Source organism: Bos javanicus, chromosome 23, assembly GCF_032452875.1.
Source record: "Bos javanicus breed banteng chromosome 23, ARS-OSU_banteng_1.0, whole genome shotgun sequence".
NCBI lineage: Eukaryota > Metazoa > Chordata > Mammalia > Artiodactyla > Bovidae > Bos > Bos javanicus.
Genome location: NC_083890.1, coordinates 25,875,772 through 25,947,860, shown reverse-complemented (window position 1 = coordinate 25,947,860; position 72,089 = coordinate 25,875,772). Strand labels below are relative to the sequence as shown.

Below are 72,089 nucleotides of genomic sequence, written 5' to 3'. Positions count from 1 at the left end.
GTTCACTTTATAAGATATGATAAGGTATTTGGAAGCTAATATATATGTGAGGAATCAAGGTAGCTTTGTTCAATAAACTAGATACAAATATTGAATTATAGGATTAAAAGCATTCTAGAGATTATTCTTCATTATGAACTATGTGCCTCTAAGCACATTTATGTCAACCAATGAATACATCACCTTGATTTGGGACGTTTCTATTTTGATCCACACCTAAATGAAGCACATGTGATTTATATCCAGTGCCTGTAAGAAAAATAAAACATTCAATGCCAGTGGAGCAAGAATTATCACTTTTGCAGGAAATTATTCCAAGGAGATCCAACCAGTCCATTCTAAAGGAAATCAGTCCTGGGTGTTCATTGGAAGGACTGATGCTGAAGCTGAAACTCCAATACTTTGGCCAACTCATACGAAGAGTTAACTCATTGGAAAAGACCCTGATACTGGGAGGGATTGAGGGCAGGAGGAGAAGGGGATGACAGAGGATGAGATGGCATCACCGACTCGATGGACATGCGTTTGAGTGAACCCCAGAGTTGGTGATGGACAGGGAGGCCTGGCGTGCTGTGATGGGGTCGCAAAGAGTCGGACATGACTGAGCAACTGAACTGAACTGATTCCAAGAATCACTTCTGAAATATTTCTTTATCTGGGAAGCCTAGGGTAATATATTTGGGCACAGTGGAAGAATGAGTGTCAAACTCATGGATCAAGAAATAAAGCAGAATGCTTGCATGCTTTGAAGGACAATGAGAGGCAACCTTCACTGAGCACATTAGGCATCTTCTCCTCTATCTCTGCAGGTTTAGGGAAGTCTTGTCCCAATAACCATGAGCCCTAGATACAGGCATTTTACAGAGGTCCTAACAATGGATGTGTCCTTGGAGATAAGCAGAATGGAATTCAGTGCCTTTTAACATAATATCCTTCATCACATACTCTTTATAATGAGCCTATAACATGTCTGGACAACAGGAACAAGCTAATGTTTACAGGAAAGAAGGATACAGACTGGAAAATAGAATGAAGGACTGAATAGAGAGACTGTCTGGGGAAGCCTATAATTCAACTGGGAGACACAAAGTCAGGCATCCAGGACAAGCACAACACAATGGAAAGCATCTGGATTAAGAGATGGGGCCTCAAGAAATCAGTCATGTTAGAGAGGTTTTTGAGAAGTTTCAGAATACTTACCATCTTGATCACGAACTTCTATAGAAAAATAAAGTGAAATTTTAAGGTCAGTATCATGGGAATGGAACACTATGAAAGAAACTGTATTACAAAATTCATATTTAAATTCATTTTGATCTGAATGCAAAAAAAAAATAAAAACTCAAAACCAAATACACAGTGTGGATGAAAAGCCATTTTGGCAAGGGACTATTCTTCCAGAAGATTACAGTGTTAAGCAGGAAAATTGTGTCTTAATGGGGTAAAAGCATTGAAATGATACTTATGAAGTTTACCTTTGAAACATGTGCTTTTCTTTTTTTTTTTTTTGCTTTTCTTAACATAAAATCAGACATTACTATACATATGGTTATTGTAATATGAACCACTTCTGGCCTCCTACAACTGTAAAGAGATAGTTTGGAAAGTTCTATTTCCCCTGAAACAAAATGTAAATGAAAATATCAAGTGGATACCTGAGGCAAAACTTTAGGCTTTGACTTAATGTTTTACGAAAAACTCTTTTAAATTTCTAAAGAAAGTTGCTTCTCAATTCATTAACATAACATTTCATTATTGAGTGATACGGTATTAGGTGACCTTTTGTTAACAGGTGACATTATCATAAACACAATGAGAAAATGTTCAGTTTGCAGACCTAATAATTTAGAAATTATTAAAAAAAACATACAATATTTGGTAGAACACATCTATACCCAGAACAATTAGGTCGTGTGATCAATGTGAATGTGAGGTTAGGCTTAGAGCTCACATTGGCCAAGGAATGACATCTGAAAATCTAGTCTTTTAAAGATTTGCTCAGCAAAATTTGCTCAGCAAATATGGAGTTATCTGCTCACTTAAGTTTTGGCTCAGAGTTAGTCACATAGCTATTATCCCTTGAGTTTGAAATGTCACAGAGATTCTACATCTGTGGTCACTTGCAGGAAAATTTATTTAGAATTGAAAGAATGTAGTGATCAACCTGATATCACTTATCTCTACAAATATACCAAACCTAGTCAATTCTCTGGAGACAGAAAAGGAAGAAAAGAAAAAAGACCTAATGTTTAGAGAGAAGAAAAGATACATTTAAAAAAGCAAGTAATGAGAAGGGATAGGAATAGGTAAAAGATAAAAGGAATTAATATGGGGGTAGTCCATATCCAAAAGGTTGGAGATGAGAGAGGGGAAAGATGAGCATGGTAAGAAAGGCAGGGAATTATGAGCAATTATTTAAAGGGTGTTGGGGCAAAGGATGTTAGAAACACTTACCAAATGTTTTTCCACGATCATCTAAAAAATAAAATGAAGAGTCCAGGCAAATATGAAAAGAAACAAAGATAAATTAATCTTATGGACTCTTTTGAAGTTATAAATATATTTTCCATTATTCACACTCACACAAAACAGGAAAACACATATGGAATATGCATATACACTCAGGAGCACAAGCATATACTCACACACATGCACACACAAACACACACATATACAAAGAAGCTCACACATTTTCAGTGATCAAATCCTCTCTTTTGCTCAACATATTCCAGAACTAGAGAGTGGCATAATCTGAGTCATTTAAGAACACTGAGAGATAATTTCAGGAATGTTGTTTTTGGAATTTACCTTTTAAAAAAGCTTATAATCACTTTTGACTTTAGTTAGATGTTCATTTTCAGTTTGTGAGATATAAGTTATTTGGATGCTAGCATACATGTCTAGAGGTCACAGTAGCTTTCGTCAATAAACTAAATACAAATATTTAATTGCAGGATTGGAAAAAAATTCTTCCAGAATTTACTGGGTGTCTCTATTCACATTTATGTCACCAGTGAACATACCTACTTGTCTTATGTGGTTTCTGTTCTGACCTTCTCCTAAATGATACACATTTGATTTAAATTCAGTGATAGAAGAAACATAAAATAATCAATATCAGTGAAGCAACTTATAAATTACAGGATATGAGAGTGACTTAGATTAATGCATTACACAACAGCCATACTGAAAATGACAATAATTCCCAGAGAAGTGATCACTGCCATTAACTGGACAGGAAGTACATGCTCGCAGATATTGAAACAACAAGAGAAATCACAGAATTATAAATAGGGAAAACTGAAAAAAATAGTCCATATAGCAAACATACATTATAAAGACAGAAAGGTGAGACAAAATCATACAAGAATGTGTGCATATTGACTTTGAAGAAGATGGAGATTGAGCACTGATGACAAAGGTACAATAACAGATGAAACCATGTCTAGATCCACAGGGAAATACATTAATGAACTTTGCCTTTTTTCACCTAACATTTACTAACAAAGTCAAAGGAACTAATAGGCAATTCACAAAATGAAGTAACCATGACAGGAAGGAAGGAGGACAAAATTTTCAGACACAGCCTTGGTTTACTTTGTGTTCTTAACTGATAACACACTTCTGAGCATTTTTTGAAACCATGAGTTTCAAAGGACATCTCACCAATTAGGGGATGATGTCCTTGTACTTTTATAAATGCCTGGTTTCCAAATGAATAAGAATGAAGATGACACCATAAAGTGTGGGGTGGTCAACCCTCTGTCTGAAATAAAGGTTACATTCATCAATATTGCATTGGGTCAACCTCCTTTTCTAAATTTCAATGAAAACAGACAGAAACTGAACTATAAGAGAGGTACTTGAAAAGGATATTAAAGACCAGGAAAAGGATATTGAAGAGCAGAGTAAAGATATTCATCTGTCCACAATCCACTTGTAGAAGTTAAGTGAAGCTTCATTGTTATTTAATCACTAAGTTGTGTCCAACACATTTGTGACCCCATGGACTGTTGGACCAGATTCCTCTGTCCATGGGATTTCCCACGCAAAAATACTGGAGTGGGTTGCCGTTTCCTTCTCCAGGGTGTCTTCCTGACCCAGGGACTGGACCTGCGTCTCCTGCATTGGCAGGCAAACTCTTTACCACTGAGCCGGCAAGTAAGCCTGCATGTCAAGACTACAACATACATAATTTTGATACAGATCTGAATTAAATTATGTTTGAAATAAGAAAGTCACTGAAAACTGTCATTAAAAGATGTTAATATTTTAAGGATTATATTATGCTGCAGGAAAAAAAAAATATTTGGCAACTTACTAGGGCAATAGTTTCTTGGGCTCTCATGTTGAGAACCAAGAGAAGAATGTGTTTAAACAACTGGATATTTCCTGGGATGTATATTTCTTCTCAAAACACTAAACAGAATTCAGGTTACTAAGACCATTAAAGTGTCATTCAAAATGTAAAGCCAAAAACAAATAGAAAGAAAGAGAGTACTATTGTTTGTAGAAAAAATTGCAAGAATAACATTGGAAATATTATTATACCTGGAAATGTATTCAGGCACAGTGGAAGAATGAGTATTGTTTATGGATCAAAAAATGAAAGCAGAATTTATATAGGCATTGAAGGGACAATGAAGAGGCAAACTTCATCAGCCTGTTAGCAATCTTCTCTGATCTCTGCGGGCTTCGGGAAATCTCATTGACCTACGTGTGGGTCCGAGATATGGGAACTGAGATGCGTCCTGGAAGATAAACAGGATGGAGTCCAGTTCCTTTCAACTTGATATCCTTTATATCATTAACTTTTAAGTAAGCCTATAGCAAGTTGCTAAAAGTAGATAAAAATTAACTAGAAATGAAATGATATAGAATGGAAAAGGAATTGAAATAGAATTTAGAAGGGGAAATTAATGAAGTGATGGGGAAATCTCTAAGTAACGATCAGAGAGGTAAAGGTAGACATTCAGAAACAGGACAATACAAAGAAAGCATGTGGATTATGAGAGTGGGAATGTCAAGCCTCAAGAAATCACTCATGTAAATGAAGTTTGTGAGAAACAAATTTTAGGATACTTACCATTTTTCCTCTGGGGTCCTTTAGAAAGATAAAATGGGAAATTTAAGGGCAATATCATGGAAATGGTACACCAAGAAACAAAATTTATTGTAAAAGTCATATTTAAATTTTAAGTATCCAAATGCAGATACACACACACACACACACACTGGCTTAGAGCTCACTTGGTTAAGATTCTCCAAAGGGAAATAAGTATAAAACATAAAAGTATTGTATTAATTGTGAAAAATTTAAAATAATAATTCTAAAGCTTTCAGTTAAAGAAATGTTCTTTACCTATATTGAATGCACTACTCTTGTTATTATTTGGCTTATTAGCTCTAATAAACACCTGTGCTTTTACTACATAGATGCAGTCAACTTCGTTACTGCTATACCTAAGAGAGATTGCACCAGGACAAATCACAGAATGTGGGAAATTGAGTGACAAAAAGATGAGACAGATTATAGAAGAATATTAGTATCCTGACTTTGAGGAAGATAATGATTGAGCATTGAAGACAAACGTTCAATGACAGAGGAAACTACGACTCAACACCCAGGTGTAGTACATTAGAAAGTAATGTACCCAATACATTAACAAGATCTTCCCTTTTATTGCCTAACAGTTACTGACAGTCAAAAGACAAATACAAAATTCACCCCAAAAGAAGTAACATGTCAGGAATGGAGGAGGACTAATTTTTCAAACACTGCCATCGTTTTCTGTGGGGCCTAACCAATACTCATTTCTGAAAATCGAAATCATGAGATTCAAAGCCCATTTCACGACTTAGAGGGATATACACTCTTTCTTGGTGGTTCAGATGGTAAAGAATCTGCCTGCAATGCAAGTGACCTATGTTCCATCCCTGGTTGGTAAGATCCCCTGGAGAAGGGAACGGTTATCCACTTCAGTATTCTTGCCTGGAGAATTCCATGGACAGAGGAGTCTGCTGGGCTACAGTCCATGGGGTCACAAAGAGCAGGACATGATGAGCGACTAACATTTGCACTTTTCACTTTTTTCATGTTGCACTTCCATATATGCCCGGGTTCCAAAAAGAATAAGATTGAAAATGACACCATGGAAAGAGATAGCATAGCTTGCCCTCAGTGATAAAAGTCATATCAATAATTGGTCTTGCCTTACTCCATTGTCCTTTTTAAGAACATGCAGACAACAAAGAAAACTCATTTGTAAGAGAGGTACTTGAAAAGACATGAGGAGGGACCGAGTCCCTCTGTCCACAAATTTACCTGTAAGAGTAGTCATTTAACTCCTGTCAAATACATTTATTTGATATTACTGAGTTGAATTTTCTTTGAAATAAAAATTGTCACTGAAAACTGTCTTTAAAGGATACCAAAATTATTAAAATTTTATCCACTTTTGGAAAAAAAAAATTCTCAGTGACTTCCCAGGACAATGGTTTCATTATCTTTTACATCAAAAATTGAGACTTGAAAGAGAATACAAACAAGTGAACATTTCCTGAGATACAAATATAATATTGGAAATCTTAAATTCAGGAGAGTTTGGATAAGATACTCAAGCTCAGTGGAAGAACGTGCCTCAAGTTTATGGATGAAGGAAGAATATCAGAATACACACAGGCTTTGAAGGGACACAGCAACTGCACTCTGTGGGCAGTTTCTCTCAACTCTGCAGGTTTGGGAAAGTCTCATTTGCTTAAATGTGGACTGGTGAAATTGGAATGTGATAGAGATGCTAACTAGGGAGGTGTCCTGGGAGACACACAAAGTGGAGTCCTAATCTAATGCTCTTCATCTCATAAACTTTTCAGTGAGCCTTATAACAAACCACCAAAAAAATAGAAAAAATAAAGACAAGGTTAATAGGAAATAAATGATACAGAATAACAGTAAAGAAATTGAAATATATTCTAGGTTGAGAAAATAAATGGAGAGAACTTTCTACGGGGAAGTCTATAAATAAAATCTGTAAATGTACACATCCAGGAGAAGGGCAAGACAAGGAAAAGCATTAAGTCTGGAAAGATAAGGGTGCAAGCAATTCAGTCATGTAATAGGGATTTGTGAATAACGAGTTTTTGAAATACTTACTCTTTGTTTCCTGAGGTTCTTCAAAAAAAAAAAAATGAAAAGTTTAAGGTCAATATCATGAAAATGGAAAACCAAGAAACAAAATTTATGCAGATACACAGACAGACATCACACACATAGGGGATGACATCTCACATTGTCAATAAAGGAATAGGAATCAAAAAAAAAAATCATCTTAAGAAAAAACTATTAAAAGAATAGTTTTGAAGTTTATATTTGAATAATATTCTTGGGCATCCCTAGTGCCTAGTGCCTTCATGGTAAAGAATCTACCTGCCAATGCAGGAGACATGGGTTCAATCCCTGGCCCAGGAAGATCCCAGATACCACAGAGCAACTAAGCCCATGTGTCACAACTATTGAGCCTGTGCTCTGGAATTCGGGAACCACAACTACTGATTCCACGTGCCACAACTACTGAAGCTTGCACACTCTAGAGCTTGTATTCTGCTTGCAACAGAGAGAAGTCACTGCAATGAAAAGCCCACACACCACCACTAGAGAGTAGCCTCTGCTCTCTACAACTAGAGAAAAGCCCGCACGACGATGAAGATCCAGCACAGCCAAAAGCTAACTAAATAAAATTATACATATATATATATGTATATATATTCTTTAGCTTTTTTGCTGTTTTGTCATAACAAGTGATTTGGTATTAGGAATATTCGATTTATTTATTAAGTATATTATTTATTATTATTAATTATTTATCCATTAGGGTTATTAGTACTAACAAATTCTTTGGGTTGTTACATAGTAGATGGTGTCCACTTCATTATTATAATACCTAAGATGCCTTTGAAAACACAAATATTGACTTAACATCTTTGGCCAGTGTTGCAAAGGAAATGCAGGAGTTGTTTCCTGGATAATTCTATTCACATTTTTATCAACTGATGAATACATAAACTTTCATAATAGGAATTTCTATTTTAAATAATACCTAAGTGAAGTACTTCTTAATGGAATCAAATGAAAGAAGGGATTTAAGTACTAAATGACAGTTAAACTGTTGTAAAGCAAATGACTGAGCATATATTGGAAAAAATTCATACTTCAGAATCTTGAAAATGCAGACTTTTGAAATGTATAACCGCTAAAATTTAGTTAGCCCAAAGGAAATGTCTGCCTAGATTGTATCAAGAAAAGAAATTACAGAAGTAGTAATGAGGGAAATTGAATAACAAAGGCAGAAGGCAGGCTTCTTTGGAAAGACAATCACAAGAGAAACCATATGCACATGCATGATGTGAGTCACATGCACGATGGTGTTGAGGAAGATGATAATTGAGTGCTGAAGACAAAGTTATGAGAAACAATGAGAGTTTGCTTAGGTTCGCAGTGAAATATGCTGTGAGACATGCCTTTTTCCATCTTCAATTTATTAATGGAATATAATAAAGGAAACAACTATACATTTAAAGTAAGAAGAAAATGGCAGAAAGAGAAGGAGGAGGTCAAATATTTTTTTAATGCTTCCTTGGTTTTCTCTTAGATTCAAACTGAAAGACATTTATAAGAATCCAAACCATATGGTTCATGTCCATCTCACTAATGAGAAGTCATGCAATTTAAACTTCATACACTCTTTTCCCAAATGGATATACAATAGGAAACAGCCCAATAAGAGACAGATTACGAGTTCCTGCAGGTTAAGCAATATCAGCCTTTAGTATTGTGTTAGTCCTTCTAACTACATAAAAATAAATATATATATTTTAATACCATTAACAGACATACTGGAGATATATTTTAAAAGTGATGAGGAAACGAACAATAAAGGGACCCTTCTCTACATATGAGTTAATGGAGACTTAGGCATGTTTAGCCTCCTACAAAATATAAAGAGGTATCTCGTTAAGTTCAATTTCACTGAAATAAAAATGTAAACGAAAAATATCAAGAGAATACAGGTGGTAAAAGCTTAGTATACAAATTTACGTTTTCTGAAAAACTCTTTTAAAAGTTTCCAAGGAAAAATCACTATTCTTTTCACTAACACAACATTTCATTAATGAGAAATATGTTATGAAATGAACTTTCTTTAAGGCTCTTTAATTTCCTTCTGGGAAATTCTTAAACACGTTAAGAAAAAATGCAGTTTTCAAAAACTAGCAATTTTGAAAGAAAACAAAATATTAGGTAAAACATTGATTAACCTCAGAACAAATGGTTAATAAGATCCAGGTTTATTGGAGAGTTAGCTTAGAGCTCACACTTGACCAATGAATGACATCAGAATTTATAGTCTTTGGAGGAGCAGAAGGTGGAGAAGCTTTACTTGGCAAATTCGGAGTTTTCTTTTCACTTAAGTTTTGGGTCAGTATCAATTGTATGGATATTGTCCCTTGAACTTGACAGGTCATAGAAATTCTACATCAGTAGTTATTTGCATGAGAACATACACAGGATGGAAGAGATGTGGTGATCAGCCTAACATACCTCAATTTTACAAAAATCAAAATAAAATCAACAAGTTCCTGTGGACATATGAATATTTTTAAAGCTAATGTTTACAGAAATATAAGGTATCCAACGAAACCAAGGAATGGGAAGAGATGGAATTATGTAAAACAAACAGAAAAAATTACAAGGGTTGTAGTCTATATAAAATATTGGTAAGTGAAGGGAGAAAAATGAGTCAATGAATGAAATATAAAAAGAAAGGCAGACAACGTTACAATTATTTATAGGTTAATGGGGTAGAGAGTGTCAGAAAAATTTACCATATATTTTTCGAAGATCCGCTGAAAAATAAAATGAGAAGGTCTATGTAATTATTTTTTTAAAAAAAGAGAGAATTCACTTTATTTAAAATATTGTTTGTAAAAATCAAAGTTATTCTTAGTCTAATACATACAAATACAGAACAGTAAGACACATATGGAACATAAATATAAAAGGAGCACACACACACACATTTAACACATTCAGAATGACCAAACCCTCACTTTGCTCAAGGATATGTTCTAGAAATTGAGAGGGGCATAAAGAAAGTCATGTTACTATATTGAGAAAGAATTTTAGGAATTTATTTCTAGAAGTAATCTTTTTAAATAGTTCATAGTCTCCTTTGACATGAATTACGCATTCATTATTCAGTTTGTGCTTCTGTTAGGTCCATACCATTTCTGCCCTTTATGGTGCCCATCTTAATGTGGAAAATTCTTAAAGAGATGGGCATACCAGACCACCTGACCTGCCTCCTGAGAAATCTGTATGCAGGTCAAGAAGCAACAGTAAGAACTGGACATGAAACAACAGACTGGTTCCAAATCAGAAAAGGAGTATGTCCAGGCTGCATATTGTCACCCTGCTTATTTAATTTATATGCAGAGTACATCATGAGAAACGCTGGGCTGGAGGAAGCACAAGCTGGAATCAAGGTTGCTAGGAGAAATATCAATAACATCAGATATGCAGATGACACCACCCTTATGACAGAAAGTGAAGAACTAAAGAGCTTCTTGATGAAAGTGAAAGAGGAGAGTGAAAAAGTTGGCTTAAAATTCAACACTGGAAAACTAAGACCATGGCATCCAGTCCCATCTCTTCATGACAAATAGATGGGGAAGCAATGGAAAAAGTGAGAGACTTTATTTTCTTGTGATCCAAAATCACTGCAGATGATGACTGCAGTCATGAAACTAAAAGATGCTTGTTCCTTGGAAGAAAAGCCCTGACCAACAGAGACAGCATATCAAAAAGCAGAGACATTACTTTGCCAACAAAGGTCCGTCTAGTCAAAGCTATGGTTTTTCTAGTAGTCATGTATGGATGTGAGAGTTGAACTATAAAGAAAGCTTAGCACCAAAGAATTGATGCTTTTGAACTGTAGTGTTGGAGAAGACTCTTAAGAGTCTCTTGGACAGCAAGTAGATCCAACCAGTCAAACCTAAAGGAAATCAGTCCTGAATATTCATTGGAATGACTGATGTTGAAGCTGAAACTCCAATCCTTTGGCCACCTGATATGAAGAACTGACTCACTGGAGGAGACCTTGATGCTGGGAAAGATTGCAGGCGGGAGGAGAAGGGGGTGACAGAGGATGAGATGGTTGGATGGCATCAGGACTCAATGGATGTGAGTTTGAGTAAGCTCTGGGATTTGGTGATGGACAGGGATGCCTGGTGTGCTGCAGTCCATAGGGTCACAGAGTCAGACAACACTGAGTGACTGAACTGAACTAAACTGATTCCATTTGTAAGATAAAATAAGAGTTTATTATCATTTTTTAAAATAGTTTATTTTAAAAAACAGTTTATTACTATTAAAAAAAAATAGTTTCCTTGTCTTTCACCAGGGAAGCTAAAAGGATACAATTGTCTATTTCAAAGTTTATATCTTTAAACTCTATCTGTAACAGTAGTCATGTGCTCATTAAATAGATGAATTTTTGAAACGAATTCCATTGAAATCTAAAATACAGTTGTAATACATCATTACCCAAAACACATTAAACAGTAAAAATATATTTCTGATTGAAAATGATTCAAAGAAATGGAAAGGTATCCCATGTTCTTGGATTATAAGTAATAATACTGCTAAAATGTGCATACTGCTGCTGCTGCTGCCAAGTCGCTTCAGTTGTGTCCGACTCTGTGCGACCCCATAGACAGCAGCCCACCAGGCTCTGCCGTCCCTGGGATTCTTCAGGCAAGAACACTTGAGTGGGTTGCCATTTCCTTCTCTGAAAACGTCCATACTACACAAAGCAATAAAAAGTTTAATGTGATCCCTAAAAATTACTTCTGACATTTTTCACAGAACTATAGCAAGTAATACTGAAATTTCTATGAAACAACAGAAGACCCAGAATTACCAAAGCAATCCTGAGGAAAGAGAACCAAACTGAATCATAACACTTCCAAACTTCAGACAATACTACTATTTCCCAGAAGAATCATGTAAAATTATTTGTATACTTGAAAATGCTTGGACAATACGGTAAAGAGAACTGGATAAATGAGCTTCAAATTCTTTTTTTTTTTTTCTCTCTCTTTTTCATTTTTTTAAATATAAATTTATTTATTTTAATTGGAGGTTAATTTCTTTACAGTATTGTATTGGGTTTGCCATACATCAACATGAATCTGCTGCAGGTATATACATGTTCCCCATCCTGAACCCCCCTCCCTCTTGCCTCCCCGTACCATCCCGCTGGGTCATCCCAGTGCACCAGCCCCAAGAACCCAGTATCAAATTCAATTTAACTAATGATTGATGTTTACTCATGTCTGAGTGGACAATACATGGAAAAACATTACTCACATGATAGACATCTTCTCTCATCTCTAAATATTTGATAAGTATCATTGCCATAGAAATGTTCCTTGAACTTGATATATGTGATGGACATCCTATCTTTGGATGTGTTTCAGAAGGGAAAAGAAAACGTACCCATCAGACTAATGCCCTTTATCTCACCAACTACTCAGTGAAATGACTGCAAGTGTCTGGAAAAGCCAATATCCAGAGGTAAAGAATGGTTTGGAATTTAAAAAGCAGGAATGGAAAATAAAGGAAGCTTGGGAAACTAAAATGACACTAACTCTAGGTCACTTAAGAAAGAAGTGCCATCCCAGTGTACCAGCCCCGAGCATCCTGTATCATGCATCAAACCTGGACTGGTGATTCGTTTCACATATGATATTTTTTTTTTTATAGAACAGTTAATATTTATTAAACACTCACCAATGGAAAGGAACTGTTCTGAGTATTTGACATGTATTAACTCACTGAATCTTCACAATAATATTTTGAGATAGGTGCTATCATTATGTCAGTTTTATAGAAGAGGTAACATGTTCAGAGCAGTGAAGTAATCTTCCCAATGTTCCTTGGCAAGTAAAAGGTCTACTCCAGATTCAAATCCAGGCTGTTAAATCTCAGAGTCAATTTGCTGAAAGAGAGCTCGTTATAACCTCTAGAGTCAAGTTCCCAATTTCTTTTATCCTTATGTGTTATCACATGTGAACCTGATGTAAGCAGACAAAGGCACCTTATGGACAGCAGACATGGAATAGTCTAAACACTAACACCTTTAAATATCATGGGTAAAATTTAAGGCAATCCAAACATATGATATGTTATACATGTTTCAGTGCCATCCTCCCAAATCATCCCACCCTCGCCCTCTCCCACAGAGTCCAAAAGACCAGTCTATACATCTGTGTCTCTTTGGTGTCTCGCATACAGGGTTATCGTTACCATCTTTATAAATTCCATATAATGTGTTAGTATACTGTATTGGGGTTTTTCTTTCTGGCTTACTTCACTCTGTATAAGAGGGATGGTATGGGGAGGGAGGTGGGAGGTGGGTTCAGGATGGGGAACACATGTACAGCCATGGCGGATTCATGTTGACGTATGGCAAAACCAATACAGTATTGTAAAGTAATTAGCCTCCAATTAAAATAAATTTATATTAAAAAAAAAGAAATCTAGAAGAAGAAAAAAAAAGAAGAAGTGCATAATGGTTTAATTGGGAGGGAAATGTAGACATTCAGGAAAGAGCAGGCCAATAGTAGATACAGATTAAAAGGCAGAAAATGTTAATGCAATGAGGAACCATCATTTTAATGGAGTTGGGAGCAACAGGTTTTTTGAAAATTTACCTACTGTCATTGCAGGTCTTTCTGAAAGAGAAAATAAAGAGATCAAAGTAAATACAATATAAAAATGGGAAGGTAATTTAAATGCAATGAAAAACATATGTTTCAAAGTGAACCCACATGGATGTGCACACAAATACACACATGTACATACCACTGCATGAACACACACACACTCCCACAATAAACACATGTCCAGTGGCTGAGAGCTCAAGTTTTTCCAAAGAGTATTTTTCTCAAAATGAAAATTGGCATCAAATGAATGAGTATTCTGATTTGATACAACATTTAAGAAACTTCAGTTCTCGTGGTGCCCTTTAAAAAGTTCCTCATCCTATTTGATATAGCTAGGCTTTTATCATTCAGTTTGTATGATCTGATAAGTACTTTGCCTTTTAGTTAATATGTACATTCATTTTGGTTACTACATCTAAGTGATATAAAGTAGCCATAAACACTGAATTGGAGGATCTACCACTACTTCTAGTGGTACTACAGAATGTATCGCCTGGGCTCCACCATTAAAAATATTTTCATCAACTAGGAATACATAACACTGTGTATGTGAAGTTCTCTTTTCCTAAATAAAATTTCTCTTAAGTTCCCTGAGAAGAAAAATAAAATAATGATTGTGAAGTGGGTCTGAATCAAGTGACTTAGCTATGTCTTGAACAAAACTTTCACTTCAGACACTTTGAAAACCATAATGGCTACAGAGGACTAGGATTAGTAAAATTTACTTGACTGAAAAGGAATGCCTGCATTCATTATAATAACAGGACAAATCAAATAGCAATATTGGGAAAATAATTTAATAGCAAATGAAGATGAAACCCTTAGTTGCAAAGATAAGATTCAGAAAAAATATCATGTAAAATATTCACAACTTGGAGTCAAGAAAAATGATCTTTAGAAGTTGAAGTGAAAGGCACAGGTAACAGATGAAACCATGTTTACATACAGGAAAACACACTTATAGGACTTACCTTGCTCCCCTTCACATTTATCAATTTAAAAAAAAGAAAGAAACAATTTATTCAAAATTAGTCATGATGTCAGAAAGAAGGAGGACAAAACTTTCAAATACTTCCAAAGTTGTTTCTGAGAGTTGTATTCTGAGAATACAGACTGCAATGTTCAAAGACCATCTCATCAAAGAAAGATTTTTGCATTTCTGTACATGATGCACCTCCTGATGACAAAGGGATAAAGAGATAATTATAGACTGCAAGGCAGTATGATAGCCCTCCCTCCAGGTTAAAAGATATGGCATATGCCAATCATTGTTTTGTATTGGGCTTTCCAACTTTTTCAGAGTAAAAGGAAAACATACATTCGTAACCAAAAAGAGATACTTGCAAAGAGAAAGAATAGATCAAAGCCACCATTGCCCAATAATCTGTGCATTACATACAGCTTCATTGAAATAGTAAATCAACATATAGCTGAATTTCCTTTGAAATAGAAATTGTTTAAAAACACAAATACATGGAACCTGTTAAAGTTCTAATTGCATTATATTTGTATTGTAAGACAATATCTTAGGCAATATCCCACAGTAATGATTTCTGTCTTTCACAGGAAAAATTAAGAAATCAGAAAAGTAAAAATGTTAGTCACTCAGTTATGTCTGACTTTGTGAACCATGGACTGTAGCCTGCCAGGCTCCTCTGTCCATGGGATTCTCCAGGCAAGAATACTGGAGTGGGCTGCCAGTTCCCCATCCTGGGGATCTTCCAGACCAAGGGATTAGACCCAAATCTCCTGCATTGCAGGCAGATTCTTCATGGTCTGAGAGGTACATAGTAATGGAACATACCCTGAGAATTAAATTCTTTCTACAAATACAAAAAAGGAACTGAAGTTTAATAACAAATTAAAGGTAAATTGCAAAGGTAAAAGAGAAAGAACAGCACTATAACATACATGAAAATTTCCATGAGAATCATAAAAGAATATTCATATACTTTGTAAGTGTTCTTTATATATTCTAGATGTTATTGTTGTTGTTTAGTGGCTGAGTCATGTTGGACTACTTTTCGACCCCATGGACTGTAGTCCACCAGCCTCCACTATCTGCAGGATTTCCTAGACAAGAATGCTGGAGTGGGTTGCCATTTCCTTCTCCATGGGATCTTCTCCCAGGGACTGAACCAGAATGTCCTGCATTAACAGGTGTATTTTTAACACTGAGCCATCTGGAGGGTTCAAATATTCATATATTTTAGAATGCTCCGGTAATATGCTCTATACCAGTGGAATAATGAGGCTCAAATTCATCTTTGACCAATGCACAATATCAAAATTTACACATGCATTTTTAGATAGACAAACTGAAATCAGTAAATGAGAGTCTCCTTTCATCTCTTAGATTATAAAAGCATCAGTGGTATGAAAACTGGCTCACGCACGTGGCCTCTGTGACCGGAGGCCTAATATTGGATGTGTTCCAGGAAAAGGTACAAAATGGAAACCATGTCCCTATCAGACTAGAGCCCTTTATCTCATCGCCCTCTGAGTGAAATCACAGCACATGCTTGGAAAACAGAAAAAGCTAATGTCATAGGGAAGGAGCACTTTGGAATGAAAAGAAAGGAATATGGAAAATGCAGAAAGAGGGAAGTTATAAGAAGAGAAACTTAATCTGGGAAAAGTCTGTAAGATGTTAATTGAGAAAGTAAAGGTAGACCCCCAGGAGAAGCGTGAACCTGTGACTGACATCAGATTAAAAAGCAGAGAATATTAAGGCAACAGGAGAGTAGTCATTCTACTCAGGTGGGGAGGAGGTTTACAGGATTTCAGAAAATTTACCGTCTGATGTCTGATGTTGTTCTGAAATAAAAATGGAGAGATCAATGTAAATATCATGGAGAAGAATGTGAGAAAATTCAAATTTAATGCAAAATTTATATAATAATAAACCAATGAGGACAATGATGCACACACATACACACACAAATGCTGTGACATAGGGCCAGTTTTACCCTGAGGGTATACTCCCTGAAACAAAAGTGTTATTAAATTAGTGAATTTAATGGTCTGTGAGAAAATTTTAGGGAATAGTAGTTCTCATGGTTGCCTTTTAAAATATCCCTTATCCTTTTAGACATTACTTAGGGTTTTATTATTTAATTTGTATGACTTCATAAGTACACTGGTTTTCAATTTATATGCACTGTTTGATTCTATTTATTATACAATCTGTTTCCACAATAAATACTAGATGAGAGGATCCTGAAGCACTGCTTCCAGAGATACTACAGAGAAATTTACCTGAGCACCTCAATTCACATTTTAACCAACTGATACATAAATAACCTGTGTTTTGTAAGTTTCTATTTTTAATAAATGCCTAACTAATGTTCTTATTAATAAAATTCCATGAAAAGAAGGAAATGAAGTGTTACATGGCAGTGAAATGCAACTGTAATGGTTTAAATCAAATCACCTGACATATCTTGGACAAAACTTTCCCATCTGCATTATGGGAAGTGCCAATACTTTAGATGTATTTGTTTAATAAATTGCCTGGCTCCAAAGGAATATCTGCATAGGTTGCAACAAAAGGACATATTAAGGAAGAAACAGAGTGGGTATTTGAATAGCAAATGATGATGGCTACCGTCTGGGCAAAGATAAGTTTGAAGAAAATAAACATATGGAAGTCCAATGAGAATGATGATTTAAGGGGTTTAGAGAAAATACAAAAAGCAGATAATACTTTGATTATGCACAGGGAAATACATTAATGTGATTTGCCACTTTCTTCTTCATATTTATTGAGAAAATAAAAACAAGAAGAGACTATTAATCCAAGATGAGGACCCAATGGCAGGAAGAAAGGAAGACAGAACTTTCAAAGTCTGTTATAGTTCTCACCGCGATCCTAACTGGCACACATTTCTGAGAAATGGTGCTACAAGATTGAAAGCCATCTCGCCAATCAGAAAAAACTGTGTGTGTGTTTTATTTCCTTATACCCCTTATTGAAAAAGGAACAAGGTTGCCAGTACACCACACAAGGAAGTAGACTGAAATGTTATTCTATTTCTCTGGGATACAAGATATAGCAATCATCCCTCTTGTATTTTGCCTCCTACATGTTTCAGAATAAAATGAAAATACACACTTATTCATAAGAGAGATACTTGGAAATAGATGAAAAGAACAGTATAAAGCTGCCCATCTTTCCACTACTCTATCTGTGGCAATAGTCACATAAAGATTATATATATGATAAATTAGTATATTCTTGAGTTGAATTATCTTTGAATTAAAAATTTCCATTGAAAAACTATCATTAAAAGAGGTTATTCAACCTTCTAAGAAGTGTATTTGTGTATAAGAAATATATTTTTCAAAAACTTACAGTAATAGTTGCCCATGCATTACACGTGAAAAATCAAGAATTAACAGATACACAGTGTTTGAACACTCCCTGTGCTATAGAACTCCTCTTTACATATTTAATAGAAATTGCAGTTTGTGTTAATGATAAATGTGGCACTGAAAATACCCAAATCACAAAACAGTGCTTTGGTTAAAAAAATTCTGAGAATACTAATGGGAAATATTTTTACACCTGGGATTCTTTGGACAATAAATTCTGTCACAGAGAATAAGCCTTAATTTCTCATTGTCTAATGGATTGTAACATAAATTTCATAGGCTTTGGAAGAACAAAGGATTGACAAATTTCACTCAGTATGTGAGATCACTTCTCATGTCTTTTAGTTTGGGCAAGTTTCATTGGCATCGAAATGAGCTGTTAAACTTGAGATATGTGCAGAGTTCCCATCTTGCAATGTGTTCTGCAAAAATATGCAGAATGGAAACAGTGAGCCTTTCAACTGAATGCTCTTCATTTCAACAACTTCTTAATGAAACTATAACAGGTCATAGAAAGACAGAAAATACTGATGATTACGGGAAAAAATTATATGGAGCAGAAAAAGTGAGAACTGAAAAAGACTATTAGAGAAACTAAGGAAAGAGAACATAATCTGAAGATCTGCAGCTTAAAAATTAGGGAGGGAAAGGCAGAGACATAAGAAAAGAACAAGACAAGGAGAGGTGTATAGATTAAGAGCATGGGAATCTCAAGGACTCAAGAAATCAATCATGTGAGAGCAGTCTGTGAGTAACAAGTTTTCAGAGATTTTACCCTTTTGTTCCTGAGGATCTTCTGAAAAATAAAAAGGGAGATCAATAAAAACATAATGTAAATACAAATCAAATGCACAATTAATTCAAAATTTATGTTTAAAATTAATCCTATCACAAGTCAGATAAACACATTCTTACACACACACACAAGCACGCATACACTGCATATAGGTACACACAAACTCATGCATACAGATGCACCATGTCTAAGGTCTCAATTTTGTCCATAGCATGCATGCGTGCTAAGTTGCTTCAGTCGTGTTCAACACTATGCAACCCACTAGTATCTATTTATGTATCCACAAGTATAGATTTATAGGAATTACCTTTGACTTCTTCACATTCATGAATAAAATAATTGAGAAAGAAGCAAATCAATATGAGGACACAATATCAAGAAGGGAGGAGGATAAAGATTTTATACACTTCTATAGTTTTGTCTGGAGCTCTAATTGATACACATTTTGTAACCAGGAAGTTCAAAGACCATCTTACCAAAGAGAGTAAACACTGTTTTACTAGAATATACCATTTGCTGTTAAAACAACTAAACTTGAAAATGATTCCATATTAGGAGAAAGAGTAGCACTTCCTCTGGGATAAAGATGTATATATAATAAGCATTGATTTTTCATTGAGGCTTATACATTTTTCAGAACAAAATAAAAACCTACACTTACATAAGAAAGATTCTCATAAAGAGATAGAAAAACAGCAGAGTAAAGGCACTGCTCTGCTCAAAACTATTTTAGAGGTAGTCAGATAAAGCCCAGTATATGTATTAATTTGATATATTCCTTAATTGAATCCTCTTGAAATTAAAAAATAAGTTGAAGAAATGGCATTAGAAACAGGATGCTATAGTCCTAATAATTATATTATTGTAAGGAAAAAAATGGCAACATTCTAGAATAATTGCTTCACATATCATGTAAGTGAAAATTAGGTCACAGGCCACACAGTGCACTTGGCTCCTGATTCTTTGGCACGCAGCTGGTAAGAGGAGAGATCCATTAGAATCAACATCCCAGACAAAGTATATTATCTATCTCCATTGCTACTTTATTTGATTATATCATGAGTTCTTACCAATGAAATAGCAAAATTTATAGGATTGTTTCTTGCCTGGAACTGGTTTCCACTGTGACTTTCTCATGACCTCTTTCTGCATGAAAAGGAAAAATATTAAAATCATTTACTTCATAATTTTTGTTAAATTCATTCAATTTCCCAGTTTTCTTACTCTGATGAAATACACATAACAAAATTTATTATCTTAACCATTTTCCAGTGTAGAATTTGGTTGTGTTAAGTATATTCATATTGTGCAACCATCATGAACAACCATCTTGCAACACTGAAACTCTGTACCTATTAAAAAATAATACCTACGGTTCCCTCTTTTCAATCCCTGGGAACAATCGTTCTACTTTCATTTTCTTTCCTTTTTAAAAAAAATTTCTTCCTTTTCTTCATGCTCCAGTTCCTGGTAGAGCAACCTTCTATTCCGTTTCTGTGTTTGGATTTTTTTTTTTTTTTTTTGAGTTCACATATAAATTAGATCATGCAATATTTATCTTTATATGTCTGGTTTATTTCACTTAGCAAAATGTCTTTCATGCTCATTCATCTTGTCAAAAAAAGGTAATATTTTATTCTTTCTTAAGGCTGAATAATATATCATTGTATCCTATACATATTCTCCTTATATACTTGTCTGTTGGTGTAAAATTAGGTTTTTCAATGTCTTTATTGTTGTATAATGCAGCAATAAACTAAGAGCGAAGATATTGCTTTGAGATCCTGTTTCCTGCTAGTGGTTTTATGATTTCAGGTCTTAGGTTTAAGTAATTCACAAGGGAAATAATTCCAGAAGAAAAATCGGAGCATCAGAAAATAAACAACATCAAAAGTGGTAAATATCTATGTGTATATGTGTAGTTGAATCTTAATCACTCAGTCATGTCCAACTCTGTGACTCCATGACTATAGCTTGCCAGGCTCCTCTGCTTACGTGGAATTTTCTAGGCAAGAATACTGAAGTAGGTAGCCATTCCCTTCTCCAGAGGATCTTCCTGATCCAGGGATTGAACCTGGGTCTCATGTATTGTGGGCAGATTCTTCATTGTCTGAGCCACCGGAATAAAAATCTAGGTATATAAAATAGTTAATTTTCCTCTTATTTTCTTCTAAAGACATAAATATCTGTTTTATAAAAAGTCAAATATTGATGTGTATTTTTCATAAACTATGGAAGGTAGGGGAGATAAAAGGACCTATGTTGTTGCTGTTTCTATATTTTGAATAAATATAAAATGCAAGAATGATGTAAAGTGTTAGAGCTAAAAAGTCAAAAGATAAAACAATATCCTATCCTGAAATTATTTGAATGATCCAAAGAAAACTGAAAAGGGCAGACAAAGTACAAAAATCAGAGGAGATAAGTAAAAATATATTATACAAAATGGTAGACATGCATCCAACCATATTCAGAATTATACCAATGCACTGCAGAACATATTCTAGAAGCAAATTGAATGCAGAATATAACTAGAAGAAAGGCAATACTTACACTACTTTGAATGCTTTTTTAGCAACTTGTCAACTTCCACAAAACAACAAAAATCTAAAAAATAAAAGAAACAAATAATTGGGAAAAAATTTTAAAAGTCAAAATTTGGGTCTTTGCAGAGAGCAACAAAATTGATAAAATATTCATCTATCAAATCAAGAATAATACAGATCAAGAGATATTACAAATCACCAACATTAGGAATAAAGGTAGAGCTGTCACCATAAATTCTGTATATATTAAAAGGATAATGAGAGAAGATTTTATCAACTTATAGGGTAAATTGGCGGAGAAGGCGATGGCACCCCACTCCAGTACTCTTGCCTGGAAAATCCCATGGACGGAGAGCCTGGTAGGCTGCAGTCCATGGGGTCGCTAGGAGTCGGACACGGCTGAGCAACTTCACTTTCACTTTTCACTTTCATGCATTGGAGAAGGAAATGGCAACCCACTCCAGTGTTCTTGCCTGGAGAATCCCAGGGACGGGGGAGCCTGGTGGGCTGCTGTCTATGGGGTCACACAGAGTCGAACACGACTGAAGTGACTTAGCAGTAGCAGCAGGGTAAATTGGACAACCTTTATTAAATTTTTTAAAATTCCTTGAAAATACAACATACTAGAGGTGATGCAAGAGAAACATAGAATATCATTATCCCTAAAGTCTATTAAAGAAATAGAATTTATCAAAACCTTTCCTCAAAAAAAGTTCAGAACAGTGATTTCACTGGTGAATTCTTCTATTTAAAGAAGAAATAACAAGTCTTTTACAAACTCTTGCAGAAAATAGTAAATGAGGAAACATTTATCAATTTGTTTCATGAGATCAGTATATATCTGAAAACAAAACCAGGCAAAGATATTACAGAAAAAGTAAGTTTCACACCAACAGCATTAATAAGCAAAAATAAAAGAAATCCTTTACAAAAAAACTGCAACTCCAAATCCAAAATATATGAGAAGACAGGTCAGCAGAATTTGTCCCCACTGCAAGACTGTTCAATACTCTTAAAGCAATCAGTGCAACTCTTCATATTAACAAAATAAAGGGAAAAAAACAGATAATCATTTCAAGGACTTTTAAAAAAGCCTTTGACCAAATATGCCATCTATTCGTGGTTTTAAAAAAACTAAAATGCCATTGTAATAGTAATAGGGGGAATCTCCTCAACTTGATCAATGACATTCATGGAAAAATCCTAAAGCTTATATTGAATATTAATGTTGAAATACTGAATGTTTTCCTTCAAGACTGAAAGACAGGGAAAGGAACCCATTCTCACCACTTTTCATCAATAATTTACTTGAGGTACTAGCCATTTCAGTAAGAAGGAAAAGAACATTTTAAAATCAGAAAGTTAAAAACTAACACTATCTCTATTTGCAGATAATGTGTAGAATATACATGTAAACTTTCTAAGGAATATACAACATCTGCAACTAATAAGAGTATTTAGCAAGGTTACAGAATACTGTTAATACATAAATATCAATTTAAATTTATGGATTAGCAATAGACAGATGACAAATTAAATATAGAAAATGTATTTGTATTAACAAAAGTGTGAAATACTTACGACTATACATAAGAAAAGACATGCAGGATATCCTCTGTGAAAACTGAAGATTATTGTTAGGAAAAATTAAAGAAAGCATGAAAGGAGAGAAATTCCTTTTTTATTTATTTATTTTTTTACAATTTATAAGTCTCATAATTGTTAATTGTCTGCTGCTGCTGCTAAGTCATGTCAGTCGTATCCAATTCTGTGTGACCCCATAGACAGCAGCCCACCAGGCTCCTCCGTCCCTGGGATTCTCCAGGCAAGAACACTGGAATGGGTTGCCATTTCTTTCTCCATTGCATGAAAGTGAAAAGTGAAAGTGAAGTCGCTCAGTCGTGTCCAACTCCTCGACCCCATGGACTGCAGCCTACCAGGCTCCTCTGTCCATGGGATTTCCCAGGCAAGAGTACTGGAGTGGGTCACCAGTGCCTTCTCCAGTTAATTGTCTGTTCTCCCTAAAATCATGGATAGCACCAACCTCATCCCCATGAACAATTTAGCTGCCTTTTCCTTTGTGGAAATTCACAAACTGATACTGAAGGGCGTAGATTAGTCAAAACAATATTAAAATGAAGAAAAAAGTGAGAGTTTATATATATAGTTTTAATTTCGATAAAGGTACATTAACTCAGAAGTATGTCATTAGCATTAGGAGAGATATATAGACTAATGAACCTGAGAAATACAGAAATCCACCCTTATTTATATGCTTAAATAGCAATAAAAGTGCCAAACTCATTAAATGGGAGAAAGAATAATTTTTCAATGAATGGCATTGAACCAACTGAGTATCCACTTGGAAAAAAATTAGCAGCAACTCTAACTTCATAATATTTAAAAAATCAAATATTAATAGAGTTGCATATAAAACAAGTTATAGATGTTCTAGACAAGCACACAGGGGAAATTTTTAAGACTTTAGGCAAGTATTTCTTGGAACATATAAAACATGAATCAAAAATAATTTATAAATTTGATCTTCAAATTTTTAAATTTTTTTCTTCAAAAGATATAATCAAGGAAAGAAAGGAAAATATTTACAAAATAGCTGGCAATTTTTTGTGATACAGCAATGCCAGTTCTACAGGTAATCTATTCCCTTATAGGATGACAGAGCATAGTACTCTCAAATTGGCAGCAAAAGTCTAATTGGTACAATTCTTTTGTTTTCTTAAAAACTAAAGCTTTGATTTGAGCATCTGTATGAAGGAAAGTGGAGAGAATTATGTTTTTAAATCTTACAGGTCTCTTTTCACATGCATTGTATTGTCATGGTTTTCATATCCTGTTTTGTTGTTGTTGTTTAGTGGCTAAGTCATATCAGACTCTCACAACCCCATAGACTGTAGCCTGCCGGGTTGTCTGTCCTTGCGATTTCCCAGGCAAGGATTCTGGAGTGGGTTACCATTTCCCTCTCCAGGGGATCTGCCTGACCCAGAGATCGAACCCATTTCTCTTGCAAGTCTCTTGCATTGCAGGTGGATTCTTTACTGCTGAGCCACCAGGGAAGCACATCCTGTTTTAGACATTAATATTAAATAAGTAAAAGCGTATAAAGAAGTCTTATGAGGGATTTCAGTTTATAAAGGATTGACTTTAAGTAGTTCATGCATTGGAGAAGGAAATGGCAACCCACTCCAGTGTTCTTGCCTGGAGAATCCCAGGGACGGGGGAGCCTGATGGGCTGCCGTCGACAGGGTCACACGAGTCGGACACGACTGAAGCGACTTAGCAGCAGCAGCAGCAGCAGAGAAGTACAAGGCAGAAACAGGACTCAGAACGTTCTCACCTACAGAAAAAAATGTCTGTTGGATAGATGGTGGTGGAAGGAGAATTCAGAAATGAAGGAAGCACACAGAGACCATGGAAGGGATCCATGACCAATAGGAAAAGAGCCAGACTAGTTGTGAGAGCCAGAGAGAGCAGGGTGAAAGCCCAGTATCCAATGCTGGAGAGCGTTCGGCTCTTCTAGAGGAGCTCTTAAGGTTTTCTAACTAGGAAAAGAAAGAAATAAAAGATGGACAAATCATGAGGATCAGAGCCACTAAATCTAGAACCTTTTATCTAAATTCACCATGTCTCTATCAATAGTGCTTTCTCAGGCCCTTCATGCACACACACACACACACACACACACACACACACACACACACAAACCACTTCTAAATTCTCAGGAAATAAAATACCTTTAACTCACCTGGCTTAATTATCAACAAAGCAGTGTCAGTTTCCTCTCTTCTCTTGAGCCCCCTTTGAAATACTGAAGTCTCAGTCAGACCACCCAGCTGTCTCCCTCCCTGTTCCGTAACCAACAGCGATATGAGGGTGGCACAAGGGCAGGAAGCAGCAAAGAAGGGAACTCTGGACTGTACTTTACTCCTCTTTATTCATGTGATGGTAATAAATATGGTCTCACATGAACCTAAAGCTGATATATATGCTCATGTGAAGACACACACACATTTAAAACTCTGTGAAGAATGGCTGTCCTTACTGTTTTTATTATATTATTTTCAAGAGAGTAGTGCAGAGGTAGATATTTAAGTAAAATATTATTGTACAAACTTTCTAGAATTATGCTATTCCCTTTACAGAGTAAGGAATTGTGTGTGTGTGTGTATATATATATATATTTTTGCAATCTAAACTTATTAATCTTACAGTTTGTGGAAAATCTACCTGGGACAATGAGGGTGGCTGATTCTTAATTTTATAGTCCCATAATTGTTTATAACCTGTCTGTGCAAAAAGTTCTGATAGATATTTACAATTGTCAAGAGTTTGCTTTCTCCAGGATACCCCCATGCCTTAAACAATATCAATCCATAAAACTAAATTAGAGATTCTAATAGTTGCTACAGGCAAGAATTCAGAAACAACCCAGCTTTCATTTGTTGGTCATTTGCACTAACTTTTTAGGATATAAACTGAACTCTAGGGGTTATTACCTGAGTATACTAGATACATCTTGATTCCTCCCATTTTGATCCCTGCTTGAGAACACCATTGACCCTCATGGCTGTCAGTCCCCACGCTAACATCAGCATCATGCATTTCTTTGACCTTGGAGTCAGTCATTCCCTGTCTGAGAAATATCCCTGCTCTCAGGTGGGCAATTTGGATGACTGAATAAAAGAAGTCCCCACACCTACCCCCTCCTCCTGTCAGACAGAGTAGTGAAAATATGTATCCCAAACATGTTGTAGATGAGAAATGCAGAACTCCACTATCTGGAGGATGTACTTTGAAAATAACAGAAAAGATTAAAAGCAGATTTTAATGGTCTTATATGCGCAAAGGACATCAGATAAGCAAGCTCCTCTAGATCCTTCTTTCTTCCATGCTTTGTAGAATTTCAAGAACTTGAAGAAAATTGTGGCCATAGTTTTGTGAATGTATAGATATCATGATGTCAAGATGACGGTTTTCATATCCCTCCTAATCTATGAGCCTATTACTTGCTATTCACTGCCTGACTACTGGTGAAATTGTTGTTTCACATTAGTGTAAAAAAATCAAATAGGAAAAAATTAAGCCTCAAATAACATTCAAGTCCTATGATAAAAATCCTATTGAAAGTATCAGGAATTTCTGCTAAGTAAGTGTACTTAACTTTCTAAGCTACTCAGTGACAGACCTTTGGCCTATTGCTGACTAGACTAGTGTGGGGGTGGTTTCTCTACAGTTAACTCACTATGGAGAACAGAAAAAAAGTTAATACTGATAAAGGCATTCTGGGGAATCTTTAGAAATCCTTCACTTTAAATCCTAATCTTATTGGTAAAAATGACTGGCTCAGCTTCCCTAGATTGAGACTAGCTTGTGTCTCACTCAGGTATGTCAATCCTCTGTGCAACTTCTCTTCCATTTCAGTTTTTGGCACTTCTAAGCTATATATATATACACATATACATATATACATTTTTTTTTCACTTTTGGATTGTGCTGTAATTTTGTGTGTCTGTGATTTTGTGCTATGTTACTTTAAATGTGAACTCCATGGCCCAACCTGTTGGTGTCAGAATGGGAATTTAGCCTGGCACAACTCTTACAAGGGCAGATGGAGAAATGCCATGATGTACATTCTGCCAAGTACATAGTTTTCTCTCAAAATATATTTTCAACAATAGAATTAAGTCAGATATCAAATAAAAGGATAATCATTTACTTGTCCCACCTAATGCTCAGATTCCTTGCTATCCAGCTTTTTACATTTTTATTAGTTCATACTTTCTTGTGAAGTATGAAAAAGAGTATAACTGAGTTAAGTGCTTTTAGAACAAATGAACAGTTGAATTAATGGATTTCATATGCCTTTATATTATTTTTATGACTCAGTTGTAACCTACATTTTTAAGTAGGTCATATGGCATAATTCATGCATCTTCTTTTTCAAGAGCTTGCTGATTTTCCCATCTCCATTTCTCCCCATGAATTCTCTACTGAGTGTAATCAGGAGTCTGTCTCCCTGTCATTCTCTTCCTCTTCGCTCACTTCTTGGTATGTTGTTGATCTTTGAACACAGGACTTTAGAAAATATGAGAAAGGCATACAAATGTTTTTATTGCCCAGATAAGAATGACTGAAGAAATAAATCAGCCGGAACTAATACTTAGCAAAGATATCTCTCAGGGCTATAAATTTGTTCACCTTTGTAATTTCGTCCATAAGGTTGGGGAAGGGTGGTATTGCTCATACTGCTGGAATAGGAACTTAATGTAAAAACTTTTTTTGTGTTTCATCATTGAAAACTTGAAGAATATTCTAGGTTTTATAAAAAGGAATTAAAATAGTGGTATTTTTCAGAGGCAAAAGTCATGATAAAATTAGTGCATGAGAGCTATTAGAGGAAAGATTTTAAAAGGACCAAGAAAGCAAATATACAGATGAGAGGGACTTTCAGAAAGAATAGAGAGAAAAATGCAAGGACCCCACAGAGTGTTGGAAGATCATTTCTGCACAGAGATAAATAACATCATCTATGGAGGTCAGTATTAACTGGTTGGTAGTAACAGGAGCATGAATCTGGGCTAAGTTTAACATTGTGATTATAAGATACAAAGCTAATGACACATGGTAGTGTGTGAGCTCCTCCCTCAAAAAAAAAAAAAAAAAAAGACCAAATGGTGACAAATCTAGACCCTAATTAACTGAGAAACAAAAATGCAACTAGGACAATTTCTATGATTTACCTGCACAAACACTCCCATGGTTTCTTGCACTTTCTCATCATCTCAAGCACTCAGAGATGTCCCTCTTCTCCAGAATCTACAGTTCCCTTTGCTGTCATAATATTTCTCCTGGTTCAGTATGGTCTTGGCCTCCATAGGTATTAACTTTCCACTAGATCCATTACTTGTGCAGATTATGTTAGTCACCTCTTAAACACAGCCTGAGAGTATTTTAACCACCATTTTGGTAGGTAATGTTTCTCTCTTAAAGATCTTTTCCACCATATGTACCCTTATTCAGACTTCAGTAGTAATCACTAAACCTATGACACTCAAATCTTGTTTGATTCCCATGAAATACTTGTTTTTTTGTACCTATGGGACTCTGTAGGCCTATTACAGGGTCTTTCTATTGATCCCAGCTCCTAACCTCTTCCCTTTACCCCAGTTATATTCCTCTTGAGCACCCAACAGATATTTAATGACTTCTAGAACATCTCATTTTGGTCATTTTATTTGTTCTTTAAATTCAGCGTATGCAAACATGACTTCACCATTTGCTCCTCAAATTTTGTCCTATGCCATGTAATTTTGTTCTCAAAGAATGTCAAATCATCCACTCATATTTAGGAAGTTCAGTGTTATCTGATCATTGTTCTTTAGGGAAAATACATTTTTGAAAGATACAGCATTTTCTATTTTTACTTATCAGTATTTCAATAGAAATTTTTCATTCTTATCATAATTTCAGGGGATTATTCCTAGGAGTACAGTTGTATGTGTTTGATATGTTAATGCTGTCTATCCAACCTTATATTTAGCCAGAATATAAGTGCAAATGATCAGGTTCCTACGGGTTTAAGTTCTGCTATCTTTGAAAACATGGTTCAAAACCTGGCAAACATGTATTTGTTGAGAGTTTTTCTTTCTAGGAAAATTTTTTCTTTCAAGTACTTCAAAATTGTGGGAAATTTTATACTACTCTCCTCTTTTCCCCTGCTACCCCTGCCAACCTCCTGCACTGCCCCAGCACTTAAGAAATGTCCCATGGGAAAAAATATCCTTCAGAGTGGGAGCCTCTAATTTCTACTTGATTGCTGCAGATTCACCTGTCAAAGGCTACACCAGTGTCCCTCTGCTCAAACTAAGCCCTTTCCTGAGTTAGCAAATGACCCCCAGGAAATAAACTGCCCAGTGAATCAACTCATTTGTTCAAGTCAGTATTTCTTCCTTAGTTTTTGGTCATTGAGACCAAGCTCACTCTGCTTTCAGCACAAAAGTCCAATAAGAGTATAAATAAGATGTTAAGGCAAATGCCATGCTTCATTTCTGAGTCTGTCTGACTCTTTGTGACCCCATGGACTGTAGCCCATCAGGCTCCTCTGTCCATGGAGTTTCCCAAGAAAGAATAATGGAGTTGATTGTCCTTTTCTTCTCTAGGGGATCTTCCCAACCCAGGGATCTAACTCAAGTCTCCTGTGTCTCCCACATTGGCAGACAGATTCTTTACCACTAAGCTACCTGGGAAGCCTCCCAGGTTGAGGCAAGGGATGTGACTTTATTAGGAAAGACAGCAGATTAAGAAGATGGCTTACTAGTCAGACAAAGGCCTCAAAATAGCCATCTTCTCAAGGTCTGGATACTAGATCCTTCTACAGAACAGAGTTGAAGAGAGGTGAGGAAATGAAGTTAAAAGGCCATTAATCTTGCAGATATATGTTAGAATGGCAAGCCTCAGGGAGAGGATGTTGCTCATTTCTCCCTTCCTGTAGCCACCCACAGGTGGACAGGCTCCCAAACAAAGGCATTTTGGTTTAACATTCAAGTAGAGGGGCAGGGTTCCCCAAGGCAGGCCATTATGTATAAACAATATCTTTTTAGTGAGCAAAAGCAATGGGAAGGTTAACATCAAAGAAGCAAATCCAACATGGAGACAAAATTGGCTCTTCTAGTAACATTTTGACTTGTTTAAATCTATAATTTAATTTACTCATTTCATTTGTTCTTGATAGGGCCCACATGGGGTCTCATTGATAAGATGGCTTGTTATGTCAACCTTCCAATGTCCCCTTATGCCACAGCTGGGACATGATCGTGGAGGGGCCCTTGGCTTTAGGCATGAGTGGGCCCAGTGGTCTTCTTTGCCACATTTGAAGCAGGGCCCAGGTGGCTTCTTTTCTTTGTTGGTTGATGGAGGCTTGGAGCCATGTAGGGCAGTGGCTAAAAGGTGATATTCAGCCTGATCTTGTTGGGCCTTCTCTAACTTTGCTTGTTTTTCTTGGTTATTGAAAATCTTAAAGGCTAAATTTAAAAGGTCTTGTTGAGGATTTTGAGGGCCTTCTGCCTTTCTTAGTTTCTTTCAGATATCTGGGGACGATTGGGAGATAAAATGGGTGTTAAGGACAATGGTGCCCTCTGCTGAAGTGGGGTCTAATTTTGTATATTTTTGTAGTGCTTCTATTAACCTAGGTAGAAATTATGCAGGGTTTTCATCTAGTCTTTGACTTATCTCCTGGAGCTTATCAAAGTTCACGGGTTTATGCCCTGCCTTGTGAAGGCACACAACGAGGCAAGCAACCATGTGATTACAGGCTACTCATCCAGATCTCCCTGCCTGATAATCCCACTTGGGATCATCTAAGGGGACAGCCATCACCTTTATGGGCTTTGTGTATCTCATCAGCATGTGCCTGAGAGGCTTGCGATACTCGTTCCTTCTCTTCTGGGAGAAGAGTGGAGGAAAGTATGATGTAAATACCATGCCAGGTTAAGTCGTAATGAAGGAGGAAACAGACAGAACAGGTTCTATCTTGAAAGCAGGACTCCATCTTGGGTAGGACTGTGGACTTTGAGCTATACGCCCAGTATCTATGGAAATGACATACCAACTAGAAAACCAGACTCTCTGGATGGAAGAGCTGAAGGGCTCATACCTAGACTCCCTGCACCTAAAAGAATACCTTTATTTTCTGTGTAACTGAATAAAATTATAAAGTCTATTATGCTTATTGGGGTATGACCACAGGCCTATTGATAACTGTCCACTGTTAACTACCTAGGCTTAAAGCATATGAATCACGGGTTAACTTTGATTGTATCTTTCTTTTCTTTTGTTCAGACTAGTTTCAGGGAATTTGGGGAGGTGGGTTTGGGCACATACACTTAGAGTATATAAGGTTTTCACAAAAACTGGTTGGAGTCCTTGGCCTTTGGCCCACCAGTGTAATAAACTGCAGTTCACTATCTGCATTGTACTTCTGAGTTTGTTTCCCAGAACACGGGGCTACAACAGTAAGACAGGTCAGGGTCTGAGGAGAAGGAGCCAAGATGCTTTTCAACCTGAGATAGATCAGTGAGGGAGAATGGGACTTGAACCGAACAATGCCTTCTGCTCCAGCTACTTCCCAAAAAGGGAGGAGTAGGGCAAGGGAAGGAACAGGGTCCTGGGGTGAAATTTCCTATTTTAAAGTTGTTTAGGACAGGGTATGGGGAGGGGATCTAGGGAGGTAAAGGCTTAGGACCCTCAGGGTACAGGGTGGGGCTGAGGTCTCAGAGCTTTTCTCAGGCACAGGCTGGGGAGGGGTTTGGGAGCTGCCATGGTGGCAGAGGTCTGCGCTAGAGAAGGAGGGACGGAGGAGGGGACCTAAGATGGAGGTTGTGGAATTGGATCTGAAGTGGCTGCAAAGGGTCTGGGAGCAATAGGGGGTGGGCTGTGGTCGGAATGGTCTAAGGGAGAAGAAGAAAAGTCTGAAAAGCGATCAGGAGACATTGTATTAGGAGGAAGTGGCCCAGAGTGGGCTATTTAGAAGTAGAACAGAATTCACAGAGAGAGGGTTGAGAGCAAAGAGCAAAGAAAGCCTGAACATAAGGGATTCTATTCTTATTGGGTTTCTGTATGTAAGAGAACTCCAAATAAGACGGTAGGTGTTGCAAGAGGGCATCAGAGACCAGACACACTGAAACCATGCTCACAGGAAACTAGTCAATCTAATCACACTAGGACCACAGCCTTGTCTAACTCAATGAAACTAAGCCATGCCCTGTGGGGCTACCCAAGACAGGCGGGCATGGTGAAGAGGTCTGACAGAATGTGGTCCACTGGAGAAGGGAATGGCAAACAACTTCAGTATCCTTGCCCTGAGAATCCCATGAACAGTATGAAAAGGCAAAATAATAGGATACTGAAAGAGGAACTCCCCAGGTCAAGGAGGTGCCCAATATGCTACCAGAGATCAGTGGAGAAATAACTCCAGAAAGAAGGGATGGAGCCAAAGCAAAAACAATACCCAGTTGTGGATGTGACTGGTGATAGAAGCAAGGCCAGATGCTGTAAAGAGTAATATTGCATAGGAACTTGGAATGTCAAGTCCGTGAATCAAGGCAAATTGAAAGTGGTCAAACAGGAGATGGCAAGAGTGAACGTCGACATTCTAGGAATCAGCCAACACAAATGGACTGGAATGGGGGAATTTAATTCAGATGACCATTATATCTACTACTGCGGGCAGGAGTCCCTGAGAAGAAATGGAGTAGCCATCATGGTCAACAAAAGAGTCCGAAATGCAGTACTTGGATGTAATCTCAAAATCGACAGAATGATCTCTGTTCGTTTCCAAGGCAAACCATTCAATATCACAGTAATCCAAGTCTATGCCCAAACCAGTAACACTGAAGAAGCTGGTGTTGAATGGTTCTATGAAGACCTACAAGACCTTTTAGAACTAACACCCAAAAAAGATGTCCTTTTCATTATAGGGGACTGGAATGCAAAAGTAGGAAGTCAAGAAACATCCAGAGTAACCGGCATATTTGGCCTTGAAATACGGAATGAAGCAGGGCAAAGACGAACAGAGTTTTGCCAAGAAAATGCACTGGTCATAACAAACACCCTCTTCCAACAACACAAGAGAAGACTCTACACATGGACATCACCAGATGGTCAACACCGAAATCAGACTGATTATATTCTTTGCAGCCAAAGATGGAGAAGCTCTATAGAGTCAGCAAAAACAAGACCAGGAGCTGACTGTGGCTCAGATCATGAACTCCTTATTGTCAAATTCAGACTTAAATTGAAGAAAGTAGGGAAAACCACTAGACCATTCAGGTATGACCTAAATCAAATCCTTTATGATTATACAGTGAAAGTGAGAAATAGATTTAAGGGACTAGATCTGATAGATACAGTGCTTGATGAACTATGGATGGAGGTTCGTGACATTGTACAGGAGACAGGGATCAATACCGTATCCATGGCAAAGAAATGCAAAAAAGCAAAATGGCTGTCTGAGGAGGGCTTACAAATAGCTGTGAAAAGAAGAGAAGTGAAAAGCAAAGGAGAAAAGGAAAGTTATAAACATCTGAATGTAGAGTTCCAAAGAATAGCAAGAAGAGATAAGAAAGCCCTCCTCAGTGATCAATGCAAATAAATAGAGGAAAACAACAGAATGGGAAAGACTAGAGATCTTTTCAAGAAAATTAGAGATACCAAGGGAACATTTCATGCAAAGATGAGCTCGATAAAGGACAGAAATGGTATGGACCTAACAAGCAGAAGATATTTAGAGGTGGCAAAAAAAACACCGAAGAACTGTACAAAAAAGATCTTCACAACCAAGATAATCACGATGGTGTGATCACTGACCTAGAGCCAGACATCCTGGAATGTGAAGTCAAGTGGGCCTTAGAAAGCATCACTATGAACAAAGCTAGTGGAGGTGATGGAATTCCAGTTAAGCTATTTCCAATCCTGAAAGATGATGCTGTGAAAGTGCTGCACTCAATATCCCAGCAAATTTGGAAAACGCAGCAGTGGCCACAGGACTGGAAAAGGTCAGTTTGCATTCCAATCCCAAAGAAAGGCAATGCCAAAGAATGCTCAAACTACCGTACAATAACACTCATCTCACATGCTAGTAAAGTAATGCTCAAAATTCTCCAAGCCAGGCTTCAGCAATACATGAACCGTGAACTTCCTGATGTTCAAGCTGGTTTTAGAAAAGGCAGAGGAACCAGAGATCAAATTGCTAACATCTGCTGGATCATCAAAAAAGCAAGAGAGCTCCAGAAAAACATCTATTTCTGCTTTATTGACTGTGCCAAAGCCTTTGGCTGTGTGGATCACAACAAACTGTGGAAAATTCTGTGGAGAAAATTCTGTGGAAAAAACTGTGGAGATGGGAATACCAGACCACCTGATCTGCCTCTTGAGAAACCTATATGCAGGTCAGGAAGCAACAATTAGAACTGGACATGGAACAACAGACTGGTTCCAAATAGGAAAAGGAGTATGTCAAGGCTGTATATTGTCACCCTGCTTATTTAACTCCTATGCAGAGTACATCATGAGAAATTTTGGGCTGGAAGAAGCACAAGCTGGAATCAAGATTGCTGGGAGAAATGTCAATAACCTCAGATATGCAGATGACACCACCCTCATGGCAGAAAGTGAAGGGGAACTAAAAAGCCTCTTGATGAAAGTGAAAGAGAAGAGTGAAAAAGTTGGCTTAAATCTCAACATTCAGAAAACGAAGATCATGGCATCTGGTCCCATCACTTCATGAGAAATAGATGGGGAAACAGTGGAAAGAGTGTCAAACTTTATTTTTGGGGGCTCCAAAATTACTGCAGATGGTGACTGCAGCCATAAAATTAAAAGACGCTTATTCCTTGGAAGAAAAGTTATGACCAACCTAGATAGCAATTGAAAAGAGAGACATTACTTTTCCAACAAAGGTCCATCTAGTCAAGGCTATGGTTTTTCCTGTGGTCATGTATGGATGTGAGAGTTAGACTGTGAAGAAAGCTGAGCACCGAAGAATTGATGCTTTTGAACTGTGGTGTTGGAGAAGACTCTTGAGAGTCCCTTGGACTGCAAGGAGATCCAACAAGTCCATTCTGAAGGAGATCAGCCCTGGGATTTCTTTGGAAGGAATGATGCTAAAGCTGAAACTCCAATACTTTGGCCACCTCATGCGAAGGGTTGACTCATTGGAAAAGACTCTGATGCTGGGAGGGATTGGGGGCAGGAGGAGAAGGGGACACCAGAGGATGAGATAGCTGGATGGCATCACTGACTCAATGGACATGAGTCTGAGTGAACTCTGGGAGTTGGTGATGGGCAGGGAGGCCTGGTGTGCTGCAGTTCATGGGGTCACAAAGAATCGGACACGACTGAGCGACTGAACTGAACTGAAGGAATTCTAACCACTTGCCCTTCCGGTGGCAGAAGTTATTGAGGTCCTGTAGAATATTATAATCAAGAGTTCCATTTTCTGGTCATTTGGATCTGTTATGAAGTCTTTATTGCAGCCAGACAGTGTTAGAATAGTAAATAAGTCTTTTTGGTCTTATCTCCCCTTAGAAGCCCAAAGCTTTTAGGTTTTGGAGAAGGCATTCTAGAGGAGTAGATTTTGAGATTGAGAATTTCACATTGCGGCCAAATAGGGAGGTTAAGGGACGAGGAAGCCTGGTGGGCTGCCGTCTATGGGGTCGCACAGAGTTGGACACGACTGAAGCGACTTACCAGCAGAGAAAGCGAGGAGAAAGGGCTGAGAGAAAAGGCGTGCCCGTTCTCAGAGAGTAACAATAGTCTGCTTTGAAATGGGCGTGCCCTGTTTCAAAGTCAGACGGAGTACAAGGCCGAGGGCCTGAGGGCTGTGGGATTCCTCCCGCCTAGTGCTAGGACTTGGAAACGAGGTGAGAGAGAGAGGATCCGAGGGAATGGGATTTCACGCACCCTTGTAACCAGTGGATTCAATGTGGGCAGGTGGGTGGATGTCAGTCCAGCAAGGCCAGTGGAGAGTCCTGCCCCGGAGCTCGTCTCAGTTTCTAGGCAAGGTCCAAGGGAGGGGACCACGGGAGGTGGGCTCCTCAGAGGAGCCCACTCAGTCCCTATGTAGACTATCTTCAAATCTTAATGCTCTTTCCACCATCCTTTACACTGATTTATATAAATTCCAGAGAGGTTAAACAAATATTCAGACAGGTGATCAGTTTTGCCATATAAAATTTTGAAATATTAGCACTGAAAATATATCAAAGAATATTAGTAGAAAATCTGAGAGGAAAACTAATATCAAAATATCTATCTGTATCTATCTATGTGTGTCTATATATAGACACACATAGAAAGATAAAGATAATAGTAATTGGATGACAGTGGAGAGTAATAAGAAGAGATTGAAAGCCCTAAACTGCCCGATTATTGTTTGCATTAGGAGGTTTTGAAAAGTCTACATCTCAGTTGCTCCCTGTAAAACACCAGCAGGGATATGGTAAAAGATGCATTCCCAGTTGAGAACAGTATTCCCACTACTATCCTCCCCACCAGACCTGCCCTCATGGGCTCATTGTGCCCCACTACATCTGGGACATGGAATCCATACATGTTCAAGCTAGAAAATCAAGCTGATATCTTCCCTCCTTAGAAAGTGAGGTACTGTTTTGGTCTTCTCCAGGTAACTGAAAGTTCCTACATGCTGGTTTCACATCCAGAAAGTAAAGCCATTGCCAAATAAATTGACTTTAGCTATTTCAGAAAATTTCTAATATGATTATTATGGCTTAAAATTCTTTGAAAGAAACCAATATATCCTTCACCAGGAGAATGGATAAACAAACTGAAACACACTGATGATGGAATGTGAAAGTGATAGTCACTCAGTCGTGTCTGACTCTTTGTGACCCATGGACTATAGCCTGCCAGGTTCCTCTGTCCAGGGAATTCTTCAGGCAAGAATACTGAAGTGGGTAGTCATTTCTTTCTCCAGGGTTCTTCCCAACTCAGGGATTGAACTCAGGTCTCCTGCAGGCAGATTCTTTACCATCTGAATCATGAGCGATGATATTCATCAATGAGAAGAAATGCACTATCAAGCCACAAAAAAGGCTTGGAGGTAACTCAAATGCATTTCTCTCAGTGAAAGAAATCAGTCTGAAAAAGCTACAATACTATATGATTTCTACTATATGACATGCAGAAAAAGGCAAGACTATAGAGACAGTAAAAAGATCAGTGGTTGCTAAGGATTTGGAAGGAGGGGAGTAAGAATGGACAGGTGGAGGGTGTAGCCCAGTTGATGTTGGTTTATCAGTTATAATGGGTGTACCACACCAATGCAAGCTGTTACTAGGTGTAACAGTGTTCATGGAATAAGGGATATAGGTAAATTTTCTGTATTTTCTGCAAAACTCTTCTGTAAACCTAAAGTTGCTTTTAAAATAAAGTCTATTATAATGTTTGTAAAATGGATTAAAGACGCCCAGAAGGCACACAAAGAGTAAATAAGCACAGGATTATTATTATTAGATGGATTCAAATGATAACACAATGAAATAACATCCCATACTTATTTTAATGGTTAGAATTAAATATCAATAATAAATAGTGAAACAAGAAATTAAAACTAACAATACCAGGTGCTGGTAAGGATATGAGGCAGTTGGAACTCCCAATCATTTCTAGTAGGAGTGCAGAATGGTACGGCCACTCTAGAAAGAGTTTGGCAGTTTCTTATAAAGTTGTAACTGCTCTAATCACATGACCCAGTCATTTCATTTTTAGATGTTTACCATAGAAAAGTGAAAACTAATATTCACACACAAATGTTTATATAAATGTTTACAGCATCTTAATTGTGGCAGTCTGAACCATGGGTTTGCAAAGAATTTCCAGACATAGAGTATTGTAAAAAGGAGGGAGTTTATTAAGAACAAACAGCAGAGATAATGCGGTCACTGCTAGTGTCTCAGGTGCACTCTCAGTGCAAATTCGACACTTTTCTGTGGGTTAGTAGCCAGTTTTTCGGAGAAGGCAATGGCACCCCACTCCAGTACTCTTGCCTGGAAAATCCCATGGATGGAGGAGCCTGGTGGGCTTAGTCCATGGGGTCGCTAAGAGTCAGGCACGACTGAAGCAACTTAGCAGCAGCAGCAGCCAATTTTTATAGCTTCAAGACAAAGAAAATTTCTGCTGCTAAGTTGGCATTAGGGTGATATAGGGTGGGTATATTTTTGCCTAATATGTGGTCAGGAAGCCTACTGGTGGTGTTCATGGGGGTTTTGACAATTATAATGGGGCTCAGTCAGCTTCTGAGATGACCTTGGTGCTGTGCTCAGCTTCTGTGGCCTTGGGGCAGGACTCCACATTAATTTATAGTCATCCCAATTGGAAACAACATTCTTTAGAGATTAAATGGTCAAATTACTGTACATTAATTCACTGGAATACTACTCAGCAAATAGGAATCAAGTATTAATACCTCTAATACCATGGTTAAATATCAAAAGCTTTATTCCAAGGGAAAGGAGCCAACCTCAAAACACAAAATATAATGGTTCTATTTATATGAACTTCTGGTAAAATACAAAACACACAGAATCACTAATCTGATCAATTGTTTCCAGGTTAGGTATTAATGAAATGTTTGACTACACAAATCTATCACAAAATAGTTTTTTGGTGTAATGGAACTATCTTTTATCCTGAATCTAGTAGTGGCTACATGAGTCTGTATAAGTGCTAAAACCCACAAGATTGTTCTAAAATATAATTCATACTCCATGTACATTAAGAAACTGTCTTCCCAAGTTATACATAGTAACAAGAAAAGGCAGGAACGAACCAATACCTCAGGGTGAATGGGAGGGTAAAAAGTGTAAGGATGGAATATAGATGCTCACACAGAGGAAGCTTAAGAATAAGCTTGAAAACATCTGGTTCCCTCTGAATGCCACCACATTAGACAACTGAGAACAACTCAATTATTTTTTATTTGAAGGTTTTATTTTTCAGCATTTCACTTTATACATGCAGTACAAAACCCAAAGGTGCCAAAGAATACAATACAAAAAGTTATTCTCCCCTCATTTTCACCTTTGACATTTTAAATTTGTAATCTTAAAGACATTGCAACACTATATGGACAATCACATACTCTAGTGCTTTGTATACATTTAGAATGATGATATGATTATATTTTATGATCTTTTTTTCATTACACATACCACAAGCAACACACAGTTTTCTACTTTGCACCATGCTGTGGGGAAGCTGTTTCTGAAGGAAAAAAAAAAAAAAAGGATAAGGTGCCAGAGTCCAGCTCCAGCAGCCAGGGGATCAGCCTGAAGGGATGAGCAGTGTCAGTGGAAAATGATGGAGCCTCTGACTCGAGGTATGGGACTACATGTTTATTTCAAGCATCAGATCTTCTTTTATACTTTTTCAAAAACATTAGGTCAGAAGTTTTACATTTTCAGCTCCCCCTCACCCAGATTTATTATCTCCTTGTTGTCCTTCAAACAAAGTTCCTGCTTCAGTGATTCTCTCAGAATCATGTTTACTTGTGATTACATTGTAACTCATGCATACCACATTTCTCAGTTTATTTTTTATCTTTCTAAATCCTGCTTGCCCCTAGTATCTTAAGCTCACTATCTCCTAAAAAGGCTTCTATGCTATGCTATGCTAAGTCACTTCAATTGTGTCCGAGTCTGTGTGACCACATAGACAGCAGCCCACCAGGCTCCCCTGTCCATGGGATTCTCCAGGCAAGAACACTGGAGTGGGCTGCCATTTCCTTCTCCAATGCATGAAAGTGAAAAGTGAAAGTGAAGTCGCTCAGTCATGTCCAACTCTTAGCGACCCCATGGATTGCAGCCTAACAGGCTCCTCCGTCCATGGGATTTTCCAAGCAAGAGTACCAGAGTGGGGTGCCATTGCCTTCTCCGAAAAAGGCTTCTAGCTATTCTTAATTATTCCTAAACCCTAAGCTCAGCAAACTTCTTTTGCCAGAAACATTTCCCTCACAAACAGGTCTCAGATAACAGTCTTTCCCATGGCTTCAAGCTGTGGCCTACGTGCTCATCCTGGGACATTCTTTGCAAAAATCCTTGAACAAATGTCAATGGTTATTTTATAGATTATTTTCTGGGCACAACTGCAGAAGGCTTTGTGCTTTCTTATGCTTCTCTCAAGAACAATAAGCACCTTAACATTCTTTCCAGCCAACTGAATTGAAGAAAGGAAGAAACAAGTCAGAATACAGAGCTAACTCCTGCATCCCGGGTCTGTGCCTGCGGAATGAGGAAAGGGGGCTGGGGCCATGCCTCCATTTTGTCAGTAATGCCTAACACGACTCCCAACAATAAGGAAAACCATTCAAATAGATAAGAAAAAATAATTTGCTTCTGGTCTAGGAGAATTCACGTCATGATCAAATGCTTCAAACCACACTGACCTGCAGCTTATATGATGCTCCTAGTACAGGGGATTCTGGGCTGCTTCAGGCCCTGGACAGATGGTCAAAGGCTCTGACTCACTTGGCCAAAGCCTGAAAAAAGGCTTTAAGGGCCCACCAAAGGCGCCTTGAGACAAGGTGTGAATGTGAGATTTATCTACCATATTATAAAATGAAATGCTTCCCTCCTCATATTCTAGGAAGATACACACTCTGGCCGGGTGCACCTTTACAGTGAGTTTTGTTTCTGGAGAGGTGAGTGCCCAGTACTCCTGCTTATAGAACCTGAGGGCCCAGAAACCATCCTCAGGTTTGATACAAACTCTGCCCTTTCTCATTACATGAGGCCTACAAATCCCCAGGTCCCGTGCGCCGTGGGTCCCGACCTCTACTTCCCAGTACCACGTCCCTGTGGTGATGACCTGATGACCCAGCACACAGGGAAGAGAATAAAATCTCTGTGGGTCCTCAGGCAGGTCTTGAGACTTCTCTCCCCAGGTTACACGTCTGTTCCCTTCCGACAAGAAGAGGGAAGGATGGGCGGTGGCTGGATCCAGAGTAATATCCACTGAAAAGACAATAACCATTTTAATATCTGAAAAAGAGGGTGCTATTATTACCCTGAGATATTTTTGAGCTTGTGGGGCACTCATATATTTCCACTTGGACTCTTTCATCTGCCCTCTTTCAATAAATCCTCAGACTGATCCTGAGAGAGTAAGAAGTAGTCTCTCTTCTGCCATCAGGGAATAATTTCACTTACCAGCCTGGAAAAATTCTTTCCTCCAGTCTAAAAAGAAAATAAATAGTCATTATCATACCTAGTACCTGAATTTCCTTGTACAAGAGGTAATTTCTTCTTTCTAATGCTTCTTTTGCTAAGGATCCAAAAGTATTCTATAACTTATCCTTGAACTAAAGCTTTCACTGTTTTTCTTATTAAATATTCTTATAAGAATGAATTCCTCTAAATTATTCTTTATATAGTGCAGACTATAGGCATTCCCAACAAACAGTTACCCTCTTCTTAAACAAATAGCTAAATTATATGCTTGCCTTTCACCACCTTCATTGAATTTATTTGAGACTACGTGACTGAATTATAGACAAAAAAATCTGCTTAGCACAGGACCATATCATTTCTAGATTTGACAATAAAACAGTTCATGTGATTTTTCTTCATTTTCATTCTCACTGTACACTTTCCCACCCAATCCAAGAACTGTGAGGCCCTAAAAATGGAGAAAACTGGAAAAAAAAAAAAAAAACCACCTAGTCCTCAGAGTTACTGTTTTAAGAGAGTTGCTGTGGAGAGCCACTGACCAAGATGATATAATTTATATGAGTGTGGTTAAACTGTGGAGATAATAGGAATTGCTTTAAAAAAAAAATCAAAGCTAATTACACTGCTTGTTGCAGAAATTGCTATTGTAAAGTGAAAGCAAAATACTGTAACCAACACTTTAAAAATGTGTGGTCTTGGTTTAATGCTTAGGTAATAGGAGTGACAAAAAAAGGTGAAACCGACTGCATGTAGAGACATCCATGATACGCGTGTGTGTTGAGTTGCTTCAGTCATGTCCAGCTCTCTGCAACTCTATGGACTGTAGCCCACCGGACTCCTCTGTTCATGGGATTCACCAAGCAAGAGCACTGGAATGGGTTTCCATGCCCTCCTCCAGGAGATCTTCCCAACCCAGGGATTGAACCTGTGTTTCTTATGTCTCCTGCATTGACAAGTGGGTCCTTTAACACTAGCACCACCTGGGAAGCCCAGGATATCCATGATAAGAGGAGACAAAACAGTTGCTAAGACAGTTTCCTATGAGTATTTAGGAAACATACCTTATGCACTACACAGGACTAAAGGAGCTAATTTGAAGAGGGTATTCACTGGGTCTGTTACTAACATCCTATTAAAAAAAAACTATTCATTTAATAATAATTATTCACCTTTTTTCACTCATAAATCAAAATAAATGTAAAGCTTCCAAAATGGGTAAATTTTCAAAGTTAAAAGGTGACTATCTAGCCAAGAGTGAACAAACTATGTATGGCCTGGGAGCCAAATCCGGCCCATCCCATGTTCGTTTAAATACAGTTTTATTGTAACACAGCTGTGTGTGTGCATGTGTGTGTTCAGTTGCTGAGTTGTGTCCGAGTGTTTGCGATCCCATGGACTACAGCCCACCAGGCTCCTTTATCCATGGGATTCTCCAGGCAAGAATACTGGACTGGGTTGCCATTTCCTTCTCAACACAGCCATACTAATTATGTATTGTCTGTGGCTGCTTTTGTGCTAAAAGGGCACAGTTGAGTAATTGTGACAGAGACCATGTAACCCATCAACCTTACAATATTTACAGTCTTGGCCTTTACAGAACAAGTATGGCCATCACTTTTGTAGGCCACCTAAAATAAGAGATGAAATTAAAAGTGCACTCAGCACAAGGGAATAGTGCAATTTATTTATGAAGTAGAGTCTTTTAGGAAAATTAAGAGTGAGCAGAAATCAAGATGATGGACTTTTTACAGCTTTACCAGGGACCTTCAAGTGAGCAAACATAACGGGGGACCTTAGAAAAAAAATGAGATTGGCAAATAAGTCTATAGTTGTATTTTTCCAACAATGATTGACACATGAAACTAACTGAAAGAAAATGTATGAGAAACCTATCAACATGAAGAATATTTCTGGAAGGGCTGAGTAAATAACTAAGCAAATGTTCTTCCCCAAGGCAACAACTGAGACTCGAGAAATTGTGAAAAATGATCACTTTATATTGAGACATATATGAGTCATTCATGAAAAAATATTTAAAACTGTTTAATTGAAGAATGACAATAAAAGGATGATCTCTTTTTAAAATAAAATTAAGTTAGTAATAAAAAAGAAGCAAATTTTAGATACACAGAACATCTGGGTATTAATCAATATATTTATAAATAATCTGTGAATCAAAAAGAAAATTTTGAAAATATTTGGAATTGAATAAAAATGAAATCACTACCTACCAAACTATTGAATGCAGCTAAAAGTATTGCCTAGAGGGAAACTTAGAGCTTTAAATGTTTGAAGCAGAAACAGTATTATTTTAAACCAGTAACCTAAGCTTCTCCCCAAATGGACTAAAAGGAGAAGAATAAACTAAATTAGAGCAACAGAACAGAATTTTGGATCTAGAAGTCAATTTATGATCAAGTGATGTCTTTTCAAAAGTTACCAATGCAACTCAATGAGGAAAAGTATACTATTTTCAAGAGTTGGTGTTAACACAGTTGGATATCCACATACAAAAAAAAAAAAAAAATACATTTAGATCTTTCTCTCTACCCACTCAAAACAACTAACTCAAAATGTGTTATAGACCTAATGATAATAGCTAAAAATATAAAATTTTCAGTAGAAAAAAATAGATAAAAAATTGAATAATCTTGTTATACAAGGATAACTGAAGATGTAATATAGTAAGAATAATAAAAACCGCAAAAGAGAAAATTATATTTTACTGTCATTTTTAATTTCTGCTTTAATCAACTTGTAAGATGCATGTGAGAAAAAGATGAAAAGAAAAAATGCTTTAAAAATTATTGTTCTTGCTATGTTTGCTAAGGAAAAGAAGTTGTGTTCTGTACTTTTTTCTGTTAGCAGTACAATACTGCATAGACTTTAGGAGCTTAATTCTGTATCTTAGAATCATCTTCTTCAGGGCCATGCACTTACCAGGGTACAATGATGTCTTCTGCCAGCCTGAAAGTGAGCAAAATGAGATACTATTATTCCCCTTTCCTGGTCCTTCTCATAGCTTTTCCTCTCTCGTCACTGGCATTCTCTAAGTATTCAGTGGCTTATTTACCTCTCCATCCCTTTGCTTCCTCACAATACTGTGACCATGCCTTTAACTTTAGAATGGTTTGGCCTGTGAGTGGGAAAAATATATAAAGTTAGAAGGAAAATCAAGCTAGAAGCAAGAGAAGGAAAAAAAGAAAGAAAATAAAGAAGTGATGGAAAGAAAGGTAGGTAGTTTAGGAAATGAAGATGGAAAGAAAGAATAATAGACAAACTGGAAGGAATGAGGGGAGGAGGAAGGAAGGGAGAAACATGAAGAACAGACGTGAAAGGATAAAGAACTAAAAGAGTAAGACAAAGACGGAAACAGTAAAGAAAGGAGTAGTAAGGGGATGGAGAGAAAGGAAGGAAAGCTTTAGAAATATCCATCAAAATTACTTTTTTTTTTCATCTCAAGGAAAAGATATCATCAATTAAAAAAGAAAATGAGTTAATTCATTTTTACAGACTCTCTTCCATTCATGCTTCTATGGTGAGCACATACAAGGGTATATTATGCCTGACTCTTTGGGGAAGGAGGTTTAGAGAAGAGTTAGGTATTTGATTATCTGTGGAATTCTATCCAGTGAACGAACTTCTGAGTTACTTACCATTCTGAAATTGAGCTTTCCTCTCATCTGAAAGGAGATGTACATGTAAGACAGGGACTCTCAAAGAGATGAAGAAGACAAAGAAAAAATGATATGCTTTTTACTGAGGGGTTTATCTTAATTATTACTATTATTAGTCAAGCCATTGCTCTCTTCTGAAATTGTTTTTTATGAATAAAACGTTGAATCACATGATTTTAAGTGTTAAATCAAAGCAAGCAGATAAATTATTCCTAGCATGATAGCTGCAATATGTACAGGCAGTAGGGGAATGCAAAAGATACACGAAATAAGGAGTTAAGGGGGAAGAATAAAGGAAAGCAAGGTGTTACCAGCAGAGGACAATCTTGCAAATATTTGACTACTAGAATACAATTACCAATTTCATTTTGCAATTTTCCTGAAAAACAAAAGTGAAAAACGCATTTTAATGTTCCAGTGAAACAAACACCTAAAGTTGCTTGGAAGGATGACATACAATGACTTAAATTAGCTCATTAAGGTTTTTAAAAAAAACCCTCAGTTTTCTCCAACACTTGTTTCAAAAAAGAAAGAAAATAAGAAAACATATTACATGTTAATATAGATAAATAAGTTTACAGTTAAAATTCAAGAGGGAAATTATCCAATTCCTCCATGAAGGTATCCTTTTAGTCATGATAATCATCACATGCAATGCTGTCATGCTATAAATCATCTGTGCAATGGAAACTACAATTTATTCAATGTTTCCAATGACAAATATTTGCTAAGTGCTTTATGTAATTAATTAATACTAGAAAACTAATTGTGAAATAGTGCTCCTCTGTTCACAAAAGAAAAATCTGAGAATCAAAGGGGTAAGTAGCATGAAGAAATTTCTGTTGGTTAATGGACAGATCAATAATTTGAACTCAGCTCTGTTTAAATGTGAAGTGAAGATGCTGTATCCCTATGTCTCCCTGTCCCTATCCCTTCTGTATCCCTATAAACGTTCACTCCTGGTCCAGCCTGCTGAGTCTTCAATCACAAGACAGAGAACAGTGGCATTCTCTAAAAGGAAGAATTTATTGTACTTTTTCAACAGGGTCCTGCATAGAAGAGGTTTTGAATTTTTCTTAGAATCAGATCAAGGGCATAGTAAGCACCACGAGAGTTTTTTCAAATATATTCTCATTAGAATTTCATTCATTTCAGAGGCATGAGAAGGAGTTACTGTTAGCATCATGGAGACAATCAAAATATAACAATACATCAGATAAAGAGAACAGTGAATAGGAAAAGTGAGTTAGCTGATGAAAGCAGAACAAACAGAAACGGGTAATAGAAGTTAGTAATATAGTAAGAATGAATAAAATTCACAAAAGAGAAAATTATACATAGGAAGTAGGAGGATTGAAAAAGAGAAGATGTAAGAAAAATCACTATAGAAAGATCATATCTTATAAATTGCTATTAAAGTTTACCATTTCTATCCTGAGTTGATCTGAAAAAATAAAAAGTAATATATAAATCACCACAATATTGTAAAATAATTAGCCTCCAATTAAAATAAATTAATTAAAAAAGAATTCTTATTAAAGAGCTAATAGGAAGATCATATTTTGTAAAGAGTCATTGAAGTTTACCATTTTCTTTCCTAAGTTGATCTGAAAAAAATAAAAATAATCATATAAGAATTTTTAAGAAACAGCTAATAAGAAGATTATATTTTGTAAAGAGTCATTAAAGTTTACCATCTTCTTTCCTAGGTTGATCTGAAAAAAACAAAAAAGTAACATAAGAATTCTTATGAAACATTTAACAGAAAGATCACGTTTTGTAAATAATCATTAAAGTTTACCAAATTCTTTCCTAAGTTGATCTGAAAAGTAAGAAGTAATATAAAAATCACTAAGAAATGGAAGCAAACACAAAAACCTTCCAAAATCTCTTCACCTGTTTTATATATAATAGATTACCCACTTCAGTGAAGAAACATATTTATTTTCTAGGTGTTGTTCTGTAAATATACAGGGGTCACATTGCTCTTTACCAAATGATGAAGTAGAAAAAGAAATTTTAATTTATTATGACTGAACTTAAAATCCCACAAAATGATTTCCCAAAGTCCTTTTAATGATATGGTAACAATACTGTTATCATCACCATCATCATCACCGTTACGACAATTGACTTTTACTGAAGTACTTTCCCAGTACTAGACTCTATGATACTTGTTTTAGAGGTAGCATTACATTTGGTCATCAGAAGTGCTCCAGATAAGTAATTACACATACGCAGAGCGGTAAAGTGAAGTTAGAGCAAAGATACATTACTTGCTGAATTCCCCACAGTTGCTTATTTCAGAGTCAGAGCTTTATCCAACATTTGTCTGACATCATAAATAACTATTTTACCCAATACAAATATCTGTTCTGTTTTCTGTATTATCTCTGGGCATTTCAGCATCATTTTTAAAAGCAGTCTTTCATCTTCTTGTTGAAGAGTATGTCAAATGATGGATGAGATTTAGTAATGAATTCACTTTTAAAAGTAATGCCATTTAAAAGAAAACTGGACATCCTCCATCCCTGAAAATAGCTTTTTTAAAAGGTGAAACTCTCCCTAGGATTATAAGAGGTAGAGCTAGCCATTATTTTTAAAACTATCTAAGTAACAGTTAAGAAAATTTTTTCTTTAGAGAAATTCCCTTTTCATAAAAGTGAAGTATTAGTTATCTTTTGTTACTTTGATGACCAAGTTCTTAGATTATTAAAACTATATGGCAGAAAAATTCATACTGGAAAAGAATCATAAATCTTGTTTCCATATACACCCTATTTTCAACTCCACAATGCACTTTAATTCTTCATTACCTTTGACATTGATATGTCAAGAAATTGTTAAAGGTTTTTATGGGAGTTGGACTTCCTCTTCTGTTTTATGATCCTATTTACTACATACAAATAATATCCATTTTCCATAAATTTAACACTGCTTTGTCTGCATATTTCTATAAAATTTAACACTGTTTTGGTCCCTCTCTATTTATTATCGTTTGCTTTGACTTTCATTGTAATATGAGTGAGTGGAAGTCTCTCAGTCGCGTCCAACTCTTTGTGATCCCATGGCCTATACAGTCCATGTAATTCTCCAGGCCAGAATACTGGAGTCAGTAGCCTTTCCCTTCTCCAGATGATCTTCCCAGTCCAGGGATTGAACCCAGGTCTCCAGCAGTGCAGGTGGATTCTTTACCAGCTGAGCCATAAGAGAAGCCCAAGAATACTGGAGTGGGTAACCTATCCCTTCTCCAGGGCATCTTCCCCACCTAGGAATCAAACTGGGGTCTCCTGCATTGCAGGTGAATTCTTTACCAACTGAGCTATCAGGGAAGCCCCTCATTGTAATATAATTCTTCCAATAACAGGTCTCTCTGGTAAAAAGATATAAGCATATAAAAACTGTTAGTTATTTTTAACCAACCTACTCCAATGATCCATAATTGAACCTAATATGTGTCAAAACGGAAAAAATGGGATGTGCACTTGCCTGTGTGTTTTATTATTAGACAAAGAGACTTTCAGTAAAAGAATGAAGCCTTAGATAAAGTAGCACCCTCAAATACCATGCAGTACTATGTAATATTGTGTGATACATAGCAAGACTATGTAAAGAGTTTGTCAGACACTCAAAAAGTTAAACACTTCATATTTCCTATTTCAACCACAGTAGTGAAAATCAAATTAGTCATTTAACATAATCAAAAACCTCCAACTATTAATTCTTTTATTTACTATATTTTATTATTAACTCTTTTATTTACTATATTATATTTTACTACATTCATATTATGTACTCCAAATGAAACAAATCTAAATGCCAAGTGCTTAAAACCATAAAAAAAAGAAAACATAAAGTTACATTATCATAACCTTGGGTTTGAGAATGAATTCTTAGAAATGATACCAATGCAAAAGGAACACAAGAAAGAACAACAGATAAATTGGAGTTGATGTTTTAAAACTTTGAAAACTTCTGTTCATCAAAAGATTGAATAGTGAAGAGACAAGGTATAGAATGGGAGAAAATATTTGCAAATTACATATTTTAAGGGCCTAGGATCAAATATATATATAAAGAAAATAAAGTTCTGACTGCTCAGTGATGGGAAAAAAAAAAAAGAATCCAGTTTTAAAATGAGCAAAGGTCTTTTAAAAAAAAATGAGCAAAGGTCTTGAATAGACATTTCTCCAAGGAAGATGTACAGCTGACTAACTGGCATATGAAAAGATATTCAATTTCTTTTGTCCATTGGGAGATACAAATCAAAACCTTAATGAGATACCACTTTATAGGCACTACCATCACTATAATTTTCAAAAATAAAAAGTAACAAGTGTTATTGAGATAGAAGACACACTGGAACTCTAATACATCGCTGATTGTAATGTAAAATGGTGCCATCTTTATAGGAAACAGTTTGGCAGATTTTCAATAAACTAAACAAAGTATGCCATATGACCCAGTAATTGCTAAGTATACACCCCTACAACTGAAAACAGGCATTTAAAGAAAAATGTAGCAATCGAAAGCAATACCATTCACAATAATCAAACAAGCATAAAAAGGCCAAATGTCCATCAACAATTTATGGATAAACAAAATGTGGTATACCTAGACAATGAACTGGGCCTTAAAAAGGAATGAAGTACTGACACATGCAACAACATAAATGAACCTCAGAAACTTTATGCAAGTGAACAAAGGCAAACACAAAAAATGTGGCAGAGAGTATAATTGCACGCATATGGGATCAGGGACAGAAAGCAGATCAGTGGCTGCCAAGACTAAGAAGTGGGGGAATGAGAAGTGACTTCTTAATGAGTGTGAAGTTTACTTTTAAGGTGGTAAAATTATTTTGGAACTAGATGGAAGTGATAGTATCATGAATGTATCAAACGCCACTGAATTGCACACTTCAGTGGTTAACTTGACATTAGATGAATTTTACCTCAATAAAAGTAAAAAATACATCAATAGAAGCAATCCAAAAATTAAATAACAGAAGGTCAAATCAATTCATTTACTCACGGACAAAGCCGTTGGTTCTAACAGTGCAAAAATACTCATAGATAAAGTTGCTCTCATGGAGAAGGCAATGGCACCCCACTCCAGTACTCTTGCCTGGAAAATCCCATGGATGGAGGAGCCTGGTAGGCTGCAGTCCATGAAGTTGCTACAAGTCGGACACGACTGAGCGACTTCACTTTCACTTTTCACTTTCATGCATTGGAGAAGGAAATGGCAACCCACTCCAGTGTTCTTGCCTGGAGAATCCCAGAGACAGAGGAGCCTGGTAGAAGGCCGTCTATGTGGTCGCACAGAGTCAGACACGATTGAAGCGACTTAGCATCGAGTTGCTCTCATAGAGTCAAGGGCTGACATTGCTCTAGTTATGTAATGTATATTTGTCTGAAGATAAAAGACCCACCTTGTTCTGACTTCTTTTCTTCCTTCATTGTCTCTGAAAACATATTAGACAAAATTTGAACAATAGGCAAAACCAAATTGAAACAAATTTACTACAGATTATATTGAAGCAAATTGCAAACAGGACAGAGTTTCAAATAGATTGGTTTGCAGGGGAAAACTTTCATTTTGTGTAATATCAAAATACTGGAAACTTTTCCTTGTTATTATCTAATACTATGATGTTTGCTGCAAGGATATCTTTTAAGTGGATCAAAACTTGAAACTCACCGTTTTTTTATTTTCTCTGAAAAACAAGTAAGATAAGTATTGATACTAAAAAATTGAGGTAATTAACAAATTAAAAATTCACAAATAAAATTACAGAGAAATGAATAGTAATTCTTTTATGGACAAAATTCTATTTTACACAATGCCAATGTACCAAGAACATAGCTTTTATATAAATCAGGTCTGATTTTTCTTCAATTATTTATTTTCCATTTGGGAGGAGATAAATTGTCCTTTTACTTCTTTCTCTTAATAAAAGATTAGATAAGCTCATTTATTTCCAATAAATTGATACAACTTACAAATGAATTAAGAATTAGAATCAATTAGGTTATTAGTCAAATCTTTGTATATGGATGAAGATAACATACCTTTTTCTTTCTTCATGTTTTCTAAAAAAAGGGGGGGGGATTTTTAATTTTCAGAATAAAAACAGATAAAGACAAACTCTTCACCTTATTTCTATCCACCAAATCCTTCCCTTGCTCTTTATTAATCCCTCTGGGGTCATTTCCTTTAAGCTTGCACAAATTCCTTTAGAGTTCCTCATTAAACAGATTCTAGTACTATATTGATTGCTTTAGTTTATTATTAGGAATTTTAAAAGATATTTGGTGAAATTTTGCATCCTATTTTGTGCCAATATCCATTTTTCTGTTGTGATGACTATATTAACTTAAATTGAGTTTTTAAAAATTTTATCTTGATTTGATTTAAGATTTTATCTTGATTTTATTTAAAGCCAGTGTGCTAGTTTTTAGAATAAAATATTTTCATGGGATGTCATTCAATAATATTCATTGATTTCTACTGCTAAGAATCTATACAGAAAAAAAAAATCTGTGTATTTCCTTGAATATTTCTGCATATTCAGAAGTTTTGAATTTGTATAATATTGCATATTTTATTTTCTAAGGAGTTGCTTTTTTTTTTTTTTTCTAAAAGCAACTTTAAAAATTGTGAAAACCCTGTGGTAAAATTTTCTTAACATTACCCTGCAAATCTTGATTGAGAATATAGGATTTTTTCTTTACATATTATAATGCAATCCTCCACTGGATTTAGGAATCTACTCTCTAATATAAGAAAAATAATTCCTATATATGACAATGAAGATTTCAACAAGGACTTCCCTGGTGTTTCAGAGGTTAAGAATCCATCTGCCAGTGCTGGGGACGTGGATTTGATCCCTGATCCTGGAAGATCCCTCATGCCACAGAACAACTAAGCCTATGCACCACAACTACTGAATCAGTGCTTAGAGCTCATGTGCCGGAAACTATTTTAGAGCCCACATGCTGTAATCCATCTGCCTAGAGCCTGTACTCTACGACGAGAAAAGCCACTGCAATGAGAAGCTTGTACACCACAACAAACAGTAGCCCCTACTCATCCCGCTAGAGAAAGCTGGTGTACAGCAACAAAGACCTAGCACAGCAAAAGGAAAAAAATTAAATAAATAAATATTTCAACAAAATTATATCAGTGGTAGTCAATTCATAACATTTTTGCAGATATATCTGATAATGAAAAAAACATCATCATTAAAATATTTCCTGATAGATAGAGCTCAAATATGACTCTTTACAGCTTCAAGCAGGTATTTCTAATGATAACAATCAAAACAACTCTGGAGAGAAAGAGAGAAACTGAGAGACTGAAAGAGAGAATCTACTCTCAATGAAAAGTTATCAAAATAGTTGACAAAAGTCAACTATTTATTTATTCTGTTAATTTAAAAGAAATGTTTTCAGAAACTTTGTAGTTTGGATGAATAGTACACTTGATGAATTGAAATTTGTCAAAATCATTCTTAAATAGTGTTGTCCAAACTAAATGAATGAGTTCCCATCAAAAGTACACAGTGGAGTGAGACTATTCCTGCTCTTGCCTCCAGTTCAGCTCCTATAAAGGGAAGTTCAGATTCTGCTCATCTCTATTATCATCACCATTTGGAAGCCATGTCAAAGTCTGTTAGATACTGGACAGTTCCCTTAAGATATCATGACTTTAATTATTTAAGTATTTAGTAACTTACCATTTTTGTGATATTCCCTCCAGGATACTCCAATAATAAAGAACGTCACTAAGAGGTAGAGGAGTTGAATTCCAGGGAAAGTGTCTATGTCATTTACTCTGGGGGGAAATTCTGAAAAAGGTACACCAGAGAATTTTCTTATTAGTATCCAGACCAATCCTATTGTTCAATTCCACACTTTAATTCCACACTTCAAGTAACCTGTAAGTCTATGACCAAGTTTCAACCTTCGTAGACAGACTTGGAGTGGAATGGATAGCAGCAACCACTCAGAAAACAATGTGGAATTGAATATCTCAGGGTAGGCCAAGGGTTGGCAAGATGCTTCTCCCATGGGTTGTAAAGGATTGCTGAGTGTGGACCCTTTACAATAAATGAGGGACTCTCTGCCAAATTCTAGATATGCCCTCATGATTTTCCTATATCCTATGAAGTTTAACATGATCTAGGTCAGGCATTGCCTGACAATGGCCTACAGGCCAAATCAAATCTGACATATATTTTTGGAAGATTTGTGATGTCAGAGTGAATTTCACATTGCTACATCAATGGGAAAATAAATAGTATTTGTGACACAAAGTTAAAAACTCAAATTTTATTGTCATTCCATTGAACTCAGCATGCTTATTCATATACATGTGGTTTATAACTGGTTTTTTTCACTATAATAACAAATGAATAGTTTCATCAAGACTGAAATGCAGTGACAGTTATAACTCCCTATTATTTTAAGTGGCTGGACTGTCACAGCATTGCAAAATTTTACTTTATAGCTTTGCTTTATTGCCAAGTAACACTAAACATGTCAAAACAAGTAAAAGAGGGGGGAAAAGTAGAATTTGAATAAAACATTTTGAGATACATTAGGGTATGCATTGTCTTATTATTGAATTACATGTATTTATTATGCAACAATACTGTAGCTTTGTTAAAAGATAGCAATATGCACTGGCATTGCCAGACTAGCACCCATTACAATATTTTCAAATTATGGTAAAGCAACCATAAAAAAAATTATAAAATTAAAAATTAAATATCTCATTATAGAAAAGATTTTTTTCATGAAAATATAAAATGAAAATAAGGCTGCACCAAAGAAAGTTTTATAACTCATTTCTTAGTCAAGTAAGAGATGCCACTAACCAATGGTGCTGCTGCTGCTAAGTCACGTCAGTCGTGTCTGACTGTGCAAACCCATAGACGGCAGCCCACCAGGCTTCCCGTCCCGGGGTTCTCCAGGCAAGAACACTGGAGTAGGTTGCCATTTCCTTCCCCAATGCATGAAAGTGAAAAGTGAAAGTGAAATCATTCAGTCATGTCTGACTCTTTGCGACCCCATGGACTGTAGCCTACCAGGCTCCTCCGTCCATGGGATTTCCCAGGCAAGAGTACTGGAGTGGGTTGCCATTGCTTTCTCTGTAACCAATGGTAAGTGAGATTAATTATGTTTGATTGAAGAAGCTAAAGAAATGTGTCCAGACTGAGAAAATAAACTCAAATCTATTAGTGCTTTGGTGAGCACGTTTTTTCAAGTAATTGAAGATATCAGAAAAATATCATCAGTCAATTAAGCAACCAGGGGACTATCTAGTTCTGGGAAATAATGGAATAGACACCTATCCCTATGCTGCTAATAATTGAAGCCCCAAGCACTACATATATATAACAAATACAAAGAGACTCTAAAAGATGTCAGCAATGACATATATAGTGAGCTCTCTCTACCACCATCTTTTTTTTTTCCCCTCTCCTAATGTATCCCTGAGTGGGTGCTGGAGAAACCAATAATCCAGAAATGCCAATGGGTAAAGACAAAGCTTCCCAGATGCTGGTGGTGCTGATGAAAGTCACTCAGTCATGTCTGACTCTTTGCGACCCCAAGAACTACACAGTCTACGGAATTCTCCAGGCCAGAATACTGGAGTGGGTAGCCTTTCCCTTTTCCACGGGATCTTCCCAACCCAGGGATTGAACCCAGGTATCCAACATTCCATGTGGGATTCTTTACCAGCTGAACCACCAGGGAAGCCCAAATGACTCCTTAGTAAAGAATCTGCCGCCAGTGCAGGAGACACAGGAAACACACGTTAGATTCCTGGGTCAGGAAGATCTCCTGGAGGAGGAAATGGAAGCCCACCCCAGTATTCTTGCCTGGAAAATCCCTTGGACACAAGAGCATGGTGGGCTACAGTCCATGGGGTGGCAGAGAATCGGACACGACTGAGTACACACACGCATGCCAAGACAAAGTAACCCCCAAGAAAAGCTTGTTCTTTGTGGTCACAGGACCAGGAATGGACAACCTAATGAGATGAAAACTTTTAAGCGATAACTTCCTGACTCCAGCCAAACACCACAGAAAACCATAATCCCACTCCTGCTCTTCAGCAAAGACTGAGTAGCCTAGTGATTCACCTTCACTCAGTTAACAATGTGCCCCATCCTGTCCTGGCTGGTGTCACTGAGGGCAAAGTGGAGAGCTGGAACTTTCATTCCCACTCAGCAGCAGTGAGGTCAGTGCCCCTGCCCTGCCACAGAGTCGGTGGAGATACACAGAAAATAGTAATGAGGTGCCCTCACTCTACCAGGTGAGGTACTGTCAGCAGAGGACCAAAGGGGAACCTGAGCTTTCAGCCCTACCCAGCAGCAACAAAGCACCTCTCTCCTTCGACAGTGTTAAATAATGCTAAGTGGGAAACTGCTACTTCCACCTTCACTTATCAACATGAGATATCTATGTTTTCCCATACATGTGGTGCCATTTGAGGCTTGATACAATAGATGATGTAATAAAATACACAGCCTCATAACATAAGACCCAAGATGTCCAGGATACAATAGAAAATCACACTTCATACCTGGGAGAACCAAGAAAATATCATTTTAAATTAAAAAAAAGGCCATACATACCAGCATCAAAATGACAAAGATATTTGTCAAGGATTTTATGTGGTAATCATAAAAATAAGCAATTATAAACTCACTTTTGACAAATGAAAAAATATAGTCTTCATAAATAAATAGAAGAAACAAAGGATAAAATAGAAATTTATGAAATAGAAAATACAATATTCAAAATAAAGTACTCACTGAAGGTTTAACAGAGAATGGAGATGATAGAAGAATTAGTCAGTGAACTTGAAGATAGTACTATGCTAATTATCCAAACTGAACAATGAAGAGGAAATAGACTGAAATAAACCAATAAAATCTCAGAGTCCTGTGGTGCTATAACAAAAGATCTAATGTACATGTCACTGGGGTCCCAGGAGACTAGAAAGACTGTGGAGCTGAAAAAGTATTTGAAGAAATGATGACTAAAAATGTCCCAAATTTGACAAAAGACATTAACCTATATACTCAATAAGCTGAGCAAACCACAAATAAGATAAAACTAAACAAATCCATGCCAAGATACATCATAACCCAACTTCTGAAAAGTAAAGAGAAAGAAAACATCTTGAAAGTAAAGGAATGATTCTTTACTTTTATGAGAAAAATGATCTGAATTATATTAATAGTAGATTTCTAATAAAAAACCAGAGCAGTCTGAGGAAAGGGCAGAATATTTTTAAAGTACTGAAAGAAAATAACACAAACAAGTTTAATACTCAGAGAAAACATTCTTTAGGAGTTAAAGGGAAATAAAGACATTTTCAGATTAAGGTAAGCTAAGAGAATTTCTTGACAGCAGCCCTGTCCTAAAAGAATAGCTAAATAAAGGTCTTGAAATTGAAAGGGAATGATAAAATAAGAAGTCTTGGAACATCAATAAGGAATACAGAACAAGGGAAGGAGTACAAACATGGACAGATATGATAGGTTTTTCTTTTGAGTTTTCTAAAATATATTTGATGGTTGAAGCAAAGGTTGTAACATTATGGATGTGAGAGTTGGACTGTAAAGAAAGTTGAGTGCTGAAGAACTGATGCTTTTGAACTGTGATGATGGAGAAGACTCTTGAGGGTCCCTTGGACTGCAAGGAAATCAAACACTGAATATTCACTGGAAGGACTTATACTGAAGCTGAAGCACCTACTTTGACCACCTGATGCCAAGAGCTAACTCTAGAAAAGACGCTGAGACTGGGAAAGATTGAAGGCAGGAGAGGGGATGACAGAGGATGAGATGGTTGGATGGCATCACAGATTCAATGGACACGAGTTTGAGCAAATTCCAGGAGATAGTGAAGGACAGGGAGGCGTGGGGTTCTTCAGTCCACTGGGTCTCAAAGAGTGAGCAACTAAAGAACAACAGCAACAAAGTTTCAAGCATCTATTCAAAGTAGTGAAATGTCAGCACCAGTAGTCTGTGATAAAGTATCCATACAGCATACTATCAGACTATTCTCCCATTCTTCTACTCAGAGAATCCTTAATTTTTGCTTTCATTGTGATGTAAGCTACACACTCAGCCTCCTAATATTTTTTCAGAATCTGGTGACCTATCTGGACCTTCTTTTTCACAACCATTTCTCTTTTTTCCTTTTTCCTTTTTGACTCTCACTTGGACTCTTTAACCATCCATGCTATCATGAAGCTACCTTACCACCTAAGACCCCATATCACATTCCAGCTCAGTGTGAACTGGTCATCTTTTAGGCCTTGTTTCCTGCTTTGTGGGTGGCCTCAGACACACCCAGGAGTCCTAAGCCTTGAATGTGGTACAGGGGATCATATTCTTGGTGCTGCAAGGAGGGAGTGTAATTACATTAAAAACAACAAGCAATTATTCTTTCCCCTTTTGAAATTAAGCAAATAAATGTGTACATAAGACACTGTATCACCCACAACAGCAGAATAAAATGCTATTGCGTTTTCTAGGTAGTTGTGTAAGAAATCCCATTTTCTACGTATTCATTTTGAAAAATGTCATTTTATATGTGTGTGTGTGTGTGTGTGGAATATATGTATATGTAATATTCAGTTCAGTCGCTCAGTCATGTCCGACTCTTTGAGACCCCATGAATTGCAGCACACCAGGCCTCCCTGTCCATCACCAACTCCAGGAGTTCACCCAGACTCACTTCCATCAAGTCAGTGATGCCATCCAGCCATCTCATCCTCTGTCGTCCCCTTCTCCTCCTGCCCCCAATCCCTCTATGAAATATTATTCAACCACAAAAAAATAAATTCTGCCATTTACAACAAAACAGATGGATCTGAATGGTATTATGCTTGATGAAATAAGTCAGACAGAGAAATAAAAATACTGTATATTTTCTATTATATGTGGAATCTGAAAAACAAAACAAATAAACCAATACAACAAAAGAGAAACTGACACAGAAACAGAGAATAGCTAGTGGTTACAAGGAGAAAGACAGTTGGGGGAAGAGGGATGATAGGGGAAGAGGATTAAGAAGTATAAACTGCTGCTACTGCTAAGTTGCTTCAGTCGTGTCTGACTCTGTGTGACCCCATGGACTGCAGCCTACCAGGCTTCTCCGTCCATGGGATTCTCCAGGCAAGAACACTGGAGTGGGTTGCCATTTCCTTCTCCCAGGAAACTGGAAATATAAATAATATACTAGAATGTAATGTGCAGCACAGAGTATGTAGCAACATTATGTAATAATTTAAATGGAGTGGTAATACACAAAAACATCAAATCAATATGTTGCATACATGAAACTATAAATCAACTATACTTCAATAAGAAAGAAACAGTAGAAATGATACACTTAAATATTCCAGTTATGAGTGCTTCACTTAAACATTTAAAACATCTAACTGCAAACTAACAGTGGTTAGCAGATAATTTACTTAAAGATATAAATTTGGCTAAGAATCCAACAGAATTTTGTAACTAGTAAATATAAATAGTAAAATATTTTCCAATTGATTTCCTAGAAACTTAAATTTGAGTACATAACAGTACTTTACAACAATATATAAAAGATAAAATCTGAAATTTTATTTGGTGAGGCAAGTCACTATGTAAGACAGAATCACATCCAAGAGAATCAAATTTTATGACAAAAAGCAAGAATCTGAGAAATGAGCAATAAACAGGGAAAATCCTTTTTCATCTTTGAATCTGATCTTTACTGTGGAAGCCTACATGAAAAAACGTTCATTCTCTTTTTATATAAAGTTTTAAAGGAGGGAGGGGCAACATAAGAGTGGTATGGGTGTGGGAGGTACAAACTATTGCGTGTAAGACAGGCTACAAGGACGCACTCAACAACACAGGGAACCCAGTCAATGCTTTGTAATTACTGTAAATGGAGCATAACCTTTAAAAGTATGTGAAAAAGCTCATTCATTTAAATGAAAATTCTGTGTGTAAATTTTTTCAGAAAATGCATTTGAAGTTAATAATATGGTCTTATATATCATTCAGATTATTTAATTGCTGTTTTTTTAAGTGAATACCTAAGTAATTGATTTAAATTTCAAGAATTCTAAAAATTTAAGTATGAGATGTAGCCATCTTTACTTAATGAAATGTCATTTTACAGTTTCATTATATGTAATGATGTATTTTACACAAAAAGAAGTGTAAAATGTTCTCACTTGTTTTTGTTTATATTAGTATTCTTCTTGCTTGAGATCCACCAATTCCCTACCTATTTTCTCAGCCAAATGCCTGAGAAATGCCTGAGAGACCTGATTTTATCTACTTAAGTACAATTGGTACCATGTGGTCCAGCTCTCCTTCTAGGTAAATGGTCATTCCATCTACTGGTATTTTAGCTCCTTCATCCTATCTTCTTCCTCAAAAAGTGACCAGATCACCTGCCATTGTCTTTCTATCATGTATAAGTATACTTCTTCTCCTAGCATTATACTGCAAATTCACAGATAATGGTCAGCAGCAATAACATTGCTAAATCAGATTTTTATTTTTCAACCAGTGTTCTTCAGTTTTCTACAGCATGGATATTATCTACCATTCCATTCATTTTTTAATATAAATTGATGTGTCTTTCTAAAACATTATTTCCTACATCCATTCCTATCCATAGGACTATTTTTCTCTGTCACTTCTTTGTCCTCATATTTTTCCACTACTGAGTATTGCTTTGAAAGCAAGCAAATTATTATGTATATGAAATACATGCATAAAATCATAATAGGTAAAGCAATGAGAAAAATTGTGTTCAATTTCAAAAGTCACATATAATCATCATTGAGGAAGTCAATGTAACAAACTACATTATCTTTCTTGTTATATATGCATATTTTAGACTCTAAACAGATTAATCAATAATAGCAAAAATGTGTATGTGATAATATGGTCTTCTACATAAGGAAACACTGGAGAAACTTACATATACATATCAACCATTCTAATGAAAAAGTAGCTACAACAAAAAGAAGGTCTTCATTACATATTGCAAAGCAGTTCAATGTTTAAAGTTAACATCAAAGTAGTCCAATGCCATATTCTTGCATAAAACAGTTTTAGAGCATTATATAAATCTTATGTTACAATAATTTGAATACCCCACTGATAGCCAGAAAACTTTTTCCGATCTCTATCTGTTCATGAGTTGTCCTTGCTTATTTTTCCAAACAGAGATGGTTGCTTACTTACCTACAGTGGCATTATACATAAATTTTTTCAAAACTTACTATATATCAGAATATTAGCCACCACAAGTTGGATCTCTACTCCACTCATAAATATTTCTAATTAGTGCACATTAAAATATATTCACCATGGATATTAAAATTCATGAATATAAAAATATTAAAATAATATCTTGAAATTTCACAGCAATGTGTTCCTTAAAAGAAGCCTTTATTTCATCATTACACAGAGTGGCCAGTTTTGAGAGTAAAGTGTGTTAGTTGCTCAGTCACGTCCAATTCTTTGCAACCCCATGAACTGTAGCATGCCTGCCAGACTCCTCCACCCATGGAATTCTCCAGGCATGAATACTGCAGTGGGTAGCCATTCCCTTAGAGTAGCTTCCTGACCCAGGGTTTGAACCCAGGTCTCCCGCACTGCAAGCAGATTCCTTACTGTCTGAACCATGAGGGAAGCCAGTATAAGAGTATTAGTTTTCAGTTCTATGAGGTAATTTTTTATGACTTTAGAATGCAAATATCACACATTAATTGCTAATTTCTGATTATGTTTTTGAAATAAGTGATGTTCTAATGACATACAGAAAAGGATATATGGAAGTCAGATTGACCAGACTTGAGGGAGTGGAAATCAAGTCTCACGCCTTGTACCCTGAGGTCTGCTCTATCTTTGTGACTCAAATGCTTTTGTTAGAAGCACTAGCTAGACATACAGGCTCGCTCTCTGTCTCTCTCTCTCTGTCTCTCTCTCTCTCTCTCTCTCTCACATGCACACACAAAAGCACAAACAATATCAGCAGTATCAAAAAATAAAACTCACCTTTATGACTTCCATTCATCATAGGTGATTTTCTATAGTGATCTATTAGATAAGTCACCATTTTAAGAAGGAAGTTGTTTCATGCCTGTTACTTGTGGCCCAAAGAAAAGTCTCAGCTTGGTCCTGAGTAGTGTTGGCAGGATTTTGAAATATCTTTGTGTCCCTTCTACAAACACAGAGAGGGAAGAGATTATATGACCCAAGGCAATATCCCCGAGTCAGAGAGAAGTTTCAGTCATATGAATCAGGTTTCTGGTTCTTGAGTGCTGCAGGTGCAGCATGGAATTAACCAGAAGCAGGAAAGGATACCCTGTACTCTGAACCTTATATGATCACAAAACAATACTTCAGAAGCAGTTATTCATTTGAATAAATCTGCAAATAACTGCATATACACAGAAAATCCATTGGTAAATCTCAGATTAGATTTCTTTTTTAATTTTTCTCTTCATGCAAGTCAACCATAGTGTCTAGTGCTGAAACAGGAAGAACTTTTATGTTCACTTGATCTTTTATGTAGACTAATTATAGACCAACTTAAACTAAACCAGAGTTGTTACTGCTTAACAATCCTGTCCAGGTCCAATCTCAGACTAATCAAATAGAAATTTCTTAGGGGTGGAAGGAAGAAAGAGAAGGTAAAACTATGAATCAGTAATTTAAAATATATTCTCAAGTGATTATACTGTGCCATAGTGCTCCTGTCTCAGTTATGTCCCACTCTCGCATGCCCCCATGGACTGCAGCCCACCAGGCTCTTCTGTCCATGGGATTTTCCAGACAAGAATACTGAAGTGGTTGCCATTTTCTTTCCTCCTCTGGGGATCTTCCCAACCCCAGGATTAAATCCTGGTCTCTAGCATTGCAGGCAGATTCTTTATCTCTGAACCATCAGGGAAGTTGATTATACTGTACAACCCAGAATTAAGAAATGCAGTCTTAGGCTGGCTGACTTCTCCATGCTTCCTATCCCTTATCTGTCCGCTCCTGTTAAGCACTCAAATTAAGGCGACCTGGAAGGGAGTGTATTGTTCAAGGAGCCTCTTATCAAACCAGCCACTTCTTATCAAAAGAAATATTTTGAACTCTGTTCCTCTCAAGAGTTTCAATCACAATTGAGTTTTCTTGATTCTTATCACTATCTTCATAGGTATAAAGACACTGGTACCTCACTCAAAAATGTGCTGTATGTCACTAAAAATCATGAGGGTAGTTAATGTATAATTAGTCTTTGAGCAAAGGTAGGGCTTAGTACTTTGCCCTAAGCCTGCACAGGGCAAGTTACATTTTGAATCCATTTGTAAGACTTGCAGTTTGGACCTCAAAGCCCTGTTAACTAAAAAATTTATTCACAATGTAAAGTTGAGAGTTATGAGTTTTTTAAATTAATTTATTTATTTTAATTGGAGGCTAATTATTTTACAATATTGTGGTGGGTTTTGCCATACATTGACATGGATCAGCCATGGGTGTACAGGTGTCCCCCATCCTGAACCCCCATTCCACCTCCCTCCCCACCTCATCTCTCAGGGTTGCCCCAGTGCACTGGCTTCAAGTGTCCTGTTTCATGCATCAAACTTGGACTAGTGATCTATTTCACATATGATAATATACATGTTTCAATGCTATTCTCTCAAATCGTCACATCCTCACCTTCTCCCACAGAGCCCAAAAGTCTGTTCTTTATATCTGTGTCTCTTTTGCTGTCTCACATATAGGGTCATCATTGCCATTTTTCTAAATTCCATATATATGTGGTAATATACTGTATTGGTGTTTTTCTTTCTGACTTACTTCACTCTGTATAATAGGCTTCAGTTTCATCCACTTCATTAGAACTGATTCAAATGCATTCTTTTTAATAGCTCAGTAATATTCCATTGTGTATATGTGCCACAGCTTTCTTATCCATTTGTCTGCCAGTGAACATCTAGGTTGCTTCCATGTCCTAAATATTGCAAACAGTGCTGTGATGAACACTGGGGACACGTGGCTCTTTTAATTCTGGTTTCCTTGGTGTGTATGCCCAGCAGTGGGATTGCTGGGTCATATGGCAGTTCTATTTCCAGATTTGTAAAGAATCTCCACACTGTTCTCCATAGTGGCTACACTAGTTTGCATTCCTACCAACAGTACAAGAGGGTTCCCTTTTCTCCACACCCTCTCCAGCATTCATTGTTTGTAGACTTTTTGATAGCAGCCCTTCTGGAGATGGTACCTCATTGTGGTTTTGATTTGCATTTCTCTGATAACGAGCGATGTTGAGCATCTTTTCATGTGTTTGTTAGCCTTCTTTGGCCTATTTTTTTTATTGGTTTGTTTATTTTTCTGTTATTGAGCTGCATGAGCTACTTATGTATTTTTGAGGTTAATTCTTTGTCAATTGCTTCATTTGCTATTATTTTCTCCCATTCTGTATCCCAAGGCAGTCCTTTCACCTTGCTTATAGTTTCCTTCATTATGCACGAGCTTTTAAGTTTAATTAGGTCCCATTTGTTTATTTTTGCTTTTATTTCCAATATTCTGGGAGATGAATCATAGAGGATCCTGCTGTGATTTATGTCAGAGTGTTTTGCCTATGTTTTCCTCTAGGAGTTTTAGAGTTTCTGGTCTTACATTTAGATCTTTAATCTATTTTGAGTTTATTTTTGTGTGTTGTGTTAGTAAGTGTTCTGCTGCTGCTGCTGCTAAGTCACTTCAGTCGTGTCCGACTCTGTGCAACCCCATGGACTGCAGCCTACCAGGCTTCTCCGTCCATGGGATTCTCCAGGCAAGAACACTGGAGTGGGTTGCCATTTCCTTCTCCAATGCAGGAAAGTGGAAAGTGAAAGTGAAGTCACTCAGTCGTGTCCTACTCTTAGGGACCACATGGACTGCAGCCTACCAGGCTCCTCCATCCATGGGATTTTCCAGGCAACAGTACTGGAGTGGGGTGCCATTGCCTTCTCCAGTAAGTGTTCTAGTTCCATTCTTTTACAAGTGGTTGACCAGTTTTCCCAGCACTACTTGTTAAGGAGATTGTCTTCTCCATTGTATATTCTTGCCTCCTTTGTCAAAGATAAGGTGTTCATAGGTGCATGGATTTATCTCTGGGCTTTCTATTTTGTTCCACTGATCCATATTTCTGTCTTTGTGCCAGTACCATACTCTTTTGATGACTGTGGCTTTGTAATATAATCTGAAGTCAGGCAGGTTGATTCCTCCCATTTAATTCTTCTTTCTCAAGACTGCTTTGGGTACTCAAGGTTTTTTCTATTTCCATACAAATTGTTAAATTATTTGTTCTACTTTTGTGGAAAATGCCATTGGTACCTTGATAGAGATTGAATTGAATCTGTAGATTGCTTTGATTATGAAATAAAGATTACATTTTCACTGTATAGATTCTTCTGATCCATGAACATGGTATATGTCCATCTATTTGTATCCTCTTTGATTTCTTTCATCAGTGTTTTATAGTTTTCTATATATAGGTCTTTTGTTTCTTTAGGTAGATTTATTCCTAAGAATTTTATTCTTTTTGTTGCAATGGTGAATGGAATTGTTTCCTTAATTTTTCTTTCTGTTTTCTCATTGTTAGTTTATAGGAATGCAAGAGATTTCTGTGTATTAATTTTATATCCTGCAACTTTACTATATTCACTGATTGGCTCTAGTAATTTTCTGATGGTGTATTTAGAGTTTTCTATGTAGAGGATCATATCATCTGCAAACAGTGAGAGTTTTACTTTTTTGACCGATATACTGAGGACTTCAAGACTGGAGGGACAGCATCTCAAGTAACTTTGAGAGAACTGCTCCAAGGAGGTGAGAGGGGAAGCTAAGATATTTAGGAGTTTTACAACAAAGGACAGGTAGTAGGAACAAAAGGCTACTCTTTTTTTTTTTTTTAATTTAAAAAAAATTTTTTTTTTTAAATTTCAGGTATACACTTAATAAAAGAAAACTAGACATCTCAAGTTAAAGAATTTAGCACTTTTTTTTTTTTTTTCCTATGGGAAGAAGCAAGAGTCTGGGCTCACTGAAATCATTTCTTTGATATGTACCTCAACTATCTGGGGCCAGTATCCTGTGTTATCTCACCCTAAGTTCCCTCAGGGCTCATTGTAAGGAATGGATACAGTCTGATGGCTGCTAGGTTGGCAGGTACTCTTTGTACTCCTGGGGACAGAAGTACATCAAGGCTGTATATTGTAACCCTGCTTGTTTAACTTATATACAGAATACATCATGAGAAATGTTGGACTGGATGAAGCACAAACTGGAATCAAGACTGCCAGGAGAAATATCAATAACCTCAGATATGCAAATGACACCACACTTATGGCAGAAAACAAAGAAGGACTAAAAAGCCTGTTGATGAAAGTGAAAGAGAAGACTGAAAAAGTTGGCTTAAAACTCAATATTCAGAAAACTAAGATCATGGCATCCAGTCCCATCTCTTCATGGCAAATAGATGGAGAAACAATGGAAACAGTGAGAGACTTTATTTCCCCAGACTCCAAAATCACCGCAGATGATGACTGCAGCCATGAAATTAAAAGACGCTTGCTCCTTGGAAGAAAATTTATGACCAGCTTAGATAACATATTAGAAAGCAGAGACATTACTTTGCTAACAAAGTCAAAGCTGTGGTTTTTCCAGTAGTCATATATGGATGTGAGAGTTGGACTACAAAGAAAGTCGAGCATCGAAAAATTGATGCTTTTGAATTGTGGTGCTGTAGAAGACTCTTGAGAGTCCCTTGGACAGCAAGGAGATCCAGCCAGTCCATCCTAAAGGAAATCAGTCCTGAATATTCATTGGAAGGACTGATGCTGAAGCTGAAACTCCAATACTTTGGCTACTTGATGCAAAGAACTGACTCATTGGAAAAGATCCTGATGCAGGAAAGGATTGAAGGCAGGAGGAGAAGGGGATGAGATGAACTGAACTCTTTGTTTCCTTAGTTCCCTCAGGGCTGACCAGCTAATCTGTGCTGCAATAGATGATGAGTGTGGCAGCCTTTGTTACTAAAATGCTGGCAATATTTTATTCCTCACTTTGAAACTTGCTTAAGTATGTAATAATCTCAGTTAAAGATTTAGGTTTTCATTTCCTGAAAAGTTTGAGGTTTGATCAGGGTATAAATGACACTCAGCTTTTAAGAAAAAAAAAAAATTAGACTTATAAATTCACCTAATCTAAACCTTGATGTTAATGTTAAAGGATCATCAAATTGCCAACATCCACTGGATCATCAAAAAAGCAAGAGAGTTCCAGAAAAACATCTATTACTGCTTTATTGACTATGCCAAAGCCTTTGACTGTATGGATCACAATAAACTGTAGAAAATTCTGAAAGAGATGGGAATACCAGACCACCTGACCTGCCTCTTGAGAAACCTGTATGCAGGTCAGGAAGCAACAGTTAGAACTGGACATGGAACAACAGACTGGTTCCAAATTGGAAAAGGAGTACGTCAAGGCTGTATATTGTCACCCTGCTTATTTTCCTTTTATGCAGAGTACATCATGAGAAACACTGGACTGGAAGAAGCACAAGCTGGAATCTAGGTTGCCAGGAGAAATATCAATAACCTCAGATATGCAGATGACATCACCCTTATGGCAGAAAGTGAAGAGGAACTAAAAAGCCTCTTGATGAAAGTGAAAGAGGAGAGTGAAAAAGTTGGCTTAAAGCTCAACATTCAGAAAACGAAGATCATGACATTTGGTCCTATCACTTCATGGCAAATAAATGGGTAAACAGTGGAAACAGTGTCAGACTTTATTTTTCTGGGCTCCAAAATCACTGCAGATGGTGACTGCCACCATGAAATTAAAAGACGCTTACTCCTTGGAAGAAAAGTTATGAGCAACCTAGATAGCATATTAAAAAACAGAGACATTACTTTGCCAACAAAGGTCAATCTAGTCAAGGCTATGGTTTTTCCAGTGGTCATGTATGGATGTGAGCGTTGGACTGTGAAGAAAGCTGAGCGCTGAAGAATTGATGTTTTTGAACTGTGCTGTTGGAGAAGACTCTTGTGAGTCCCTTGGACTGCAAGGAGATCCAACCAGTCCATTCTAAAGGAGATCAGCCCTGGGTGTTCTTTGGAAGGAATGATGCTGAAGCTGAAACTCCAGTACTTTGGCCCCCTCATGCGAAGAGTTGACTCATTGGAAAAGACTCTGATTCTGGGAGAGATAGGGGGCAGGAGGAAAAGGGGATGACAGAGGATGAGATGGCTGAATGGCATCACCAACTCAATGGCTGTGAGTTTGAGTGAACTCCGGGAGTTGGTGATGGACAGGGAGGCCTGGTGTGCTGCAATTCATGGAGTCGCAAAGAGTCGGACATGACTGAGCGACTGAACTGAACTGAAACCTTAATGTTAACATTAAAGGGTCACCAGGTTGCACCTCTCCAATCAGATGTCAAAGTCCATAGAAGCGTTTTGCAAATCACAGTTTGTGGACCTGTTCTGCATGGTGCATGCTCAGATGCTTTAGTCATGGCTGATTCTTTGCAACTCCAAGGGCTGTAGCCCACCAGACTCCTCTGTCCAAGGCATTCTCTAGGCAAGAATACTGGAGTGAGTTGCCATGTCCTTCTCCAGAGGATCTTCCAGACCCAGGGATCAAACCCATGTCTCCTGCATTGCAGGCAGATTCTTTACTGACTGAACTACCAGGAAAGCCTCTAAACCACCACTAAATGACATTTATTTTTTAATGCTAGTTGCTTTTCATTTGCTAAGGCATATCCAGCTGTTTTTGCAACCCAATGGACTGTAACTCCTCATGCTCCTCTGTCTGTGGGATTTCCCAGACAAGAATACTGGAGTGGGTTGGCATGCCTTCTTCCAGGGGATTTTCCTGGCCCAGGGATCAAACCTGCATCTTCTGTGTCTCCTGCATTGCAGACGACACTGAGCTACCAGGGAAGCCCTGTGGACCTGTTCTGACTCACTGTAAACTTTAGTGTAGTTCACAACCAAGATTTTTCATATTTTAAAAGGGGTATAGGCTGAGGGGGTGGGGCAGGTGAAATACATGACACAGACTACATGTGACCTCCAAAACCTAAAATATTTACTTTATGGCCCTTTGTAGAATAAGCATGCTGATTTCTAGTCCATAGGATTGATATTGAGGTGTGCAATGCATACTTGGCAGCTTTATAAAGTCTCCATGGTGCCTAAACATTTCATATTTTGTCCAAAACAGTTACTTCTTTTAGCTTTTCCTTTCAGTCTTTGTTTATATTTGATACATGTCTCCCTGTTTCTGTTTTTAAATAATATGAATTATTTTTAGCAGGATAACCTAACCTACAATATTTCTATTTATTTATTCATCTATTTTCTTTAAAGTGATGTCTTATTTTTCTCTCCTGTGTAGCAAAAAGCTCTGCTCAAAGATTAAAAAGTATGTTATTGTTCAGTCACTAAGTGGTGTCTGACTCTTTGTGACCCCATGGACTGCAGCACACCAGGCTCTTATGTCCTTCACTATCTCCCAGAGTTTGCTCAAATTCATGCCCATTGACTTGCTGATGCTATTCAACCCTCTCATCCTCTGTCACCCTCTTCTCCTTCTGCCTTCAGTCTTTCCCAGCATCAGGATCTTTTCCAATGAGTTGGTTCTTTGCATCAGGTGGCCAAAGTATTAGAGCTTCAGCTTCAGCATCAGTCCTTCTAATGAATATTTAGGGTTGATTTCCTTTAGGGTTAACTGGTTTGATCTCCTTGCAAGGAGATCTCTCAAGAGTCTTCTTCAGCACCACAAGGGACTCTCAAGAGTCTTCTTCAGCACCACAATTCAAAAACATCAATTCTCTGGGCACTCGGCCTTCTTTATGGTCCAATTCTCACACTTATACATGACACATAAATAAAACATACTGCAAAATATAGATTACACGTTAGCTTTTTGTGTATATCTGTGTGATCTCTGACATATGGCAACACTGGATTGGATTCCAGATTTACCAACCACGTGTGATCCCTCCTGGAAACATGAGGCACATACATCAGTAAACGAAGGATGTCACTGTCATCAGTGATTGCAGCCACAACCAATCAATGTTGAGTTGGTGAGCCCTGAAAGAAGTCAGGAAAGAAGACCTGTCATCTAGCAGCCATCAGACTTCCTAAAGCTTCCCAGAGACTCAGTAGTAAAGAATCCACCTGCCATTGCAGGAGCTGTAGGAGACCTTTGTTTGATCCCTGGTTGGGAAGATCCCCTGGAGGAGGAAAGGCAACCCACTCACGTATTATTGCCAGTATGTTCCCATAGGCAGAGAAGCTTGGTGGGCTACAGTCCATGAGGTCTCAAAGAGCCAAACATGACTGAGGGGTTGAATATACACAGCAGCCATCAGACAGCAGCCACTCCCCATGGTGAACTCTAAAGGGACTCAGGGTATGAAAACACAGGATAGAGGCCCCACATAGCTGAGGTGCATATCAAAGGAATGATTTCAGTGAACCCAGACTCTTCCCACACACATGGAAAGCACTAAATTCCTTGAGATGTCTTGTTGTTGTTGTTTAGTTGCTCAGTTGTGTCTAACTCTTTGCGTCCCCATGGACTGCAGTACCCCAGGCTTCCCTGTCCTTTACCATCTTTACCCTGTCCTTTACCCAGCATCAGGGTCTTTCCCAGAAAGTCCACCTTTTGCATCAAGTGGCCACAGTATTGGCCAGTTCAGCTTCAGCATCGGTCCTACCAATGAATATTCAGGATTTATTTCCTGTAGGATTGACTAGTTTGATCTCCTTGCAGTCCAAGGGACTCCCAAGAGTTTTCTCCAACACCACAGTTCAAAAGCATCAGTTCTTCAGTGCTCATCCTTCTTTATGGTCCAACTCTCACATCCATATACGACTACTAGAAACCAAATAGCTTTGACTCTGTAAATCTTTGTTGGCAAAGTAATGTCTCTGTTTTTTAATGAACTGTCTAGTTTTCTTTTATTAACAGTAGTTTTCTGTTCCTACTACCTGTCCTTTGTTGCAAAACTCCTGTATATCCAGACTCCCCCCTCACTTCCTTGGAGAAGTTTTCTCAGGGTTACTTGAGATGTTGACTCCCAGCCTTGAAGTCCGTAGTAAGTCTTCTGAATAAAACATAGCTCTCAACTTTTTGGTCGTGCATATTTTTTTTTAGTCGACAAAAGGAGTACCAGAATAAACATATATTTGGGAATTAGATTATATAGACACACCCAGGAAGGTTTGGCATTCCAAAAACCACAGAAGTTCTTGAATATGAAATCTCTGTGTGATGTGTATAGAGGTTTGGTTCTTCAGGCTATGTGAAAATAGGTATATATATATATAGAGACTGGAAAATATACCCAGTAATCTGGACCTTCTTCATCTCTTTTCCAACCAAAAAGGCTTTGAGTCTATAGACAATATAGGATTCAGGAAGCCTTTTCGTATGTCAGCAACTGCTCTGTACTCCTTACAAGTGTACAGGGCACAGGTGGTGCCTGTCATTATAAAAGGATATTTATGAGTATATTCAACCTTAACAACATATATACTCAACCATAATTCAAAGAAGTTAAAAAATTCTTATATTTAATTTAAGCATCACCTAGACTCTGCAGTTTTTATTAGGTCTCAATTGATGATCATAGATGTTTTTCACATTTTTAAAATAACAATGCTTCAGCATGTGGTTGTGAAGTTGTACAACTTTAATTCTTGTTCCACTTATGAGGTTCTTTATTGCCCACAGATGATTCAACCTTTCCCTTGTTCCCTAAGGGAGAATTCTGTCTGCTTTCCAATACCCTCCAAAGAGGAGTTTCTCATTCATCCCCTTATTTTTCTCTTTCCTGTCATTACCCAGACACCTAACTACTGGGGTCCAGCCCCAGTGGATCTAGGGAATTCAAAGGGGAGACGGCTTCAGCGATCAGGATACAATAAATTAAAGATATAAAGAGTGGTTAAATAGGGATAGCTCAGTGAGAAAATTCAGTGGAGAAAAGAGGCTGAATAACTTGGTTTACGTGGAAAGCTAATAAAATTCCAAAATAAGGAATTTGCATCACCTACGTAGGCCGCAGGCATCCTCCCATTCTCCCGAAGGAGAGGAGACACTAAGGCCTCCCCAGTCGGATCTTAGAAGCCCAGGCAAAATTAGTAGGCTTGACGAGCCTCCACGCTCCAGATGGGAATTCAGCCAGAAGGTGAGAGAAAGTACGACATGGGGAGACCAAGCTTCGGTGAACAAGGCCCGCACTTTATTTTCCAAAGTAGTTTTTATACCTTAAGTTATGCATAGAGGATAATGGGGGAAGGGGTAGAGTCATGCAGTAAGCCAGGCTTTCTTCTTGCAAACTTATCATATACAAAAGTTTAGGTGATTTACATCATCTTTTGGCCAGGAGGCCTGTCAACATTTTAAGATCCTTTCTTCAGAAAACTTATTTTTCTCTAAAGGTGATTATTCTAAAGTCAGGCACCACCCTCCAAAAACATTAGATAAAGTTGCATTCCTATAGGGCAAAGGTGCGGTGGGCTATAACAAAAAAAGAATTAACTCAAGGGTCCAAGGTTACAAACATTAAAGCTACTATTTACATTTCTATACACCAATTATATTAATCAATACACTCTCAGGGACACAGTAGGTAAGGGATATGGAAACTTAGCAGCAAACATTGGCCCAACAAGTGAAAAACCCTTCACCAATACAATTTTTAATCAATCTTTTAACTGCTCAAAGGAATCTGTATTTAGCCAGTTTAGAACATCTCATGCCTCTCACAGTTGGGAGGCTCTGAACAATCACATGTGGCTGGAAGAACCTGTTCAGGCAGGCTAGAGGACTTTCAAAGGAGTTTGTAGGTTAAAACACTCTTGTCACACCCAGGAACTTTATCAACTGGAGCTGTAAGTTAACTATTTTTCAGACAGAAGTGGTGGGGGACAGCCCCCGATAAAATCAGAGGTGTAGGTGAGAGCACAAAGCAGAAAGTAGGCAGACTCTGGTTTTGGGGGTAGATGCTCGAGAATTTCCAGAGGGACTCCTGAGGCTCGATCCCGCCTTTGC

The 72,089-nt window shown here is 37.1% G+C and overlaps 1 protein-coding gene and 3 long non-coding RNA genes across 4 annotated transcripts; all 4 read right to left on the bottom strand.

Annotated features, from left to right (window-relative positions):
* Positions 1-14,934: 14,934 nt before the first annotated feature.
* Positions 14,935-19,055, bottom strand: LOC133236436 (uncharacterized). The gene is made up of 3 exons (XR_009732889.1): positions 18,932-19,055; positions 16,579-16,599; positions 14,935-14,959 (listed from the first exon to the last, which is right to left on the bottom strand). It is a non-coding gene; the product is annotated as an uncharacterized LOC133236436 (long non-coding RNA).
* Positions 19,056-19,993: 938 nt separating this feature from the next.
* LOC133235882 (uncharacterized) lies at positions 19,994-25,413 on the bottom strand. The gene is made up of 3 exons (XR_009732691.1): positions 25,262-25,413; positions 21,506-21,559; positions 19,994-20,098 (listed from the first exon to the last, which is right to left on the bottom strand). It is a non-coding gene; the product is annotated as an uncharacterized LOC133235882 (long non-coding RNA).
* A 13,586-nt stretch (positions 25,414-38,999) lies between these two features.
* Positions 39,000-46,330, bottom strand: LOC133236433 (butyrophilin subfamily 1 member A1-like). Its single transcript, XM_061398457.1, has 5 exons — positions 45,294-46,330; positions 44,915-44,941; positions 44,199-44,225; positions 41,238-41,264; positions 39,000-41,042 (listed from the first exon to the last, which is right to left on the bottom strand). Exons 1-5 carry the CDS (start codon positions 45,388-45,390, stop codon positions 40,495-40,497), a joined length of 726 nt encoding a protein of 241 aa, XP_061254441.1. The 5' UTR covers positions 45,391-46,330; the 3' UTR covers positions 39,000-40,494.
* Positions 46,331-46,367: 37 nt separating this feature from the next.
* LOC133236434 (uncharacterized) lies at positions 46,368-52,780 on the bottom strand. Its single transcript, XR_009732888.1, has 3 exons — positions 52,674-52,780; positions 51,007-51,027; positions 46,368-46,650 (listed from the first exon to the last, which is right to left on the bottom strand). It is a non-coding gene; the product is annotated as an uncharacterized LOC133236434 (long non-coding RNA).
* Between the last annotated feature and the right edge of the window lie 19,309 nt (positions 52,781-72,089).

What these genes read in the sequence shown, in the direction of transcription:
- LOC133236433 (XM_061398457.1), bottom strand. Translation starts at nt 45,390, where the DNA reads ATGTCATCCTTCCAAGCAACTTTAGGTGTTTGTTTCACTGGAACATTA. An exon ending in AAAATTGCAAAATGAAATTG is followed by an intron (nt 44,942 to 45,293) that starts GTAATTGTATTC and finishes ATCTCCTTTCAG; the next exon opens with ATGAGAGGAAAGCTCAATTT. An exon ending in GAAGACATCATTGTACCCTG is followed by an intron (nt 41,265 to 44,198) that starts GTAAGTGCATGG and finishes TTTTCTTTTTAG; the next exon opens with ACTGGAGGAAAGAATTTTTC.